The 72,089-nt window shown below is 34.1% G+C and overlaps 4 protein-coding genes across 5 annotated transcripts; all 4 read right to left on the bottom strand.

Moving 5' to 3' along the window:
- Window positions 1–20,802: 20,802 nt before the first annotated feature.
- LOC139856574 (interactor of constitutive active ROPs 2, chloroplastic-like) lies at window positions 20,803–24,374 on the bottom strand. Of its 2 annotated transcripts, none has more exons than XM_071845483.1 (4): window positions 24,331–24,374; window positions 23,200–23,422; window positions 22,633–22,854; window positions 20,803–22,012 (listed from the first exon to the last, which is right to left on the bottom strand). In XM_071845483.1, the coding sequence occupies exons 1-4, from the start codon at window positions 24,354–24,356 to the stop codon at window positions 20,900–20,902; spliced, it is 1,584 nt and encodes a 527-aa protein (XP_071701584.1). In that variant the 5' UTR covers window positions 24,357–24,374; the 3' UTR covers window positions 20,803–20,899. The 2 variants fall into 2 exon arrangements, with proteins under 2 accessions (XP_071701584.1, XP_071701585.1); XM_071845484.1 differs by having other exon boundaries at window positions 22,633–22,848.
- A 1,933-nt stretch (window positions 24,375–26,307) lies between these two features.
- Window positions 26,308–27,033, bottom strand: LOC139839880 (tRNA-splicing endonuclease subunit Sen2-1-like). Its single transcript, XM_071830114.1, has one exon. The coding sequence runs from the start codon at window positions 27,031–27,033 to the stop codon at window positions 26,308–26,310; it is 726 nt and encodes a 241-aa protein (XP_071686215.1).
- A 1,397-nt stretch (window positions 27,034–28,430) lies between these two features.
- On the bottom strand, window positions 28,431–31,800 carry LOC139856558 (small ribosomal subunit protein uS9m-like). The gene is made up of 4 exons (XM_071845482.1): window positions 31,077–31,800; window positions 29,758–30,198; window positions 29,265–29,348; window positions 28,431–28,810 (listed from the first exon to the last, which is right to left on the bottom strand). Exons 1-4 carry the CDS (start codon window positions 31,765–31,767, stop codon window positions 28,719–28,721), a joined length of 1,308 nt encoding a protein of 435 aa, XP_071701583.1. The 5' UTR covers window positions 31,768–31,800; the 3' UTR covers window positions 28,431–28,718.
- A 2,596-nt stretch (window positions 31,801–34,396) lies between these two features.
- On the bottom strand, window positions 34,397–39,821 carry LOC139886395 (probable serine/threonine-protein kinase At1g54610). The gene is made up of 8 exons (XM_071870208.1): window positions 39,138–39,821; window positions 38,248–38,532; window positions 37,213–37,530; window positions 36,340–36,567; window positions 35,996–36,096; window positions 35,585–35,696; window positions 34,916–35,386; window positions 34,397–34,807 (listed from the first exon to the last, which is right to left on the bottom strand). The coding sequence occupies exons 1-8, from the start codon at window positions 39,552–39,554 to the stop codon at window positions 34,604–34,606; spliced, it is 2,136 nt and encodes a 711-aa protein (XP_071726309.1). The 5' UTR covers window positions 39,555–39,821; the 3' UTR covers window positions 34,397–34,603.
- Window positions 39,822–72,089: the final 32,268 nt, after the last annotated feature.

The following is a 72,089-nucleotide window of genomic DNA, read 5'->3' as shown; positions in this document are numbered from 1 at the left end:
TCAATCTTTGAATAAACAGACGAGCCTTGTAGTTGATCAAATAAGTCGTCGATTCTCGGTAGTGGGTAGCGGTTCTTGATGGTAAGTTTGTTCAACTCTCGGTAGTCGATACACAACCTGAATGTACCATCTTTCATCTTGACAAACAAAACAGGAGCTCCCCACGGTGATGTGCTTGGTCGAATGAAACCACGCTCTAAAAGTTCTTGTAATTGGCTTTGCAGTTCTTTCATCTCGCTGGGTGCGAGTCTGTAAGGAGCACGAGCTATTGGTGCAGCTCCTGGTATAAGATCTATTTGAAATTCAACGGATCGATGTGGGGGTAATCCCGGTAATTCTTTCGGAAATACATCGGGAAATTCTTTTGCAATGGGAACATCATTGATGCTCTTTTCTTCAGTTTGTACTTTCTCGACGTGTGCTAGAACAGCATAGCAACCTTTTCTTATTAGTTTTTGTGCCTTCAAATTACTAATAAGATGTAGCTTCGTGTTGCCCTTTTCTCCGTACACCATTAAGGGTTTTCCTTTTTCTCGTATAATGCGAATTGCATTTTTGTAACAAACGATCTCCGCTTTCACTTCTTTCAACCAGTCCATACCGATTATCACATCAAAACTCCCTAACTCTACTGGTATCAAATCAATCTTAAATGTTTCGCTAACCAGTTTAATTTCTCGATTCCGACATATATTATCTGCTGAAATTAATTTACCATTTGCTAATTCGAGTAAAAATTTACTATCCAAAGGCGTCAATGGACAACTTAATTTAGCACAAAAATCTCTACTCATATAGCTTCTATCCGCACCCGAATCAAATAAAACGTAAGCAGATTTATTGTCAATAAGAAACGTACCCGTAACAAGCTCCGGGTCTTCCTGTGCCTCTACCGCATTAATATTGAAAACTCTTCCACGGCCTTGTCCATTCGTGTTCTCCTGGTTCGGGCAATTTCTAATAATGTGGCCTGGTTTTCCACATTTATAACAAACTACATTGGCATAACTTGCTCCGACACTACTTGCTCCGCCATTACTCGTTCCGACACCATTTGTTCCTTTCGTTCTATTAACCCCTGGTCCGTAGACCTCACACTTCACCGCGCTATGACCATTTCTTTTACACTTGTTGCAAAATTTGGTGCAGAACCCCGAGTGATTCTTTTCACACCTTTGGCATAGCTGCTTCTGATTGTTGTTGTTGTTGCGGTTATTATTATTGTTGGGATGATTGTTGTAGTTGTTGTTGTTGTTGTTGTTGTTGTTGTTGTTGGGCCGTTTGTTGTAGTTGCGATTGATGTTGCGATTGTTGGGATAATTGTTGCGATTATTGTTGTAATTGCTGTTGTTGTTGTATTGGTGATTCTTATCACCGTTTTCCTCCCACTTTCTTTTGACTTGCTTCACATTGGCCTCTTCAGCAGTCTGTTCTTTAATTCTTTCTTCAATCTGGTTCACGAGTTTGTGAGCCATTCTACATGCCTGTTGTATGGAGGCGGGCTCGTGTGAACTTATATCTTCTTGGATTCTTTCCGGTAATCCTTTCACAAACGCGTCGATCTTCTCTTCCTCATCTTCGAATGCTCCCGGACACAATAGGCACAATTCTGTGAATCGTCTTTCGTACATGGTAATATCAAATCCTTGGGTTCGTAACCCTCTAAGTTCTGTCTTGAGCTTATTAACCTCGGTTCTGGGACGGTACTTCTCGTTCATCAAGTGCTTGAATGCTGACCATGGTAGTGCGTACGCATCGTCTTGTCCCACTTGCTCTAGATAGGTATTCCACCATGTTAACGCAGAACCTGTGAAGGTATGCGTAGCGTACTTTACTTTGTCCTCTTCAGTACACTTACTTATGGCAAACACCGATTCGACCTTCTCGGTCCACCGTTTCAATCCGATCGGTCCTTCGGTTCCATCAAATTCCAAAGGTTTGCAGGCAGTGAATTCTTTGTAGGTGCATCCTACACGATTTCCTGTACTGCTAGATCCAAGGTTATTGTTGGTATGTAGCACAGCCTGTACTGCGGCTATGTTTGAAGCTAGAAAAGTACGGAATCCCTCTTCATTCATATTCACAGTGTGTCGAGTAGTCGGTGTCATTTCCTTCAAAATAGTTAAATGGAACAAGTTAATCATACAGAATATTAAGAGTAGTTAATAGTATTTCGTAGCATAATATGAACTCATTTATAAAAGCTTTTTCTTCATATTAGCGTTTTATAAGTTTAAATTCGGGTAGTACCTACCCGTTAAGTTCATACTTAGTAGCTAATATACAATTCAACTACTACAATTCTATATGAAAAACTGATTATAATAATATTTTGCGTTCAAACTTTTACACAATATTTTACAAACTTACAATACCGCTTATTTTACATATAGCATGAAATATAGCACACAATAAATTTGATACAAGATGGTTGTGAAGATAATTCTAGCTAGTACACAAGTCGTTCAGCAAAGGCAATAAAGACACGTAATTCATACGTCCAGAAACAAGTCATGCATTCTGGTTTTACTAGGATTACTTCCCATCCTTGGTCTTGTGGAACATAACCGTTATGGTCGTTGATAAGACAGCGTGTTGTAACGTCGTCAAAGGGACGAGGGTTACGTAATGTCCAACAGTCCCGTAATAATCTAAAAACCTCATTTCTTACCCCAATTACCGACTCCGTCACTTGTGGAAATGTTTTGTTTAATAGTTGTATCCCGATGTTCTTGTTCTCACTTTGGTGAGAAGCGAACATTACTAATCCGTAAGCATAACATGCTTCTTTATGTTGCATGTTAGCCGCTTTTTCTAAATCACGAAGTCCAATATTCGGATATATTGAGTCAAAATAATTTCTTAACCCATTGCGTAAAATAGCATTTGGGTTCCCCGCAATATATGCGTCAAAGTAAACACATCGTAACTTATGGGTTTCCCAATGTGATATCCCCCATCTTTCAAACGAAAGTCTCTTATAAACCAAGACATTCTTGGAACGTTCTTCGAATGTCTTACAAACTGATCTCGCCTTAAATAGTTGTGCCGAGGAATTCTGGCCGACTCTAGACAAGATTTCATCAATCATGTCTCCGGGTAGGTCTCTTAAAATATTGGGTTGTCTATCCATTTTGTGTTTTTAAACTGTAAAATAGACAAAAGTTAGATTCATAAAAAAAAATACTTATTAATACAAGCAATTTTTACATATATCATAAAGCATAAGAACACTATATTACATATATTACACCACACGAATACAACTATCTTATTCCGACTCGTTGATTTCTTCTTCTTCGATTTTGGTTCGTTTTGTCAAGTTTCTAGGGATATATGATGTTCCCCTAATACGAGCCGTCGTTATCCACATTGGTTTAGAAAAACCTGGTGGTTTAGAGGTTCCCGGGTCATTGTTACAACTTAAGGACTTCGGGGGTTGACGATACATATACAGTTCATCGGGGTTGGAATTAGATTTCTCTATTTTTATGCCCTTTCCCTTATTATTTTCTTTTGCCTTTTTAAATTCAGTTGGGGTAATTTCTATAACATCATCGGAATTCTCGTCGGAATCTGATTCATCGGAGAATTGGTAATCCTCCCAATATTTTGCTTCCTTGGCGGAAACACCATTGACCATAATTAACCTTGGTCGGTTGGTTGAGGATTTTCTTTTACTTAACCGTTTTATTATTTCCCCCACCGGTTCTATTTCTTCATCCGGTTCCGATTCTTCTTCCGGTTCCGATTCTTCTTCCGGTTCCGACTCTTCTTCCGGTTCCTCTTCGGGAACTTGTGAATCAGTCCACGAATCATTCCAATTTACATTTGACTCTTCATTATTATTAGGTGAGTCAATGGGACTTGTTCTAGAGGTAGACATCTATCACATAATATCAAACACGTTAAGAGATTAATATATCACATAATATTCATATGTTAAAAATATATAGTTTCCAACAAAAATGTTAAGCAATCATTTTTAAAGAAAACACGGTCGAAGTCCAGACTCACTAATGCATCCTAACAAACTCGATAAGACACACTAATGCAAATTTTCTGGTTCTCTAAGACCAACGCTCGGATACCAACTGAAATGTCCCGTTCTTATTGATTAAAAACGTTCCATATTAATTGATTTCGTTGCGAGGTTTTGACCTCTATATGAGACGTTTTTCAAAGACTGCATTTATTTTTAAAACAAACCATAACCTTTATTTCATAAATAGAGGTTTAAAAATCTTTACGTAGATTATCAAATAATGATAATCTAAAATATCCTGTTTACACACGACCATTACATAATGGTTTACAATACAAATATGTTACATCGAAATCAGTTTCTTGAATGCAGTTTTTACACAATATCATACAAACATGGACTCCAAATCTTGTCCTTATTTTAGTATGCAACAGCGGAAGCTCTTAATATTCACCTGAGAATAAACATGCTTTAAACGTCAACAAAAATGTTGGTGAGTTATAGGTTTAACCTATATATATCAAATCGTAACAATAGACCACAAGATTTCATATTTCAATACACATCCCATACATAGAGATAAAAATCATTCATATGGTGAACACCTGGTAACCGACATTAACAAGATGCATATATAAGAATATCCCCATCATTCCGGGACACCCTTCGGATATGATATAAATTTCGAAGTACTAAAGCATCCGGTACTTTGGATGGGGTTTGTTAGGCCCAATAGATCTATCTTTAGGATTCGCGTCAATTAGGGTGTCTGTTCCCTAATTCTTAGATTACCAGACTTAATAAAAAGGGGCATATTCGATTTCGATAATTCAACCATAGAATGTAGTTTCACGTACTTGTGTCTATTTTGTAAATCATTTATAAAACCTGCATGTATTCTCATCCCAAAAATATTAGATTTTAAAAGTGGGACTATAACTCACTTTCACAGATTTTTACTTCGTCGGGAAGTAAGACTTGGCCACTGGTTGATTCACGAACCTATAACAATATATACATATATATCAAAGTATGTTCAAAATATATTTACAACACTTTTAATATATTTTGATGTTTTAAGTTTATTAAGTCAGCTGTCCTCGTTAGTAACCTACAACTAGTTGTCCACAGTTAGATGTACAGAAATAAATCGATAAATATTATCTTGAATCAATCCACGACCCAGTGTATACGTATCTCAGTATTGATCACAACTCAAACTATATATATTTTGGAATCAACCTCAACCCTGTATAGCTAACTCCAACATTCACATATAGAGTGTCTATGGTTGTTCCGAAATATATATAGATGTGTCGACATGATAGGTCGAAACATTGTATACGTGTCTATGGTATCTCAAGATTACATAATATACAATACAAGTTGATTAAGTTATGGTTGGAATAGATTTGTTACCAATTTTCACGTAGCTAAAATGAGAAAAATTATCCAATCTTGTTTTACCCATAACTTCTTCATTTTAAATCCGTTTTGAGTGAATCAAATTGCTATGGTTTCATATTGAACTCTATTTTATGAATCTAAACAGAAAAATTATAGGTTTATAGTCGGAAAAATAAGTTACAAGTCGTTTTTGTAAAGGTAGTCATTTCAGTCGAAAGAACGACGTCTAGATGACCATTTTAGAAAACATACTTCCACTTTGAGTTTAACCATAATTTTTGGATATAGTTTCATGTTCATAATAAAAATCATTTTCTCAGAATAACAACTTTTAAATCAAAGTTTATCATAGTTTTTAATTAACTAACCCAAAACAGCCCGCGGTGTTACTACGACGGCGTAAATCCGGTTTTACGGTGTTTTTCGTGTTTCCAGGTTTTAAATCATTAAGTTAGCATATCAAATAGATATAGAACATGTGTTTAGTTGATTTTAAAATTCAAGTTAGAAGGATTAACTTTTGTTTGCGAACAAGTTTAGAATTAACTAAACTATGTTCTAGTGATTACAAGTTTAAACCTTCGAATAAGATAGCTTTATATGTATGAATCGAATGATGTTATGAACATCATTACTACCTTAAGTTCCTTGGATAAACCTATTGGAAAAGAGAAAAATGGATCTAGCTTCAATGGATCCTTGGATGGCTCGAAGTTCTTGAAGCAGAATCATGACACGAAAACAAGTTCAAGTAAGATCATCACTTGAAATAAGATTGTTATAGTTATAGAAATTGAACCAAAGTTTGAATATGATTATTACCTTGTATTAGAATGATAACCTACTGTAAGAAACAAAGATTTCTTGAGGTTGGATGATCACCTTACAAGATTGGAAGTGAGCTAGCAAACTTGAAAGTATTCTTGATTTTATGAAACTAGAACTTTTGGAATTTATGAAGAACACTTAGAATTTGAAGATAGAACTTGAGAGAGATCAATTAGATGAAGAAAATTGAAGAATGAAAGTGTTTGTAGGTGTTTTTGGTCGTTGGTGTATGGATTAGATATAAAGGATATGAAATTTTGTTTTCATGTAAATAAGTCATGAATGATTACTCATATTTTTGTAATTTTATGAGATATTTCATGCTAGTTGCCAAATGATGGTTCCCACATGTATTAGGTGACTCACATGGGCTGCTAAGAGCTGATCATTGGAGTGTATATACCAATAGTACTTACATCTAAAAGCTGTGTATTGTACGAGTACGAATACGGGTGCATACGAGTAGAATTGTTGATGAAACTGAACGAGGATGTAATTGTAAGCATTTTTGTTAAGTAGAAGTATTTTGATAAGTGTATTGAAGTCTTTCAAAAGTGTATAAATACATATTAAAACACTACATGTATATACATTTTAACTGAGTCGTTAAGTCATCGTTAGTCGTTACATGTAAGTGTTGTTTTGAAACCTTTAGGTTAACGATCTTGTTAAATGTTGTTAACCCAATGTTTATAATATCAAATGAGATTTTAAATTATTATATTATCATGATATTATCATGTATGAATATCTCTTAATATGATATATATACATTAAATGTCTTTACAACGATAATCGTTACATATATGTCTCGTTTAAAAATCATTAAGTTAGTAGTCTTGTTTTTACATATGTAGTTCATTGTTAATACACTTTATGATATGTTTTCTTATCATAGTATCATGTTAACTATATATATATATATCCATATATATGTCATCATATAGTTTTTACAAGTTTTAACGTTCGTGAATCACCGATCAACTTGGGTGGTCAATTGTCTATATGAAACATATTTCAATTAATCAAGTCTTAACAAGTTTGATTGCTTAACATGTTGGAAACATTTAATCATGTAAATATCAATCTCAATTAATATATATAAACATGGAGAAATTCGGGTCACTACAACCACCACTACTCTAGATGAGTATCGTCATCACTATTTATCACTACGGTTGCGTACTACTCGTTATCATGACTCGTTACTCTTTTCATACCTAAGTACATTTTTGTCTGACTCGAACCGCATTGAAGTGAATAATCATTTATACACTTCCCTCGGGGAACGCTTCCTTAGAGTTGCAGAAATTCTTTCGATTTAATACGAGTCACGTTTGAGACATCGTTACATTTTGTTCATTTTAGGTCTTCACGATGACACGAACTTGAATCTATGGAGTGATGTGGGAATGGAGGTATGAGTTAGCGTAATATAACGACACTCGATCAACGTGGTTATATTACGGTAATTCATGCCAAAGTTCTAATGACACGTGATGGTGGTTAGACTCGATCAACCTAATCACCACCATGTGCCATGTACATGACTTCATCCTTTCATGTTTGGACATCTGAAAACTCCGAAAGTACTGACAACCACCATACCAGGGACACATCTTCGATTATTGTCGAACTATATTTATGCTTCCGAATGAATGACGAATTCTCCCAACTTTGACCATACGTTACACGTGTATACTATCTCGTCCTCGCACAGTCTTATTGACTAACTACAACTTACTCGTTATGCTCGCATCGAGGCGGAAACTTCTCTCGCCTTACACTCGTAATTTCAGTTCAGGAAATCTTTTGTTTTAAATTCTCAATGGAGAGAGACTCTTCACGTTATGCTAGTATTCGCCTCGAGGGTGAATAGTCCCGACGAACGTTTTTGGAAACCGATAAATCTTCCGCAACGCAAATTTCTTGAGAAACTTATTCTAACTAACGTTTTCGAGTCCTAACGGATTTGTTCAAATATACCTTACGGAATGTACTCCGTTTCGGACCGAGATCCTCGTTTCATTTCTAGACTTCGGAGTGCCTCACAAAAAGCCTCGAGACCACGTTTAGACATGAGTACCGCGTACCATCCGCAACCCGACGGACCGAACAAACATACGATTTAAACCTTAGAATCCATAATACGAGTTGTATTACTAACTTCAAATTTACTTGAGAAAAGTATTTTCCTTTAGCTTAATCCTCGTACTACAATGATTTTCATTCGAGTTTTAACGTCACACCTTTTGAAACCACATGTGACCGGAAACGTCATCCTCCTTTTTGTCGAAACCAAGTAAACGATGATCAATTCACCGGGGCTGAGCTTATTCATGAGCAATAGAGAGGATTTATTCATATTCAAGCAAGACCCAACGCGACTCGTAATCACCAGGAGCTATGCCGATGTTACACGTAAACCTTTCGAATTCCATGGGAAACCGCGTCACGTTAAAAGTCGCACTTTGAGGAGGTGTAATCCGTTTCGGGAAACATAGAAAGCTAAATCCGTGATATTTTAATCCTTTTGAAATCTTGGGGCGTTTTAGACCCGTTGCTAGCCGTTTAGATTTTCCGGCTCATTTCGAGTCTCCGTTTATCCTACATTCGATGTATCAACTTAAAGACGTGTTTTGCGAAACAAGAACTTGTCATTCCTTTTCGATAAGCTTACTATCGACGATAAACTTCATTCCTAGGAGGACCGGTTGAAACCATGAATTGTGAACCCAAACTTTAAGACGACGTTAAACCCCGACCGTCAAAGTTCGTTGAAATACCCTAGAACGTACTCCTCCCTCACTCGTAAAATTGGCAACACAAGATCTCGAGGAAGATTCAACAACTACTACTTCCAACTAAATTTCGGGACGAAATTTCTTTTGAGGTGTGGATAATGTAACATCCCGCGTTTTTTCGTTAAATTTATTTTAATACCGTCTTTTTTTTTATAACATCTTTCGTCACCTATATTCGTACACTTCGTTAACTAATGTTCTTGATAATCCCGTTACTCGATTATAACATCTCTCGTTAACTTGCGTTTTTAAAATATTCGATACGTTAATTCCCGCACCCGACTACAAACTTGAGGGACTAAACTCGCCAAAGAGCCAAACTAGTTGACTAGGTCAACTAGTCAACTCCATCCTCCTCCATTCATTTTCATCTCCACCATCTTCATTACTTCCATCTTTTCTCTCAACCTTCATTGATTTTGGGTAACATTTCTAAAACTCTAGATTTCTTTAAATTCGTGTTTTTGACTTGAAATGTTGTTAGTTAGTGTCTATGGCTCGTGTATAACATGAATATATGATTTGTATGCTCGATCTTGATGTTTTGGTGTAACTAGCTTGAAAATGAAAAGTGTATGCTTAATCTTTGATTTTGGATGATCAAATGTGTTAGATTGTTAAAGTTCATGTTTTAAAAGTGTTACTAGCATCATTAGCTTCATGTTGATGTATAGATTGATTAAAGAAACTTCATAAACGTGATTATTGATTTTGTGAACTTTTGGTTAGGGTTTGATAGCTTTAAAACGAACTTTTGATGCGTTGAATGCTCGTTAATGTTATTAATAAGTGTTTAGTTGTATTACATGTTTGATTACCTTCAAAACGGCATATCATATGTATAAATTGGATTCCCGGAACTTGAAATGCATTTGATGAACCTAAACTTTGATTTTGAACGCTTAACGACCATTCAACGAGGTTTCTGTTGTCTTAAATGATGATTTTGATTAATGATATGTGGTTAGTTGTATTCCTTGTCGAAATAGCTTTCCGATGATATAAAATACATGTTCTTATTGTTTGCGGATCATAAAATGTGATTGTTTGTGTTTTGGTTCGTCCATTTGAGGAATTCAGCAAACAGACCCTGGATGCCAATTGGGACGCCGTCCTGACTTTTGGGACGCCGTCCCACTCTTCATATTGGGACGCCGTCCTGATTTTGGGACGCCGTCCCACTCTTCATATTGGGACACCGTCCTGATTTTGGGACACCGTCCTGATACACTAAAATGGGCTGTTTTGCTTGGTCATTTGACGTAAAATGTTTGATATGCTACGGACCTTCGATTAACATGAAACTTGGCCAACATGCTCATATATGATTATATAACTTAGAAAAATTGTCGGATACCCGACCCGACCCCGTTGACTTTGACTTTGACCAAGTTTGACTTTTAGTCAAACTTAACTAAACACTTATGCAATCGTTCTAGTCTTTCTTTTATACTTGATTCTTGCATGAAACTTGACAACGTGATTCACATGCTATACTTTTCGAGTCGTAACGAGCCATAGGACTAATTGAACACATTTCACCCGACCTTGTATCGTAACCGGTTAATTGACACAACTTACTTGTTTAGGTCAAGGCTAAGCAACTTTCATGCATACGTTACTTTGTGAAGTACTTTTATACTCGTGCACTCGAGGTGAGATCATAGTCCCACCCTTTTCAACAACTTTTTATACTTTTAAATTGTGGGCTGAGAAACATATACTTTGTTACATTTTGTACTACTTACTTTTATACTTTGAACACAAGTACAAGGAAAACAAACATTCCACAGCGAGTTAGAACAAAAATCCTCAATTCGATTATCATTAGTTACACTTGCAGGGTGTAAGCGATAACTTATATTGTGTGGCCATACGGGTTTGACAAACCCTCATTACGGACGGTTCGCTACCGTCTACGGATGAAATATATTTTCGAGAAACAGTGTATGTTCTAACACTATTGTGATGGGGTTCTATGGAAGGAAACGTTAAGTCTTGATAATTGGGTGCTCGCGAACAATACTTTTGGAATGCAAACGATTTTGATAATCAACTATGGGAATACTAAATCTTGTGGTTCAAAAACAACGTTTACAAATACATCTATGATTTCACCAACGTTTTTCGTTGACAGTTTTCTATATGTTTCTCAGGTTCATACTCGGCTACTTGATACATGCTTCCGCACACTTTGATTTCTTGCTTGAGGTCAAGCATACATGCATACGCTAGTGATAGCACTTTTGGATTAAACCTTAAAGCATACATACTTACGCTATTTATAGCAACTGTGATTTTCAACTTATATTATGTCGCAAGTTATTTCATTTATACTTTACAATTTCTGTAATCTTAAACTTGTTGTCGAATTGTTTGTAAACTAAACTTTGCAAGTCTTGTACGTTTCAAATGAATGCGACATAATTTTGGTCAAACGAGTCTCATATAGGGACTACGACCACGCAACGGGACCTAAGTTAACGGCGCCGTCAATAACGGTTTTGGTCGGGTCGTTACATTTGTAATGCCCAACAGCCCCGTAATAATCTAAAAACCTTGTTTCTCACCCCAACTACTGAATCCGTCACTTGTGGGAAGGTCTTATTTAAAAGCTGCAATCCGATGTTCTTTTTCTCACTTTGGTAAGAAGCGAACATCACTAACCCGTAAGCATAACTTGCTTCTTTATGTTGCATGTTAGAAGCTCTTTCTAATTCACGAAATCCTATGTTGGGATATGTTGAGTCAAAATAGGTTCTTAACCCGTAGCGTAAAATTGCATTTGGGTTCCCCGCATTCAACGCTTTAAAGAAAACACAGCGTAACTTACGGTCTCCCCAATGTGATATACCCCACCTATCAAAGGAAAGCCTTTTATAAACTAAGGCATTTCTGGAAAGTCTTTCAAATGTTTGACAAGTTAATTTGCCATAATTAATTGTGCAGATGAATTCTGACCGACTCTAGATAAGATTTCCTCAATCATATCCTCTGGTAGATCTTCTAAAATATTCGTTTGTCTACCCTTAACGTCCATTTTGTTTTTATACTGTAAAATAGAGAAGGATTAGATTCATAAAAGATAATTAACATACAAAACAAGCAATTTTTACATAGAACATAAAAGTACAAGCACACTACAATACATATAATACACAACATGATTACAACCCTCTAATCTGAATCACTGGTTTCTTCTTCTTCGAACTTGGTTCATTTTCCTAATTTTCTAGGAATATATGGTGTTCCTCTAATACGAGCCGTCGTTTTCCACAATGGTTTAGAAAAACCTGGTGGTTTAGAGGTTCCCGGGTCATTGTTACATTTTAGGAAATACGGATGTTGCCGATACATATAAAGTTCATCGGGGTTGAAATCGGGTTTCTCTATTTTTATACCTTTTCCCTTATTATTTTTTTTCGCTTTATTAAATTGGGTCAAGGTAATTTCTATAACATCATCGGAATCCTCATCGGGATCCGATTCATCGGAAAATTGGTAATCTTCCCAATATTTTGCTTCCTCGGCGGAAACACCATTGACCATTATTAACTTTGGTCCGTTGGTTGAGGATTTTCTTTTATTTAATCGATTTACTATAGGTATCAATATTTCTTCCTCCGGAACCTCTTCTTCTTCCGGTTCCTCCTCTTCCGGTTCCTCTTCTTCCGGTTCCTCCTCTTTCGGTTCCTCCTCTTCCGGTTCCTCTTCGGGAATTTGTGAATCTTCCCAAAATATATTCGACTCTTCATTATTATTAGGTGAATCGATGGAATTTGTACTAGTGGTAGACATCTATCACACAATATTAAATACATTAAGAGGTTAATATATCATATAATATTTACATGTTAATAATATATAGTTTCCAACAAAAGTGTTAAGCAATCGTTTTTAAAGAAAACACGGTCGAAGTCCAGACTTACTAACGTATCCTAACAAACTCGATAAGACACATTAATACAAATTTCTGGTTCTCTAAGACCAACGCTCGGATACCAACTGAAATGTCCCGTTCATATTGATTATAAACGTTCCATATTAATTGATTTCGTCGCGAGGTTTTGACCTCTATATGAGACGTTTTTCAAAGACTGCATTCATTTTTAAAACAACCATAACCTTTATTTTATCTATAAAGGTTTAAAAAGCATTACGTAGATTATCAAATAATGATAATCTAAAATATACCGTTTACACACGACCATTACATAATGATTTACAATAAGAATATATTACATCAAAAATAAGTTTCTTGAATGCAGTTTTTACATAATATCATACAAGCATGGACTCCAAATCTTGTCCTTATTTTAGTATGCAACAGCGGAAGCTCTAAATAATCACCTGAAAATAAACATGCTTAAAACGTCAACAAAAATGTTGGTGAGTTATAGGTTTAACCTATATATTGTCAAATCATAATAATAGACCACAAGATTTAATATTTCAATATACATCCCATACATAGAGATAAAAATCATTCATATGGTGAACACCTGATAACCGACATTAACAAGATGAATATAAGAATATCCCCTATCATTCCGGGAAATTCTTCGGACATGATAAAAACGAATTCGAAGTACTAAAGCATCCGGTACTTTGGATGGGGTTCGTTAGGCCCAATAGATCTATCTTTAGGATTCGCGTCAATTAATAGATCGGTTTACTAATTCTTAGGCTACCAAGCAAAAGGGGCATATTCGGCTTCGATCATTCACCCATATAATGTAGTTTCATTTACTTGTGTCTATTTCGTAAAATATTTATAAAACTGCATGTATTCTCATCCCAAAATATTAGATTTTAAAAGTGGGACTATAACTCACTTTCACAGATTTTTACTTCGTCGGGAGTAAGACTTGGCCACTGGTCGATTCACGAACCTATAACAAATATATACATATATATATCAAAGTATGTTCAAAATATATTTACAACATTTTTAATACATTTTGATGTTTTAAGTTTATTAAGTCAGCTGTCCTCGTTAGTAACCTACAACTAGTTGTCCATAGTTAGATGTACAGAAATAAATTGATATATATTATCTTGAATCAATCCACGACCCAGTGTATACACGTCTCAGGCTAGATCACAACTCAAAGTATATATATTTTTGAAATCAACCTCAACCCTGTATAGCTAACTCAAACATTACTGCATATAGAGTGTCTATGGTTGTTCCAAATAATATATATATATGGGTCGATATGATATGTCAAAACATTTGCATACGTGTCTATGGTATCCCAAGATTACATAATATATTAGAATACATGTATAATACAATATAAGTTAGCTAGGATATGATTTGTATAGAATTGTTACAATATTTCCCGTAGCTACAACAATCAAAAAATATCCAATCTTGCTTTACCCATAACTTCTTCGTTTTAAATCCGTTTTAAGTGAATCAAATTGCTATGGTTTCATATTGAACTCTATTTTATGAATCTAAATAGAAAAAGTATAGGTTTATAGTTGGAAATATAAGTTACAAGTCGTTTTTGTAAGAGGTAGTCATTTCAGTCGAAAGAACGACGTCTTGATGACCATTTTTGAAAAACATACTTCCACTTTGAGTTTAACCATGATTTTTGGATATAGTTTCATGTTCATAAGAAAAATAATTTTCCCAGAATAACAACTTTTAAATCAAAGTTTATCATAGTTTTTAATTATCAAACCCAAAACAGCCCGCGGTGTTAGTACGACGGCGTATGTCCGGTTTTAACGTGTTTTTCGTGTTTCCAGGTTTTAAATCATTAAGTTAGCATATCATATAGATATAGGACATGTGTTTAGTTGATTTTAAAAGTCAAGTTAGAAGGATTAACTTTTGTTTGCGAACAAGTTTAGAATTAACTAAACTATGTTCTAGTGATTTCAAGTTTAAACCTTCGAATAAGATAGCTTTATATGTATGAATCGAATGATGTTATGAACATCATTACTACCTCAGGTTTTGTGAATAAACCTACTAGAAAAGAGACAAATGGATCTAGCTTCAAAGGATCCTTGGATGGCTTGAAAGTTCTTGAAACAGAATCATGACACGAAAACAAGTTCAAGTAAGATTTCCACTCGAAATAAGATTGTTATAGTTATAGAAATTGAATCAAAGTTTGAATATGAGTATTACCTTGTATTAGAAAGATATCTTACTGTAAATAATAAATATTTCTTGAGGTTGGATGATCACTTTACAAGATTGGAAGCAAGCTAGCAAACTTGGAAGTATTCTTGATTTTATGAAACTAGAACTTATAGAATTTATGAAGAACACTTAGAACTTGAAGATAGAACTTGAGAGAGATCAATTAGATGAAGAAAATTGAAGAATGAAAGTGTTTGTAGGTATTTTTGGTCGTTAGTATATGGGTTAGATATAAAGGATGTGTAATTTTATTTACATGTAAATAAGTCATGAATGATTACTAATATTTTTGTAATTTTATGAGATATTTCATGCTAGTTACCAAATGATAGTTCCCACATGTGTTAGGTGACTCACATGGGCTGCTAAGAGCTGATCATTGGAGTGTATATACCAATAGTACATACATCTAAAAGCTGTGTATTGTACGAGTATGAATACGGGTGCATACGAGTAGAATTGTTGATGAAACTGAACGAGGATGTAATTGTAAGCATTTTTGTTAAGTAGAAGTATTTTGATAAGTGTCTTGAAGTCTTTCAAAAGTGTATGAATACATATTAAAACACTACATGTATATACATTTTAACTGAGTCGTTAAGTCATCGTTAGTCGTTACATGTAAATGTTGATAATAATATTTATAAATATAAAATGATACTAATACTAATAAAAATGATAATTTGTATTATTTTCTAAATAATAATAATAATAATAATAATAATAATAATAATAATAATAATAATAATAATAATAATAATAATAATAATAATAATAATAATAATACTTATATTAATAATGATAATAGTAATGACATTAATAGTAATACTTATAATAAAAGTGATTAATACTATTAATGAAATGATAATTTTAATAGAAATATTACTTTTAATAATAATAGTAGTTTTTAATAAAAATGGTAAGTTTAATAATAATAATAATAATGAAAATAATAATTTTGATAATAATACTTTAATACTACTAGTAATAATAATAACAATACTTAATGATAAAACTAGTAATAATAATAATGATAATACTACTAATTGGATTAATAATAATAATAATAATAATAATAATAATAATAATAATAATAATAATAATAATAATAATAATAATAATAATAATAATAATAATAATAATAATAATAATAATATAGAAATGGAAAACTACCTTAGAAAGCTTTTTCTAAAAATATTGCCCAAGACGGGGCTCGAACCCGAGACCTCTCGCTAACCCGCTAACACCCTCAACCATCCTTCTATTTCTATCTTTCTGATTTAAAATCCGACTATATTTATATAACCAATATATATTTCTATTTGTTTCATCTTCTTCCTCTAAAACTAAATCGACCGTAGCCAAATAACATCCACAAAATTGAGTTACCAGTTTGATTTAAATCTTGAATTTGAAACAGAACATTCAACTATGGTTGAATGGATTGACAGACAAGAAGCAGCGAAGAAAAAAAATAAAATTGGAGTAGGTGCTGTAGCAGTCACGAACTCAAATCGTGATTCCCATTTCTAGACGTTTTTAGATTACAATTTCTTCATGAAATAGGTTCTAAATCTTTTATAGAATCTTTGTAAATCATTAATTGAACTTGAATCAACAACAAGAAGCCGGATTTCATGAAGAACATATTGTTGACTTTTTAAATTCGAAAGTTTGACTCTCAAATTCGTTTATGATTTAGCAAATTGAGACCTGAGGTTTTTCACACACGTTCACGAGGTGAATTTCATGATATCTGCAATTTTAGATTTTCAAAATTGAATTGAATTCAAGATTTGGCTAAAAAAAAGTGAAGAACAGAGGTACGAGCTGCAGTTTTAAAAAAATTTCTGTTTAATTCTTCCTGTGGCAGTAATCTAAATTGATAAATGATAATGTTGATGGAAGAACTGAATGAGTTACTAAACAATTTGATTGTTATATACAGCTAGGTGATCGACAGTTTTTTTCAATTCAGGGAGGAAGAACAAATAATAAAAAAAAGTAGCTCATGATCTTGGAAAAAAATTAAAAGCAGGTTACGAATCAGTTATTAAAATCAAAAGCAGATATCACGAGTAATTAAATTATAAACAGATAGTGAGTTTAGGTCTTTTTAGGTATCTGTAGTTGTTCATCAATTTTTTTATATCTATATTGTAAAAAAATACTAATAATAATGCTACAATTAATAATTAATAATAATAATAATAATAATAATAATAATAATAATAATAATAATAATGTCAAAATAATACTAATTAATAGTAATTATGTTAATAATATTAATAATAATATTGATAAGATACTAGTAATAATAAACTTAAATATAATGATAAATAAGTTTAATAACAACTAATAATAAGAAAATGATAATAATAGTACAAATAATAATAATAATAATAATAATACTAATAATAACAAATAATAATAATGATGATAAAAATATAAAATGGTAATAATATTAGTATGACAATAAAAATGATAATAAAAATGATAATAATCATTATAAAATGTAAATAATACTATTAATAATGATAATAATATTATTAATTATAAATTGTATTAATAATAATGATATTTATAATAATCTTATTACTTTTAGTAAAAGTGATAATATTAATGTTATTAATAATTATTAATAATAATAACATTAGTAATAGTTGTAATAATAATACTTGTAAATGATGATTAAATAATAATAATAATATTAATATAACAAATTAATATTAATAAGCTCTAGGTAGTTTACCAAACACTTATAAAAAAATAATAAGCTCCAGCTACCAGCTTTAAAAATAAGCTCCAGCTCCAGCTCTAGTCCATAAGTTCTAGCTCCAAATAGTTTTACCCAAACACACCCTTACTTGTATTTTCTTTTAATATAGATTATTAGATGCATAATAATAACAATAATAATTATTATATATATATATATATATATATATATATATATATATATATATATATATATATATATATATATATATAGGGAGAGGATCCAGTGAGAACTCAACATGTGTGAGAACCTGAGAACTCCAATTAGAACAATTTTGGTGAAATTCGAGCAATTTTTGGTGAAATTCGAGCAATTTTGGTGAAATTCGAGCAATTTTGATGAAATTCGAGCAATTTTGGTGAAATTCGAGCAAAAAAAATTGGCGGGCGAAAAAAAAAAGAAATTTGAGCAATTTTGGTGAAATTTGAGCAAAAAAAATGGCGGGCGAACAAAAAAATGAAAATTCAAGCAATTTTGTGAGCTGCTCAAAATGTAGAACATGGATGTAGAACATACATGGTAGAACAGAAATATGTAGAACATGTTCAAATTTTCAAAATTTGTTCAAATTGAACATGATTTTGTTCTAATTATAATTTTGTAGAACATAAATAAGTTCGAGTTTCTCCAAATTTGTTCGATTTTCACCATTTTTGTTCTAATTTCACTAGTTCTACATCAAATTCAACTTAAGTTTAGCAGCGCTGTAAACAAATAGGAATTACAAAAATTAAATTGTAGAATTTTAGAATTAAGATGAAGGTGCAAAAATTAAATTCACCTCTTCAATGACATACCTGGATACAAATTGTTTCATAACCATGCTCTGCTCTTATATTTCTCCATGACATTAAACATCAAATCATTCATGGAAATGTTTAGATGCATATAAATGCATCTTCAAGAAAACAACAAAATAAATAAAGCAACTACAACAAATAAATTTAATCACATATATAAATCATTCATTATGAAATGTTTTTGATGCAGACTCGCTCGGCAATAAATTTGGTTGCAATTTTTCACGAAGTTAATTGCCGGTGACGGAGACGATGAAGTCGTAATTGCCGCAACCAGAAACGTCGATCTCTTTAAATTGGTGAAAATTATAAGGATGCAAGAGGAAGGAGAAAACCATTGAGTATAGATATGATTATTTACATTATGGTTTGATGGTAATTTATGGATTAGTGAAAATAAGGGTTTTTGAAATGAGAATTGGGGAGATAAGATAAACAGGGGATAAAATTCTCACTCTACTGGAACTTTTAATCTGCCCTAATTTTACACAAACTGGCGGCTTTTTTGTTTTTGTTCGCCCTTGTGAAAAATTGTTAGCCTGCATGAGTTCTTACAGTTCTCAATCAAAAATGAATTCTCATTTCATCCCTGTACTATATATATATATATATATATATATATATATATATATATATATATATATATATATATATATATATATATAGGGGCAGGATCAATGGGGAAGTAACCAATCGGGGGGAAGCGGGGGGAAGCAAAAAAAAAAAAATTTGTTTTTTTTTTGAAATTTTTTTTTCGGCATCAAGATCACACGAAAGTATGAACATTTAGAAGAGACACTTCGTGATGAATGTTATTATTTAGGCGGGAAAACGATCGACAAAAATAACATTCAAGATAATATTGTTCGTGAAGAATATGAACGTTTTTTTTCATATTTTGTGAAGTAAAATTTAGCCCGATTTAGAGTTTAGGGTTTAGGGTTTGGTGTTTTGGGTTTATTCCATAAACCCAAAACACCAAACCCTAAACCCTAAACCCTAAACTCTAAACCGTTCGTGTTAAAAACTCAATCTAAATCCTAAATCTAAACCCTAAATCTAAACCCTAAACCCTAAATTTCTAAACCCTAATATCTAAACCCCAATAGCTAAAACCTCAAAATACGCTCGAAAAACACGATAATTGTTATATATTACGTCTTCGAGCGTTTTCCCGTCAAAATAAAAACATTTATCACAAAGTGTCTCTACTAAATGTTCATATTTTCATCTCATCTATAATGTTCGTGAACAAAGTTTTTTCAAAAAACGAAAAAAAAAAAAAAAAAAGTTTTTGCTTCCCCCCGCTTCCCCCAAATGGTTACTTCCCTCTTGATCCTACCACTATATATATATATATATATATATATATATATATATATATATATATATATATATATATATATATATATATATATATATATATATACTACTAGTTTCCTTTCTTTTAATTCCCTCCCAACTCGAGAATACATATGACATATATTATATCACAACTCTTTCAATCACAATTCTCTCCTTCCCACTCATTTACATTCCTTTCCACTTAAATAAAACTCGAGAACACAGCATAAGAGCAGCTAATTTAAAACGTGAGTATATTGGTACAACTTTGAGTAATGAAATAACTAGGGAGTGTGAAGTGGAGTACAACTGAACACAGAGAAAAGAACTCACAGGCTTAAATGCAAAGCAAAAAAGAAAGAAAGGTGTGATACTACAATGTGTATAAATGGTATTTTCCCTTTGTGTAATACTCCGTAGATAAAGTATATTGATATAAAGGATAAAAAATGTTAAATACATTGCTATTTTTGTGGAATATATTTTACATGTTGTTGGTTACTATTGTCTCAACACTATTCTCGTTTCTTATTAGTTCACATAGATTAATTATCAATATCAATGCTAGTTTCTCAAAACTTCATATACTATTACCCTTCTTTCAAAATGCTAAATTCATCTGACTTATTTTAACACATACATCCTACAATCACAAGTATTAAAACATACCATATAAGTTATTCATTTGTTAACATAAACATACAGTCCTTAAAACACAAACAACAATTCTAAACAAAACTAGATACAAACACTTGATGAAACTTACATATAACCAACCAATCATGATCATTTATTCTGTGGCTTCTTCCACAGCACACCAATCCTCTTAAGAACATTACCATTTCTCTTTTTTAAAAACTCACCCTCGTCATCAGTATCGTCACTTCGATTGTCCATTGACCTTGTTCTCCCCATCAACTTCCTATTAGTGTTATTATTCCCGGCTGCAACCATAGTTGCCGCCGCTTCTGCCGCCTTTCGCCATTGATCTGACTGCACTTTCATCTTCCTTAATTCTGCTTCCATTTCACAGTTTGCTGCTTGTGCTGCCTCTAACTGCTCAACCACACGTGCAACTTTTCGATTGCTGTTTTCTATCTCTTCCACAAGATGATCGATCTTGTTTATCGATTCACTTTTAGAATCCATCTCATTTTCATCTGAATTTTCGTACGATTTCGTCTCGATAACTTTCAATTTTAAGTCCTCATTCTCTTCACAAATACCCTGCAATTCAGTTTCTTTATCCATGAGGTTTGCTTTTAAGTCTTCGATAACTTCTTTCGACTTCTTTAATTCATCCTCCAGTTCTGACTCTTTTACCCTTGAGTTAAACTTCATCTCCTCCACTAATTCATAAGCACTTGTGATCTCCATTGTCCTTCGTGATTGTTCTTCGTTCAATCTAGTTTCAGCATTTTCCACATCAGATTTCAACTTTTCCACTTCAGACTTCAATGATATAATCTCTTCTTCATTTCGGTTTTCAACTTCACGTTCTGTTGACCGGTCAACTTGTGCATCGTTCTCTAACTTGAGTGTCTCTATTGTTTTTTTGGCAGTTTCGAGTTGTTGTGAAGTCTCTCTAGATAAGATTAGCGCTTCAGACTCTGACCGTTTGCAGTCCTCAATTTCGTTCTTCATGGTCTCCACAAGAGAAAGAGTTTCAGCCATGGTTTCTTTTAAACTCTGTACCTCTGCATTTGCTGATGCTGCCTTTTCGATTTGTGTAACCTCAGAGTTGACTTTTTCATCAAGTTTGACTTTTAGTTGACTAATCTCGTTAATGGCAACTGCTAGTGCATCTAAATCAGATGAGTGCAGTCTCTTGGCTGCATCAAGTTTTGATTTCCATGCTTCTTCACTTGCCTCTGATAACTCTAGAAGCTCTTGAGTTTCCTAGACGAAATTTGTAAAAAGTACTTTCTTAAGTTGCAAAAAACATCAAATATCAGTAAATTTGTATGATACAGTAGGTGGTAAAATTTGCAGGTTTGAGTATGGGTCATAAGAGAGATGAAACTTGACATTTTTATTAATATGGGTAAATAAACATGAAACTAAGTTATCTATGCATATCGTATTCAGTAAGGACTTGAATAATTTTAGAAGCAGCCCATTGTTACTGTAGCCTTGTGCTTATAACTTCTAACACGTTCTATAACATATTAAAATCGTTTCTTAGTTTTTTAGATGAATTTAGATAGCATACCCAAAGTCTTCACGGGTAAACCCAACCCATTAGGACCAGTCTTAAAATTACTGTATTTGGGTTGACCCAAACCACATAAAGTGTATTACTTAACCTGCCATACGTACCCATTTTACCTTCTTTATAGGCTATAGAGGTAACTACCCATAAGACATTCAACATAAGAAAACTCCGTTTCATTAATAAAAATAACTTTTTTTAAACTTCTACCCATTAATAAACCGAGTGATCTTAAAGACTAACGCAAGATCATCCGTATCACGTTAATGAACAAAATGAAATTTTAGAAGGAAAAAAACATCCTTACTTGTGATTCCTTGGAAGAAAATTCGGTCAACAGTTTTTGAGATTCTTCCAACTTTAAAGACGTGGCTAAAAGCTGCTTTTTTGACTCTTCAGCATCTTGTTGTGCTTCATCTTTTGATGATACTGATGTTAGAAGTTGATCTTTCACAGTTTTCAAAGCATCTTCAAGTTGAGTAATTTGTGTTTCTAGTTCTGCAACTTTGCCTAGATGCTTCTTCTGTAACTTCAGAGAAGAAACATGAATGGTAAGGAAATCAAGATTTCCAAACGGGTGAAAACGGTTCAGACCAGAGCAGCTCAAATGGGTCAAAAGTTGCCCAAATTTGTGAATTTAATTCATTAATGTGTAAAACGCCCTCCGCCAGTTTATTTAAGAAACTAGATCATATTTGAAATATATTCAACTGTAGAACCCAACCCATTCATTCGGATTGAAAACATTCACTTTTTTGACCCAAACCTGTTTTAATCCGTTGCCCATTTCACATGGGCCTATTTCACACTACATTACACCAACAAAAACTTTAGGTTATGCAATGAGACGACCACATATTATAGTTAAATTTACCTCAGATGTGAGACTCTTAGGAGTTTTAGGAGACGTGCGAGCGCTGATTATAGGACTTGTACTTTTTGCTATTTTGATGTTCGGTTTGTTTGGAGATGAAGTGTTGGCTTCAAGTCCAGTCAAGTTTAGTTGTCGTGCATTTCGACCCGAGAGCTTTTCGGTAGTGTTCGAAGCAGTGGACCGAGGAGAGATCTTCTTGGAACCCTCTGAGGTGCATTTTGTACTGAAAATGATATTGAGGAATATTATTAGACATAAATCGGACATCATGAGAACTCGTTTGTGTTTACTCGGGTCATTCTTCATCTCAAATGGGTCAAACAAAGAATTAGCTAAGAAAGGGTGAAGTCAAATGGGTTCAACGGGTCAAATGGGTTGGAACTTGGAAGTCCCTCAAAAGGGCAGCTTTAATACATATAACATTTTAAATGGCTTCATTAAGATATTTAGATTGTTGTTTAATGAATCTGCTGTTCTAGGAAAAAATATATATACATTGTTATTGAAGAAATATATTTTTCAAATCCCAACCCGTTTCGACCCAAACCAGCTACCTAACTGACCCATGTTGACTTTTTAGAAAGAAGGGCATGTTACCAGCAAACTTTATCTAGGACTAGTGGATAGTAACAAAAAAGGAAGCTAATTTAGTATGACTCTACGAGTTAACGAAAAGAAACTAATCGTGCAGCATTAAATCATTTCAATTGCAACTAACCAAAGATAAAATTATATCTTTAGCATTCAAAGATGTTGAATTTCGTCTCTAGCCCATAAAAAAGTTAGATATGAACACTTGTACAATTAAAAAAAAAAAAAAAAAAAAAAATAGATAGCAAAGATATACTGATATAGTAACTTATATAACTTACTTACATTCAAAAAAGAATATGATACATTATATTATATTGTACAGCAAACAAAATGGTAAAAACAAAATTTGTCATAGCCATTCCTTTAACAATAACACAATTCATTAATAAATTCATAATCTTTCATATACTAAAAATGGATTTTTTATACAGGATATGTTAAAAATAATGAAAAAACTGAAGATTACCTAAGAGTTGAATTATGAAAGAATATTATGATAATAAAAAGATAAAGAAATTTAAAAGATGGGTTGGTTACCTTGTTTTTGGAGACTGCATCTGCATATCTTAACTAACTTCTACAATGTCTTTCAATCTAGGACAAAGAAAAAAAAGAAAATGGGGTTTTATACCAAACTTTTTGCTAACTTAAATGCAATATGGGCCCACAAAACCTGCAAAATTGTGAGGTATCACAAGCAATGAGAGTGAGAGAGAATCCAATGGTGAAGTTATAGTAGTAGTACTCTGAAACTGGCAAGAGGATGTGTATGATTATAAATGATACCATAATTAATAAATTAAAATAAAGTATTGTTTGTACCAACATATAATATAAGAAAACATACATGCTTTATTTTTCAAGTACTCAAAAGTCCATAGGACCCCTTTACTAAAAAACAATTACCCTGCTAAAACTTATACGGAGTATCAGAATATTGTAATTTGTGTCAATTTTTACCATTTACCTAAAAACATAAATAGTCATTTACCTAAAAACGTAAATAGTTAAATGGTAAAAATATTGTTTTTTTCATCTAGAATTGGAACCAAGGTAAAAGAGCATAAATTTGCAAATATAGTCCAAAATGTATTTAAATGATTAGATAGTTCTTGAATCTCGAAAAAGAAACATGCAATTTGAAAATGTATTTACGAAAGTTACAAATACAGATATATTTTGTGGCAAAAGGTTGATAACCGACCACCCCTGGCTCACAATTGGATGCCACTTTTATAAAGTTGATGACCCGACTCACTCAATGGTTGTGACAAAATACCTCTATCCATTACCAACTGAGCTACATGTTATTGGCACGATAAATACAAATATATACGTGTATATACCAATATACCATACATACAAATACAAATTTATAATAAAGTGGATATTTTGGAACTACGGAAATATTATTAATGACAAATATAATAATTGGCATAGTGGTATGGTAAGGATTTAAGTTTTTAGATAAAAAAAAAGGTGTACGTACTCGTGATATGTAAAGAGATATGTGCATATTTATTTTATTTTATTTTATTTTTTAAGAAAAAAAACTTACACTTTTTTATGATATATTCCAAAGAACTCAACGACATAGTTTTATCAATCAATTCTATACGTTATGGTAGTATATACTAATACTCGTAATAGTATATAAATATTGCTCCACTAACTTACCAAACCACTCACAAACATCAATAATTTTAGCAGAAATCAGTGGAGGAGACCTTTTACATAAAATAATAATGTAGCAGTTGAAGCAGGTTTAAGCATCCTCTATCTACTCTCGCAAGGCCACAAGGGTATAATAACAACTTCCAAATGACCTATTTACCCTCTACACTATTTGGCTAATGGGTTTAACATCAATGGCATATCAGTAGTTTGACATATTATACTATTTTTGTCCGTGATCAAAGGGAACAAAGATGTAGATTGTAGACTAGTCTGAATTTGACATTGTGAACGTTATGAGATTACATAAAAACTACTCCGTAAACTATACCTACATTGGCCCATCTCTTAAATAAACTATAAAAATTATATTATAATTATAATTATAATTAATAATTAATAAACTATAAAAATGATAACAACAGTATCGCGAGTGTTATATTATCCGTTATATAGTGTTATATCTATTTTGCACGGTATTCGCTTGATCTGATCTTTTCGCAAACACCTGTCAAGAAATGGTTATTTTGAGTCAGTCAAATTGTATAGTTTATCTAGATCTAGAGTGTCTATTATTTTTGGTATTTTACTATTTTTATTGTTTTGAATTTGAATGCTGCAAAAGTTGGTTCGAGGTCCTATTTGACATTATTATAGTTCTGTTCAACTTCTGTTGAAGAAGAGCTTATCAATATAAAGATTTTTCAAACATGAATGGCAACCATCACCGTGATATCCATATAAAGATTTTTTTGGCATGTACCAATACATCATAGAACTAAATAACTTATTTTTCAAACAATCAGGAATCAAATGTCAAAGAAATAGAGTGAACCTAACCTACTCGGTTCCAACTTGTTGCTTCTCCCTGCATCGTTTTGGATCCCATCTTGTGATCGTTCGTTCTTCAACATTAAGAGCATCTATAAAAGAAGGAGACGAAGACGTAATCACATTTTCACAATTTTTGTGTACATGTAGAACGAGCAATGTCTTATTAACACTACCACAAATTCGAACCATGGATTGATAATCAGACCAAACTCTCAACCGATCATTTACATTTGATTCAGATAGCACCAACACGCAATATTCAGAATGAACCAACGAAGGATGATGACGATAGGCAACAAAGTCAGCACCATATTGACACCCTGATCTCACAACCCAATTATGGTTTCGTAAATGAGAATACGCCTTAAATGTATAAGGAAAAGATTCCCTTTTGAAAATCATGTACTCCCATAACTCGTTATCTGTTCTCGTAACATTATCACCACCTACGATCTTTATACATTTTAGAGAGAAACATAGATAAAAAGCTTCCTCTAGACTCAACTCAAACCTGTGATTATCTTTTTCAGCTGTAATAACGGGTCGACCAAAACAAGTTTGATTCAGAAGCTCAGTTTGTTCGGGATTACACTTAAGAAGTACGCTACAACCTGAGAGCATTGCTTGAGAATTTGATTTGATTAGTGAAGACCGAAGATCCGAAATCAACTTTGAAATAGGATTAGCAAGTGCTTTTTCTTCTGACCTTTTTCCTTTCCATCTTGGTCCCATTATAAAACCTTCACAAAAATGAGACAATGGACTATATATTAAGGCACAGTAATAGATGATTAAGCCCAGATGTATGTATGTAAAAAATAGGAGGTTGAAGGTTATTTGATCATCTAGTGATCTAACTGAACATAAAATCGTATATTTTGTCCCAATGTCCCATGATTGAACGTGAATCTCTCTGACTTTCGACTTCGATACTACCAAAACGCACAATATATATGAAGTATAAGTAAAAGTAACATTTTTTAACTGACTTATGCAAAGAAAATAATGCTACCTTACTAAAATAACTTTTAGTATACTTGCATAGAGAAGTGTTAATTCTCAACACTGGACTTTTTAAACCAGAACATTATACAAGAAGTTTAGGTACCAAAAAAAATAAAAAATATGGCATTTGAACTGATATCAGTTACTATTAGTGCAAACATTATTTCGCAAAAAAATATAAAATTCCTAATTTTTTAAAGATGGCATAAAATAAAATATCCATAAAACTCAAAAAAGTGCAACAACTAAAATTCCCCAAACCAGGCATTGTTCAACATAAATCAGAACCTAACTGTAAGGACATAGATATAATGACATAAAATATAAACTAGGCATAAAAAATTAAACGATTTTGGAAAAGTACCCGTTTTGCGAAATTTGCAAAAAAAAAAAATATATATATATATATATATATATATATATATATATATATATATATATATATATATATATATATATATATATATATATATATATATATATATATATATAAAATCATAACTTTCTAAAGAAGTGAAAATTTTGGCATGCGACAACAATAAAAGTAACCAAATGTGAAGCATAAGCGTCTGCTAATTCGATTTTTGCATAAGGTAAGTGAGTTTACTTACTTGATCAATCAATTTGTCTTCGATTAGTAAAACAGTATAGAACTTTATGAAACGAATAATGTGATCGATATATTCATTCATAATACATTTTGAAGTATATATAGGATACAAATACAAGTTATACTTGGATATGATTTGTATACAGATAAATGAGAATGCTACAATAAAGGAGATCCTACACTTGAGGATTAAGTAATCCTTAATTAGGGTTATTGCTAATGGAAGATTTCCCATGATGGATTATCTCAAATGTTTTATCATTTTTGTATGGAGTGTTATATCATTGTATCAAAATTCAAATATTAGAATGTTACCCCATTATAACTTTATAAGTTGTATACTCCGTTTTAAAGTATTACGTAGTAACTAGTTATAAAGATCTTTGTCTTCATACAAAATATTAACTAGTTAAATTCAAATAAACATTTGCGTACATTTATTTTTACTTTTTTAGACCATTATCTATGACAATTAAATTAAGTAATGCAATTTTTCAACAAAAACAGTTCCAACTGAAAGACGAACAATAGAATAACATAAACAGGACTTACAATGCAACTTAAAACCTGTAAAAATCCAGCAGCTACTTTATCGATGGTAGTCCTCTAACATGACAAGCCTCTAATAGTACCAAAAACAATAAAATAAAATAAAAAAAGTTCAAAATAACGAGGCGATATAATATTGGTGATGAAAGTTAAGCTTCCGAGCATCATGAGACGAAAATTATTTGCTTGTAACTTATGTGAAACATTTGAGTTGTTTCCTTCGATAAAACTCCTAATTGCGACATAAACCTGATCAACGCTTGACCCATTGGAAGCTCTTTCTTGCTTTGGCCTTACCAGGTTTCTTCCTTTCAACAATTCTCGAGTCTCTTGTTAAGAAACCAGCTGCCAAACACAACAAATCACATGTCACAACACAATTACACCATATCAACTAACGATACATACCAGGAGGGGCAATTCCAACCCATTCACTTAATAATGGGTGATTTCAGTTAAGATTTAGCGCCAGCATGTCAATTGGAGAAACAAATTACCTAGCTATAAAGGAAGAGGTGACTCTAGCAGTCTAACTTGAACCAATACGTTATTAAAACGTCCTAAATCGGTTTAGTCATATATATTATAGATAGATTACTCATAACATAACTTTTTGTAATCATTTATGATAAATTAATTTCTAGTTAATTAAACCAGATTTGTCAAATAAAACCTGTACATATAACCAACGAAACAACCCCAATTGCTTATATCTATAACATATTACCAAATCTAAGACACTTAAGTATGTTCAAGTATTTTGCAAGACAACAAAAAAGTTAATGAAAGCTCAAGTTACCTTCTTTCAAAGGAGGACGGAACTCATCTGGGGCCCAGTTTTGCAATGCTCTGCTCATACCAAGACGGATTGCGCCAACTTGACCTGTTTCATTCATTCATGTTGTTTAGATTGAAGTCAACATGAAATAACAGCACCCATGCCACATGTGATAAAAAAAAAAAAAAAAAAAAAAAAAAAAAAAAAACAAACTAAGGTGAACTTGGAGAAAAGATGAAAAAAAAAAGTAAAAGGAAACAGGGATGATTTAATGATAGCTTAAAAATAGAGCAATAGCATAAGTGTCTTTGAGGCATTTTGAGTCAACCCAAACACTGTTAACAGCAAAGTTACACACCATTTACGTACACCTGTATCCCAAGTGGGACATAATCTTTTTATATATATGCCAAAAATAGCCCTTTAGCCCGTTACCAAACCCGTCCCTTTTGTGACCTCACATGTATAATAGAACAATTCATGAAAGTGCAACCTATATTAACAATATGCTCACCTGAAATACCACCACCTTTCACAGTACAATTAACATCCAAACGACCCAACATTTTTGTCTCTGAGAGAGGACGTAGAAGAGCAGCTCGTTGATCAAGCATCGGGAAATAGACATCAAATTGTTTGTCATTAACGATGAATTTACCCTCACCGGGTTCAACCCAAACACGCGCAATGCTACATTTCCTTTTCCCTGTCCCATAAGCTCTGCCCTGACTATCAACTTGTCGAACTCGTGAATTTGCTATTTCCTCTTGCTTCTGTCGCTCTATGTCAGCTCTAGTAGATTTACGGGTGTTTTTTTCATAACGCATATCCTCAATCGTGCTTAATGGGGGCAACCCTGGAACATCATCGAGGTCTTTGAGAGCCATTAAGCTGTCCAGCATCTCGTCTGTGATTCCCGATGCAGCAATCAGGTCACCAAAAGCATGATCTTCACCTGTAGTGAAAAGTTATATGGTTACAAGCAGTTCCAAAACTTTAGGCTGCATTGTGCATTACTTTCAGGCCATAATTATATTTGAAAGTATTATACAGTATTTTACTCGTAGAGTATTGTGCATTCCAAATTGAACTTTGAAAAGGTATGCTTTGGGTATTGTACTAATGCCGAGATATAACTACAACGTACTCACACTTTTCACTGGTAATATTTAAAGCATATAATTCAGGTTAAACAAAAAGCTCCCAAAAATTATTATATGCATCATACACTATGAACAACATAAAGGTTTAGTGTCTTGAAAAGTATCAAATTTACCCAAGTTACATTGTATGTATCCAAATATAAAAGTTTCTATCCTATTACCGAGCTTTCGATTGATGCTATTGTTGTATGTATCCTATTACTTCATCATGTGACCAGTTTCGTTCTACTGACGTGACCACCATAAAAGTCATCCACCGCATTATCAAAAGCCAGTGCCAAATTACCAGATTATAAGTTAATAAGAGATCGTATACATACAATACCAATACTCAAGTAGTCAAGTGTTTAATACATACATTATAAACTTATAGAGTTGCATATATACAACTTTGGGTCAACTTTGATATGTTTTCAAACATTTAACCTAAAGGATTAAGTAACAGGAGCTACTATGAATAAAGAGTGCAAGGAGGATCTAATGCAATATTTCTTTAAAACTCATACATTTGTTTTTATACACAATCCTCTATATGAAAACAATTTTCTCCTTGAACTTATCACTTAATCTTAATATCAAATGGATCAGAGCAACAAAATTCAAATCAAATCTCACAACTGATATATATTTAGCTTAAAAGAAAACACGATTAAATGTGTATAATATATACCTCCTTTAAGTACTTGTAATAAACCTTTCTCCTCAATATCAAGTAATCTATTTTCCTCTTGTTTCTTTTCAGTTTCCACTTTGTCATCAACATTAATCCCCCCAATCATCTCCGAAACCCCGCCCGCAGTAACGGAATCCGCATTTTTCACATTTCCGATATCGAAAATCCCATCTACATTTTCACTTTCACCCTTACCAACAAAGTTCCAATCTTTAAACCCTCCATCAGCCTGAATTCCCTTACGTCCAATCATCTCTGAAACCCCACCTGCAGCAACGGAATCCGCATTTTTCGCATTTCCGATATCGAAAATCCCATCTACATTATCATTTTCACTCTTACCAACAAAGTTCCAATCTTTAAACCCTCCATCAGTCTTAATGCCTTTACTTTTAATCATATCATCCTCGTTATTAAAAGGTTCATCGCGTGGTGTATCTTCTACACCGAATAAAGATTCGATAGTGTTTTCTTCATTTTGTGATGATATGTTCCACGAATCGAAGGGTTTAGGACCATTATTGTTGTTGTTTCCACGGTTGGCGGAGAAGCATCTTGAACTGCTGATTGAATAGAAACTAGGGTTTTGAATCGATTGAAATTGAGATTGAGATATTGATTGAGATGAAATTAGGGTTTTGATGAAACGGAAAGGGATTGAGGGTTTAGAGAGTATACGAGAAAGCATTGGGTCTGTTCGTGACTATATTTCAGCAAACGAGATTACGAGAGAAGGGTTTTACACATTTAGTTAACAGCAGTTTGCTCTAAAAATAAACAAACGACTAGACGAGGGACTGGTAATGTATATCTCGACAAGTACAAGGGTACAATGTGTATGTTCTGTTCTAACCTTAACGGTGTGTTTGCCAGACATAAGATGTTGTAGGAGTTTCTCTTTCTATTTTTTTTTTTAAAGGAAAACATACACATCCAACACTATATTTTACATGAATATGTGCATAATATCAACGGCATGACTTGAACTCATGACTTCAAAGTTAGAGAGGCATCTCGATACAATAGCTCTTTGGTAGAGCTTTTAGGAGTTTATAGGAGCTTACAGGGCTGTAGGGATGACAATGAATTCTCAATACATCGGATATTTATCTGATCTGATCTATTTAAATGGATATGGATGATCTATATAGATGATAAATAGATATGGATATGGATATAGATATAGATGATGTAAAAAATTATCGAATGATCGATATGAGAAAGAAGCGCTATATGTCGTGAACATACAACTATGTGAATAGTATATCTAACATATATTAAATAAATATACTTGATGATTTCATTTCATAATAGGAATATCTTTGAAAAACTTAACATTCAACGGATATCCGATTACCCGCTTAATCTAATGAAATATGGATGGATGACTTAAATTCAAATGGTTGTGGATTGATATGGATTTAAAAAAATTAAATGGACATGGATATGAATATGTGATCACTATTCACTTCATCCATATTCAATCCATTGTCATCCTTAAGGGTGTGCATTAAACGGTCTCACCCATGAAACCGACCGAACCAAATCGATTTGGTTAAAGTGGGTTGGCTTATTTGGTTTTGGTTTGGTTTATTGGTTTCACCCGAAAAATATTAACGGTTTACGGTTTGGATTAGGTTTGTAAAATAAACATTTGGTTTCAAACCGAAATATACTACTATCAATGATAAATATATTAAATGTTAAATATTTCATTTATTTTATCCATATTCATATGCTATAAAATTGAACCCGCCTATACTTATAGTTTAATCAATATTGTATACTTATAGTTTACTCAATAAAATATGTTTGTTTTTCTCAAAAAGATATAAAACTACACACTTTTTTATCAATAAGTTTTAAATTGGTTAAACCGAAACCAAACCATGAAAACCGATATCTTATTTGGTTGGATTGGTTTGGTTTTGTCAAATTTGGTTTGGTTATTGGTTCTCAAAAATATTTTTGAAAACCGAATAAACCAAACCGAATAAACCACGTAAACCATAAACCAACCGAATGAACACCTCTAGACTCATCCTTATATAGTAGTTTAAGCTTATTATTTTAATAAGCTTCAAAATATAAGCTTTGTTTGTCATATATCAAAAAATAGAGTTTATAAAAAAATTCTAAAAAAATAAACTCTTCTGAATAAATGCTGAGCTTATGATCTAAAATAACTAAAGTAGCATTTGCTATATTATTTTACACTTTATACTTGACTTGTTTTAGGTCTGTTCACATCCATAAGTTTCGGCTCCAGCTATTTTACCAAATACTTATAAAAAATAAGCTGCGCTCCAGCTTCAAAAATAAGTTTCAGCCACAAGTTCCAAACTCCAACTCCACAAATAATGTAAGTTACCAAAACAAAAAACAAAAAAAAAAATGATTTGTTACTGTTACATTTATTTTCTATAAATTAACTATGACAATATACATAATACAATACTTGACGTAAAACTCATATCTTCTTTTTATTATTATGGTATTTCTAAACAACATACTGAATAAACAAGCATCAAGGTCTTGATAATATTGATATTGACGATATTTATGCTAGTGACAAAAAGTTGATATCACCCTCAATTATATTTACCATTTTGTGGCAAAAAGTTGATAATCGGCAACCCGACCGGCCCACAATCAACTCCCAATTTTAAAATGTAGGGGCATACCTGACTCACTTAGCAGTTTTGACTATGAGGATGGTCGAGTTCGAACCCCTGACCTCTGCTTATTTGTTGCAAACTGTCCTCATCCATTACCAACTGAGCTATATGTAATTTGCTCAATTATATTTACGATACAAGCCTTTAATTAATTTATCACCGAAAAATTCACCATTATTCTTCTATGCAAAGTTTAAAAAACACACCGGACACTAAATGAGTCGTTACAGACATGGCTACCTACAACGAGGTAAATAAGATTAATGGTGATTTTGACATGCTAATGCTCAATCAGCCATCATGTCTAACCGGACCTTATTTCAATTGTGTGTCCAGATTTTGAAATGCTCAATCAGCTATCATTCCTATCTAATGTGTATTTTGATCATACGTTTACGTTAACAATGAATGAATGCTATATTTGGTTCTCGCCAAATTGGTCTCGCACCTCAAAAAATTTATACGTATTACATAGATAATCACACATTAGCTCTCAAAGGTCGATGGTTCAAGACGAAGTGACACTAATAATTCAAAATTTGTACGGTTGTTTCAATTTAGACAACCATCAAAGTGCTGTTGTTGGTAATAAGGTAAAATTATTTGGCTACTTAGCACAACTATCCAAACACAAGATGATAATGGAAATCCGGATTCTCTTCAAAATTTATGTCATGTCTCCTATATTCACACACATAATAATAATTAATATTAATAATACTAATTATTCCAAAAGTAAAAGAAAAAAATAAGTAACGGTGAATAATTAATATGTACAATGTCATATAGTTACAGGGGAAAGCGGTGAGCTCTCTCTCCAGAATTTCTATCGCTGAACCATGGTCGTTACTTGGCTCGGCGGCTAGACACATAAATAGGGTTTGGTGTTACTTCAGACTCAAGTTTAGTGAGCCTGTTCTTCTCAAGACGTGCTCTTCTTGCAGCTTCTTGAATATGGCGATCGTGATCCTTTAGCATCTGGTCCACGTTTGATGCTCCCAATGGACCCGAGAAATTGATTTTGTTGTTTCCTTTGTATCCATTACCACTCTAGACATACAAATTCAAACAAAAGCAAATCAGAAATCTATGGTATGATTAGATAGATATGAATATGAATAAAAAATATAATATTGAACAATAATAATAATAACTAACCACAACTGGTTCTTTAGTGCTGGATCTTCCACTTTCCATTCGGCGAGGTCCAACCATACTTCGGGAAAGATCTTTTCTATCATGTTTTCTTGAATGTCCAAAATCTTGAGAAAACTCTGATAGTCTGCCCATTTGATTTGTTGATTCTAATTGTGAAGAAGAAACACGTTTGTCACGATCTTCAGCCAACAATGTCCTAGAACTGACTAAACCTGAAAGTGCAGATAAGTCGGCTCTGTTTGTGATTGTAATATCATCATATTTCTTCACTGATTTTGTCCATGTGCCTGCAACTAATGGTCCCGAAAAGGTTTCCCTCATTGGAGGAGGAGGATATTCCATATTATGATTGCTCACTTCTTTGTAATGTGATGGCTTCTTTTGTTCAATAGGGAAACCAGAAACATTGTCATCCTTGTTACGGATAAAATACTCGCTTCTACTCGCTGAATTTGTTCGATCATGTCTCCTCTGCAAATGAATTAGATACAAGCTTTAACAACAAACAGGGATGACAATATATATATATATGTATGTTTTCTGCACACATCCCCAATAGGGTTGGCAAATTGGACATCAAGTGGTTTGGATACCGGTCAAACGCATAAACAGTATTAATATATTAATATTAATATAATATATAAAATATACAAATATATAATTAGGTACCTGCATCGACGCAGCTAACTCAGCATTAGCATCAACAACTGGAACTGCCCGATGTTCTCTTGTCCCTCGGCTTTCCTTTTCAACATGTTGGCCATTACCTCCTGCTCTTTGTCTAAAAAACAACTTTAATTAATTTGGATACTTATAGTACATAAGTTGACTTTGAAAATATACAAACTACCTAAAATAGTCAAACCAACACATTTAAAACAAAAAATCAAGATACATAGAAATTAGGTAATAAAATGTATCGAGCAGCGGTAAATAGTTAAGGAAAAAGATCCTTCTAGATTAAGTGGGTAATTTACCCACTTTTGGTTCGTATATTCTACATGTACCATTAAAACATCAAGTTATATAAGATTTTTAGTTAAGAAGAGCGTGCAACGTTATCAACAAATATGAACATACCTTCTAAGTTCCTCCTCTCTCAGTTTTGCATCAATCTCTTTGCTGGGAGGATATTTTGGCAAACTTGAAGGATCACAAGCATGTGGTTTAGTTGTGAAGAACTGAAACAAGATTACAATAACATATGTCATTTAATCTCATGATATTGATATTGATTTCTCATACGAAGATAAAAGAAAATAAAATCAAGGTGTAACATAGACAATTCACAATTGAACAAAACAACAGCAAACTCAAAAGATACGTGAACATACTTAGAAAAAGAAATATTTTCTAAATCCATTTAGCCACCACTAATGAAAACAGCTAAAGAATATTTATCCATTTAAAAAAAAGATCGTTACCTCACTCTGAAGAGCAAACAAAGCAGTTCCTCTTTGTGAAGGATCTATTGCAAGTAAGGTTTCCATAAGTGCAATAGCAACAGAAGGAACATCTTTAAAAGAATCTTCAATGCGTCGTCTATAAGGTTGTGTAGGTTTGAATACCGTTGAGTGTCTTAATTTTGACTTTCTCCAATAATCTTCAGATGGTGAACCACAAAGCTTAAATATTTTATGCAATTGTTCTACCTACATAATAGATATTATAGGCCACATGAAAAACAAGTATCCATGTATTCAATATAAGGTCAAACAAAAACTAGGATATGACAATAGGGGACCATCAGCACTTGCTACCTAACTTTCATGAGATTGGCGTAACTTGCATCTACCATACTTAAAAATCAAAATTAATATTCTTTATTCTATATTTCTATGTCTCTAACATCAATTCATTTTATGTGTGCAATTTTTAATTAACCCTTGTAATGTCTTCATTTATTTCCATAGAACTCATATCACTTCTAATCAAGCTATAGAACTTTAATTAGTTGTTTAAACTTTGAAAATAAAAGTCAAAGTAGCACAAGTAACATTGAGAAGTAGGAACTGTTCAAACTAACATTTACCTACACATTGATCAACTCAAGGTACATTGTACCTCTAACAGGTCAAAGGGATTAAGCCAAGAACAATTTGGTCCCATTTACCAATAAAATCAATTGACCTGGTTTACACAGATCACTCTCCGAGTTAAAAAGTGAAGATAAAGAAAGTAGAAATTAGCAGGTTGGCCCAATATGTTTGACCCATTATAATGAACAAAAATATTGCCATGACCTTAAGTGATTTTCCTCAGTTAGAAAATTATTATTATAATGATTACTTTTATACCTCAGTTCGGCCTGGCATGATAGGTTTTCCAGCATATAGCTCACCAAGGATACAACCCGTGCTCCATAAGTCAACAGCAACACCATAATTAGTTGCTCCAAGCAAAAGTTCAGGTGGTCGATACCAAAGAGTCACAACTCGGCTTGTTAATGGCACATATTCACGATGATCAAAGAAAGTTGCCAAACCAAAGTCAGCAATTTTCAAGATGCCATTATTGTCAATCAACAGATTTGACCCTTTTATATCACGGTGCAAGACACCACGACTATGACAATGATCAAGTCCACTTAGCAACTGCTTCATGTAGCATTTAACCTACAACACACATTCATGATTTCAAAACTGATAATTGAATCTAGTGATTTCAGCCCAAACCGTTCATTTATCCAGAAAACGTTATCAGGCTGACAAGTCATTAGTACAAGGACAACTGCACGTCCTAGAAGGTACTAAAAAATATTCATAATTCAATAATGACAACTTTCTAGTAGAAAAAAAAATAGCTAGCAGTTTATAATTTCTTTACACTACAATATAAAAGATTGTGTTCAAGATTTTCAAAGATTAACAATACGAAAACATATAAAGATTGACATTTAGAGTAAATCCAAGGTTATTAAAAAAAATCCATCTATAAATTATACACATAATTACTGAGATAGTCCCTGTGGTCTCACCCAAATTGCTAAAATAGTCTCTAACATTTTTTTTACCGAGATAGTCCCCGTGGTTTTCATAATTGTTGAGATAGTCCTTTTGTTTCTCAAATAGTTCCCGTGGTTTCTACAAATTGGTGAAACACAGGGACTATCTCATTAACAAAAGGACTATCTCAGCAACATTTTGAAAACCACGAGGACCATTTAGATAAAAAAACCTATTGACTATTTCAGCAATATGAGTGAAACCATATGGACTATCTCAGTAATTATGTCTTTTATATAATTAATTGGAGGGTCAACCAGTTTAACTAGCCATGTCAATATTTCAAACATACAAAGTTAAAACCAGTAACAGTAGCGAAGATACTACCTGTGGTTCAGTAAACTTGACCCCAGGTAGTGAAGCGAGCCCGGATAGATCATGTTCCATGTACTCAAAAACCAAGTACAAGCTGCAAGAAGTACGTGACGTTATCAATCCTTCCAGCTTTATAATATTTGGGTGATCAAGCCTTCGCAAAATAAGAATTTCTCTAGCCATAAATTTGACACTCTCGGGATCCATATTATCAAAACGCACTCTTTTTAAAGCAACAATTTTATTAGTAGTGAGATCACGAGCCTTGTACACACTGCTATATGTTCCTTGGCCAATCTGAATAATTTAAAGATATAATCATTAGAACCAAAACCATCATAATTCAACAGATCAGTATTATAAAACCAATTTTACTTGGTCTTTAATGTAGCAAAATTAATACATATAATACTCAAGTAGTTGACTTTTAAAGACTTAGTGGTTCACATTTAGTTGCAAATCAACCATCCACTTTTAAAATACTATGAAGAATAATATAGCAGAAATTGTCAGAGTTTACCATTTGTTTTGGCGTTTTTTACATAATCATGGTTTGTATTCAATGGAAAGCCGTTTCTAACCTTCATAAAGTCCCCCATCAGCTTAAGCTCCGAATTTCATAAACTTAACTAAAAACCCAAAAGGACTGGAAATACATATCCATTACACTTAACTTTTTCAAACTGAATCTTTTCAATTCTTTTTAGCTTTATCTTGAAATAATTATCAGTTGTGCAGTTTACACCAAAAAGCCAAGCACAATTAGAAAGGTCAAAGTCAACACTAATTTATCGAATCCATTGAAACAACTTAACTATAAGTGCAACCAAATTGTGGAAACGAAACAAAAAGGAACACAGTAATCAAATTCCAATGTCGAGATTAGATGTCAAACAAAATACCTTATCTAATTTCTCGAATGTATCTGCCCTTCGAGGTAACCATCCATTAATTGCTTCACCAGCTACAGCAACAAGCCAAGAAGGCCAACCTGCAACAACCTGTTCACCTTCTACACCTTTCGAGATCGCTCCAATACCCGGAATCTTACCAACAAGCACTTGTGAAACCTCGTTTTTCTTCTCGTAATGATCATCCCTAACACGTCTAGAAGAATTCGAACTTAATCTCTTATCAATTGATCCACTACTTACCTCACCTAAACTACTCTTCACCCTAAAACTTTCTACTCTTTTCGACCGCGATCCCCGTGGTTGTTCGGATGAATACGCTTTACGCTGCATTCTACTTCTCGAATGCGAACTCGGACTAACCCTACCATCATCTATGGTAGCAGGCTTACCACAAACTCCACCCATCAAATCACCAACAACTACTTAATAACAGAAAACTTAACAACTATAACGAAAACCGATCAAACTAATTAGCAAATAACTATTTCATCTGTTAAACGTAATCAGCAGTTATTACTAACATCGGACGAATTGAATTTGTTGAATTGAAACTGAATACATACAATTGATTATACCTGAATAATTCGAAACCCTAAAATTAGGGGTTTTTTATGAGCTGTTCAAAATTGAAGAATTGGAGTCCGTGGATGAGAATCAAATCAAACGAATTTGATTATTTGGATTAGTTGGAAGTCTTAAACGCGGTTTTATCTTCTAGATGGATACAGATATTATTATTATTATTATACATAAATGTATGTATGTATGTATATATATATGTTTATACGGAGTAAGTATTTATATGTGTATATAGGTAATGATTTGCCGGCATGGCTTAGTCAAAGAGTTGATACCATCTCTGATTTGGAATGTTAAAAAAAACAGTCAGAGGTTGTGGACAGTTAAATGGTAACGGTGGCTATTATTATAATGACAAATTCTACCTTCACGGCTTCACCTAAATTAAAAATTTTGCGAAAAGGGAAATTTTTCACCCTTATACTATTGTGTTTGGTTGAATTAACCCCTTACATTAGACTTTTAACTTTTTTTTTTTTTTTTTTTTGCAAAAAAACGAAAACTTATATAACCACAAACTTTCATCAATCGATGAAAAGCCGACAAACGATACAAGAAACAAACCCGAAACGTCACACAACTAGACAGCGAACCATAATGAGAACCTAGCCAAAAGCGGCCGAATCGAGCAAACAAAACAAGCATGAGATTACAAAGAGAACCTAACCAAAAACCGACATAACAAAATACCAAGATATAACCAACTTAATTTCGACCATTCTTCTTAGCGACATCTGAAGCTTTCTTTCCTCTCGCACCCTTCCTGGAAACCATACCATCCGCCTTTGTATATGAAACGAGTTTTAGCTAGCGAGACTCAAACGAGTATTCCTTGGGGGAGCCAAAAGAAGTGACACCCGAAGAACCTATGAGTCTGCTTTCAACCGGAGAAGGACCGAGAATCGATTATAGAAAATCTCGTCCAACCCTCGAAGAACTCCTATTCGACTTCTCACCATCCTTATCCCGAACCGCAAAGGAACCACGAGCAACCATATCTCTACCATGACCGCCTTTTTTTCCTTGTCCAAAGTCGCCAAACGAGGGACAATTTTGTGCGAAGAAACATTTTTTGAAGAACTACCAATGACTATACCGACACGGATGGAGGGGTCATTCTCTAAGTCTATGTACCCTCAATAAAACCAACAGTAATAACCGCATCCTCAACTTCGTCTTCAACTCTGTCTTCATCCTGTAGCACAAACGCGTCTTCGACAACTTTTAAACCCGACTACTTTTAACTAGTTGGTACTTGATACTTTGATAGTATGAGTTATTAATATTATCACAGAAAGTATTAGGTTCAAACTTTATTATAAACATGTCTTAGATGGTGACAGAATATGTCAAAAGCGATCACAAGATAATCTGAACAAAAAAAAAATCTTATCCGTTTACTCGTTTATGAGTTTTAGTTATTGAATTCGAGTTGAGTGCCAGTAAATTTCAGTTGGCATAAGCATAGACTATTATCAGGCTTGAATTTGAGATAAATGAGCTCAACTACGAGTTGTGCATGAACAATCATAGTTAAAATGGATAACATTGTGTTGTAAAATGATGTATTGAAGTTTGACATAAAATTCAAATTTAAAGATTAAAAATGTGAGTTGCTATGTTCGTATAAGCAAGGGCAATAGTCAGTACATGAACCAAAAAACAAGTATATAAATAGTGAGAATGTAGAGAATAATCTAATGATTATGAAGTAATAATGAAAAATCACAATAGTTTACTACTTAGCTACTATATGTAGGTTGTTGGTATTTATTTGCTTTTGGGATATTAAATACATCATTTGACTAGTTTCTAGTTGAGAATTGCTTAAAAGGGGAAATAATATCCCACTACATATTTACATATTTCTCATAAATGTACGAAAATGATTGTCCTCTAAAGGTGTAGTAGTATGATATTCTGATATAGTTCGAATTTTAAAACGTTAAAAAATGATTTAAAATATCATGCTACTTGCATAAAGTGTTGATGCAATGGGGGGCTGACTAGGTTAACAATGCAAAACTAATACGGAGTATATGTGTTGCGTGATAGTATAGAAAACAGAATTCAGTATTTCAGTTGGTGGAAAAGATAAGATCAAATGATCGATCGTAGTTGGTCAACTATGAATTTAATCATTTGATTTCTACCTACTCATAAAATGATCCATTTAATTACTGTTCACTTTTGTCTTTTTGTAGCCAATTATATGGTAATAACTAAGGTCGTAAAAGTTGCGAGTCGGGGACGCATCGTTCGAGACCTAAAAAGGACGCGTCGGCCGAGTCGGGGACGCGTCGGGGGACGCATCGGTCGTTGACCAACGTTGACTTTATTAATAATTTCTTAAATATATATTTATATATGTATAAAATAGTTGATTATGTACCATAAATTTCTTAAATAAGAACTTGAATCTAAATACAATCAAACTTCAAACTCAATTAATGTTATCGAGTACATAATCAGTAAGGACACAGAGAAAAGAGCGGTCCAAAAAATGAAAACAAACCCTAATTTTAAAACATATATCACATTTTGACGAAAATTTGACTGATTTTGACCGTGTTTGACCAACTTTGACCGTCTTTGACAGACTTTGACTGAACTTTTAGCTTTGACCGTCTTTTGAGTCGTTTTCAGAAAAAACGGGACGGAGAACCCAAAAAAACGACGCATCGGCAGACGCGTCGGCCAAGTCGGCCGACTTTTACAACACTGGTAATAACCTTACCATTCATACGACAATTTCAAGGTTCGAATCTTTCAGTTCATAAATAACTTTATTTTTTACACTGTTAATCTTTTGTCTGTTGAAATAAAAGGATCAGAACCGTTTTCAGCTCATCATTTCCCGTAAAGGGTTTACCAGTGTTGACCAGAATTGACCAAGAGAAGCCTAACGGCTATTTTCTTTTTTAGTCAAAAGTATATTCCTTAAAAGTAACAAAAGCTCCATTCCAATAAAGGAATTAGCTGTTACATTGTTTGCTTTATAAATAGCTTAGCTTCTTATTGTAAAGAATTCAATTCAGCTTGTAAAAACTTTATCATAAATACAAACGATCAAATTCTTCACTCTTATCATGGTATCAGAGCTAACGGTGTAGATCCGTGATCTTTACACTCGTTTTTTGCTTCTAATCATTTACCATTAAGGGCTGCCATGTCTTTCGACGGTAACCCTGTTAATTCAAGCTCAACAGATAGCACCCAAAACCCACAAAATCATGATTTATCAAGTCAGCTTGCTGACTTCTTAAAAATCAGCCTTCAAACTCAACCAAAACTGTCAGATAGCTTAAAAATTAATTTAAGTTTATCAAGTCAGAACTATGCACTTTGGTCCAGGATGATCAAGGTGGCTATAGGAGGAAAATCAAAAAACCTCCTTAAACACCTTACATCAAGTCCACCAGAAAGTGAAGATCCGGGCTTTGAAAAATGGGAACAAGATGATCTTGTTGTCTTTTCATGGCTTATCCAGAATATAGAGCCTAACCTCGCAAGCAACTTGACTGAGTTTCCCACAGCCAAGGCTTTGTGGGATGCCCTAGTCACCACTTACAGCAGTGGCAAAGACAAGCTTCAAAATTTTGATCTTCATGTTAAAGCAAACGATATGAAGCAACTTAACATGTCACTCTCTGATTTATGGATCACGATGCAGGGAATTTGGGGAGAAATAGATCGAAGAGATCCTAATCCCATGAAATGCTCCACTGATATCGTGACCTATAATCGAATCAGAGCTGAGCAAAAACTGTTTCAATTTTTAAATGCTCTTGATCAAAAGTATGACACAATTAAAAGAGAATTACTAAGATTGGAGCCCTTACCGACAGCAGAAGAAGCATATGCAGCTGTTAGAAAAGAAATTGCTCACCAGACGATTTTAGGTCAATCCAACACAACTGGTCAAAGCCAAAGCCATGGAATTGGTGTCGGATTAGCAGCCGCCAGCAAAACCGAGGGTTTAGGGTTAGCTGCAAAATCCAACTGGCATCCACCTCACAAAATTGACAAATCCAAACTAAAGTGTTCAAGATGTGGAAAATCAAAACACACCATTGAACAATGTTTTGAGATTAAAGGTTATCCAGAATGGTGGACGAAACCGGGCAGAGGCAAAGCATCAACGGCGGCAGCGACCGATGAAACCACCACCACCACCGGTCAAGGATTCGGCGGTATTGCTACCACCTCGAAACCCGCGGGTAACAAACTTAAACCTTTCTCCTCTTTTCTTGATAATAGGGGTTGTGAAACAATAAAGTTGAATGGGGAAGAAAAACAAGGGAACCAGTCACATAGGGTAGAGAACCGAATGGAACAAATAAATGGGGAAAAGGAATTCGTGAACCAACCATCTAGGGTAGGTAACCAAATAAATAAAGTAGATGGGAAAGATCAACTTGTGGACCAGATACAGATATATGGAAAATATAAACAAATAAATAGAATAAATAAGGAAAAAAATACGGGTGGGGAAATCTATAGTAAAAAAGCTAAAATAAATGTGCCTAATGGGAAGATCACTAATGGAAATGGGTGTGAAACTAATTATTTTCAGCAGATTAAAAAGCCCACTAAGGGTGAAAGTTGGGATGTTTGTAAATCCACAAATAATTCTATAAAAAGTGTAAGTAGGTCAGCCCGTTTAAAATTACATAACGTAAATAAATTTAAACACAAGTCTATTATTCCGTGTCAAAATGCGTATTCTGCCTTAGCCAAAATAAAAACTGATGTTGAAAATCCTCCTAAAACCAACGTTGTGTCGAATAATTTAAAAACTGCGTCATGGATTTTTGATTGCGGGGCAACGGACACAATGACGTTTGATGAAAAAGATATTATTTTTAAAACTAAACCAAGGAAAAATAGAGTACAAACGGCAAACGGTGAAATTGTTCAGGTAAAAAGCAGCGGTACTATCGAAATCTCACCAACTATTAAATTACCTAACTGTCTATATATTCCAGCTTTATCTCATAAGCTGTTATCGGTAAGCCATGTTACAAAAGAGTTAAACTGTAAAGTCCTGATGTATCCGACTTTCTGCGTCTTGCAGGACATTCGGACAGGACTGTTGATTGGACGTGGCACTGAAAAGGGGGGGTTATACTATGTTGACGAGGTTTCTCAACAAGGTATCGTGTCACTTGCTCACGGAACACCTACGAGGGAAGCCTGGTTATGGCATAGAAGATTGGGTCATCCGTCAGCCGGATATTTACATTCCTTATTTCCTAGTTTGTTTCCATCAAATGTTGTTTTAAATTGTGAAACGTGTATTTTGGCCAAAAGCCACCGTAGTACATTTAAACCTAGTAATACTAGAAAAGATGTACCTTTTGCTCTAATTCATTTTGATGTTTGGGGCCCAGCTCCGGTTATTGGGGGGAAGAATCTGCGATATTTTATCCTTTTTATTGATGATCACACAAGAATGACATGGATTTATTTCTTAACACACAAATCAGAAGTTTTTGAGAAATTCTCTCACTTTTATAAAATGGTTCAAACTCAATTTAATAAAAATATTCAAATTTTACGATCTGATAATGGGGGAGAATTTGTCAATTCCTCCATGAAACTTTTTTGCGAGCAAAATGGGATTATCCACCAAACTTCTTGTGCTCATACTCCCGAACAAAATGGAGTAGCTGAACGCAAAAACAGATTACTTTTAGAAATGACAAGAGCCTTATTAATTGAATCTAAAGTTCCGAAGAGTTTCTGGCCTGAAGCTCTCGCTTCCGCAACGTATCTTATTAATCGGTTACCGACTAAAATTTTAGGCACAAAAACACCTAGAGATACTTTGTCTCAATTCCACACTCTACCAACCTCTTTGAACATTGAACCACGGATATTCGGGTGTTCTGTGTTTGTTCACATTCCAAAGACTGAACGTACCAAACTTGACCCGTGCGCCGAAAAGTGTGTTATGGTGGGTTATGGCATAAATCAAAAAGGGTATCGGTGTTACAGTCCTAGGAAACGTCATGTCTTCACTACAATGAACTGCAACTTTATAGAAACCGAATACTTTTATAATACCCAACTCACGAGTGAGGGGGAGAAAGAAGATAATGACACTCTCAGTTGGATAACCTGGATACCCAAGTCTGACAACATCCAAACACCAACACCATCAACACCCAATCTTGATACCAATCTTGACTCTCAACCTCTAAATTCCGATACAAATCTTGATCCCGAATCACCAAACATAGATCCCGAGTCATCAAACATTGAACCAACTGAAACCTCCTCAAATAATGAACATCAAAGTCAAGAAGAACAAAATGACTCAAACTCCGATGAAACCACTGAACGTTATGTCCTACCTCAAAGAGTCAATACCGATGAAACCACTGAACGTTATGTCCTACCTCAAAGAGTCAATAGAGGTGTCCCACCAAAACGGTACTCCCCAGAAAAAGAAGCGCAAAGATCTAGATATCCTATAGCTAATATAGCACAAGGAAATCTGTCAAAAGAAGCTCATCAGTTTAATTCCGCAATTTACTCCGAAAACATTCCAACTTCCGTTGAACAAGCTCTAAAATCAAAAAACTGGAAAGAAGCAATGGAAGTTGAAATGAAAGCCTTGAATGATAATAACACGTGGGAAAAATGTGTTGTGCCCCAAGGAAAAAAACCAGTGGGATGTCGATGGGTATTTACGATAAAACATAAACCGGACGGTACTATTGAAAGATACAAAGCTCGACTGGTTGCGAAAGGGTACACTCAGAAATATGGAATCGATTATTCCGAAACCTTCTCACCAGTTGCAAAGATTGATACCATTAGAGTTCTCTTTTCAATCGCTGCAAATGAAGATTGGCCACTTCACCAATTTGATGTGAAGAATGCTTTTCTACATGGCGAATTAAAGGAAGAAGTCTATATGGAAGCACCTCCGGGATTTACTGACAACTTCAAAAACAGGGAAGTTTGTCGACTTAAAAGGGCGTTATATGGGTTAAAACAATCCCCACGGGCTTGGTTTGGGAGATTTACTTTATTTATGAAAAAATATGATTTCAAACAAAGTAACTCAGATCATACTCTCTTTTTTAAACGAAAAGGAAATGTAATTACATGCTTAATCATTTATGTTGATGATATGATAATAACAGGAAATGATAAAGAGGAAATTTCTAACTTAAAATTAAACTTATTTAAAGAATTTGAAATGAAAGACTTGGGCAGACTTAAATATTTTTTGGGGATTGAGGTATTACGATCTCAACAGGGAATATTTATCTGTCAAAAGAAGTATGTTCTTGATTTTCTTACAGAAACAGGTATGATTGATTGCAAACCAGCTGATACTCCAATGATTCCAAACCAGAAGCTATATATGGAAGATGAAGCTGATCTTGCTGATAAAGGGCAATACCAAAGGATGGTGGGAAAACTCATCTATCTTGCTCATACTCGACCTGATATAGCACATGCAGTTGGAGTTGTGAGTCAATTCATGCATCAACCACAGGTTCACCATATGGAAGCTGTAATCAGAATCATCAGATATTTAAAGAAGACAACGGATTATGGAGTTGTTTTTAAAAGACATGGACACCTAAAGACTCAGATATATACAGATGCGAGCTGGGCTGGAGAAAAAGGGGATAGAAGATCTACATCTGGATTCTTCACTCTTGTCGGAGGAAATCTAGTTGCATGGAAAAGTAAGAAACAAAAGGTTGTATTACTCTCAAGTGCCGAGTCAGAATTTAGAGGAATAGCAAAAGGAGTAGTTGAAGCCTTGTGGATCAAGAAGTTGTTGACGGAGATTGGCTTTCCACCAGAAGAAGCTATCCAAATTATCTGCGATAATGAAGCAGCTATCGCCATCTCAGAAAATCCAGTTCAACATGATCGAACAAAACATGTTGAAGTGGATAGACACTTTATCAGAGAAAAGTTAGATGCAGAAATAATTTCTTTACCATATATAAGATCAGAAGACCAGTTGGCCGACATTCTCACCAAATCTGTCAACGGAAGACTCTTCAGCGAAGTTCTTGGCAAGTTGAATATTAGAAACCCCACTATTCAACTTGAGGGGGAGTGTTGAAATAAAAGGATCAGAACCGTTTTCAGCTCATCATTTCCCGTAAAGGGTTTACCAGTGTTGACCAGAATTGACCAAGAGAAGCCTAACGGCTATTTTCTTTTTTAGTCAAAAGTATATTCCTTAAAAGTAACAAAAGCTCCATTCCAATAAAGGAATTAGCTGTTACATTGTTTGCTTTATAAATAGCTTAGCTTCTTATTGTAAAGAATTCAATTCAGCTTGTAAAAACTTTATCATTAATACAAACGATCAAATTCTTCACTCTTATCATTGTCCTTTATGCTGTTATATCCTCAACATCTCACTTCTATGTTCACACAATAGCCTCCTCTGAACGGGCGTGTGCATTAACCGATTGATGACTCATTGCCATCTTAAATTAACTTTCTACACCAGACAATATTATTTTAGTAGAAAATGTTAACCAAGTTGAAACCTCCTCATCTTCAACCGCCACGTGTTTTTATTATATGGGCTGAGTATCTTTTTGTCATTTCGCTTCTAAACGTCCTTTATTTTTCTTTCTATCATTGCCACGTTGCAATTTCTACATACAGGTGGTTGTGATTAAATATATCGGATGTGCCACGTTTCAACCTCATGTGACTCAGCTCTAACACCTTAACGTACTACTTGTGTTGTTGACCTCATTTTTCATGTCACTCTTCTTCTGTAATTCTGGTTGGTGATAAAACTGAAGATGGAATTAGGTACTATTATATATTTTTTACATGTATTTTGATTATGGTGACATCCCGTATTTTCTTAGAGCTTGGTACACCCTGTAAGTGATTATTCATCAATTTAGTTAGACTAGCTTTTAATATATTATCAGTTTTTGCAAATTTTGTGTTCTTGATTCACTTAAATTTGACAATATTTTGTTAATTGACTATGAGTTCCATGACGACTATGTATTCACTCATATTACTCAGGGGGTTTATCACTGTGTTTATATTATGTTTACCCCACACTGCGTCGGCGACCTAATCTCAGGTAACAACTTATAACCATTTTCACTCTATATCCTGTTGGAAGCTTCGACGAGCTCAACACACCCACTATAGAGGACCTAGGTTATACTCACTCACTAGACCAACACTTTGACGTTGGTTAGCCTTTAATTTTATAAATCCTTAGTGCACAATAATATTTAGGCGACAATGTCGACCATATATCATTCAGGCGGTATAACCGACCATATATCACTTAGGCGGCAGAGCCGACCATATAATGAGAACAACACAAGTGCACTAAGAACTTAAACATGAACTAAGGCTTAACCGGGAAACTTAACAAAGAATACTTTTATTAATACAAAATACAATTACAATATTACTTACTTATTTACAAGTTTTCTCTTCTCGAACTCACACTCTTCTTACTTCCTCACAACTCTCACTTCTTCACTTACTCACACCTTACACAAATGAACTACTCATCACCCATATTTATACTACCCCATGGAACATTCTAGAAACTAGATATTTCCATGGATAAATATCTAGATATTTTCTACCCATACAAATATCTAGATTTTTCCTATCAAATACAAATTTCTAGATTTTTCCTACCATATTCTAAATTCTAGATATTTTCTTATACATATTAATATCTAGATATTTTACATATATACATCTACTAATTCCATATTTTATAATACCAAATTTGCATTGTATTTTAACACTCCCCCTCAATGCAAATTTTCTTCCGTTGATGACTTGCAGATCATTCCAAGTGCTTCTCTGAATTTTTCAAACTTTGGTTTACTTAGACTCTTGGTGAATATATCTGCAACTTGTTCATCTGTCTTTGTTGGCACCATCTTGATCTCCCCTTCAAGGACCTTCTCGCGAACATAGTGATAGTGTACTTCAAAATGTTTTGTTCTAGCGTGAAAGACTGGATTCTCTGCTAGACGTATAGCTGATAGGTTATCGCAGAAAAGCTCTACTTGATAGTCTGTTGATTGATGAAGATCTTCCATTAGTTGTTTCAACCATGTAATTTCTTGTGTTGCTGACGATGCCGATCGATATTCTGCTTAAGTGCTTGACAAGGATACTGTTGGTTGTCTCTTGCTGCACCATGATATTACTCCTGATCCAAGACTAAACATGTATCCAGTTGTTGACCGTCGTGTATCATAGTCTCCAGCGTAATCGGCGTCACAATATCCAGTCACGTGACATTCTTTTGTTTTCTTGTACAAAATGTCAAAGTTAATAGTGCCTTTAACATACCTTAAGATGCGTCGTACAACATCAAGGTGAGGCTTCTTCGAATTGCTCATGTATCGACTAACCACTCCAACTGCATATGTGATGACCCAGAAATTTCGACTAAATTTAAACTTAATCTTTGTATGATTAACATTTCCGACACGATAAGCAAAGTCTGTAAAACTGAATCTCAAAATTTTTGAATTACTTTTATATATTTAAATATCCTTCGGTTGTTTTCGACGATTCGCGAACAATTATATGTAAATAGATACATATATACTATAACATGAAAAGGTAACAATGTATTAATTGTTTGATACCGTACATTAAACTTATTTGGTTTAAATATCTATTTGAATATATATGATAAGTTGAAATATTTATTATTAAAATTTATTTATAAATAACTTCCAATGTGTATTTAAAAACTGATTTATGTATATTAAAAAGATATATACAGATATATAATAAACGATAGTAACATTCGTTTATTGATTCGATTGATATTTAGATAAGTTAACTAAAGCGTTTAAGATGAACCAGTTAAACACTAATTTGCTACAGTGTTTTCAAATTGCCACATTACTCAAAATGCTACAGTGTTTTCGAAAATCACTATTTGCTACAGTGAAATTGACTTGCTACAGTGAATTGCTACAGTAAAAATTGACTTTGCTACAGTAAAACACTATTTCAAAATGAAAAATGTATATATTATATATATATTAACAAATAGCGAGACGATGATTTATAGAAGTAAATGACCAAAACATTTGAAAGTTTAAGATATACTATGAGTGGTATAGTTTAGGGATAATTTAAGGCTATATTTTAACAAAGGTACGAGTCACGAAATGTAAAATGCAAATTTTCTCAGCGTACGAAAGGACATTCGAGAAACCAGAACCGGGACATAAGTTCGAGTAACCACGTACGACTTATCGGAACAAAAATTACAAGTCAACTATGCACGTGAATTTAATATAATATATAATTAATTATTTAAATTATATATATTATATTAATATTAAATTATGTCGACAAGCTAGTGTACAAAAGTTTATGAGCTGTAAGTTGTGGCCATGCGATCGCATGAAGACCACTCACAACATCCATGCGATCGCATGGATTGGAATCTCAGGCCACATTATAAATTTGATCGAGTCTGGCTTCTTTCACAGACACATCTCACATATCCATCTATATTACTCCGTATATTTATATTATTATTATTATTATTATTATTATTATTATTATTATTATTATTATTATTATTATTATTATTATTATTATTAAGATTATTATAAATCTTATTGTTTTTATTATTAGTATTATTATTTTTGCGATACAAAAATAATAATGTACATAAAATATTACGACGGAGTGCTATCCAAGTAATTTTCAAAACAAGTTTTCGAGCAAGCTAGAGCTAAGGAAAATTATGGGTTAATACCAAGGAGGTTATGGGTAATGTTCGGGGTATATTTGTGAATCAAACCTAGTGTTTATCATCTCCGATGCGTCTACGTGCTTTCCTGCAATATTGTATATCAATATTAAACAGTGAGTTTCATATGATCCCTTTTACTCTCTACATTTTTGGGCTGAGAATACATGCAAATGCTTTATTAACCGATATACAATATTTATATGTGTGAGTTTCATTTTCTCCCTTTTTAATTGCTTTTGCAATTTATATTTTTGGGCTGAGAATACATGCACTTTATTTTAAACGCAATGGATACAAGTACATACTAAATTCTACACCGAGTTTGAACCTAAAATCCCTTAGCTTTGGTAACTAGTAACTGCCAGTTATAAGAACTGGTGGGCGCGAGTAGTAGTATATGGATCCATAGGGCTTGACATCCCCGTCTGTTCCAGGTATAGAAAGAAACTCTAGCCTGAACTATAAAACAGACGTATGCTATTTGAAGTTAGTACACGTTGGATTGCGTGTATTGTACATGTTGGTTGCATGTTAAACGAGGGGTACTTATTATAAACGTTAAGGCTTGGTTACCAGGGTGCTCAACTTTGTAGAACCAATTAATAAACGTTTCGGATGAAACAACTGAAATCTTGTGGTACACCTTTTATGTAAAACCTATTGATAAACGTTTTGAATGAAAACAACTGGAACCTTGTGGTTTACTTTTATATACAGATGATGTGAAACATTAACTCACAAACCTGATAAACGTTTTGGATAAAACAACTGAAATCTTGTGATCAACCTTTACATACAGATGATTGGAAATGTTAAAACATATTGATAAACGTTTTGAATGAAACAACTGAACTTTTGTAATCCACATTGATATACTGATTATGTGTAATATTAAAACTATGAACTCACCAACCTTTGTGTTGACACTTGAAGCATGTTTATTCTCAGGTTTCTAGAAGTCTTCCGCTGTTTGCTTATACGTGATACAAGATATGTGCTTGGAGTTATACATGCTATATACAAGAAACTTGCATTTACCATGTACCTTATTTTGACTGTATTGTCAACAGATGTATTATTGTAAACCATTTAAATGGTGATTATCTATACGTAGGAATCATCAGATGTTAAAAACCTGGAATTTATATATTCATTTATGAAATACCTTTTCAAACGAATGCAATGTTACAAAACGTATCACATAGAGGTCAAAACCTCGCGATGTAACTAAATGTAATGTATTCGTCCAGATGGATTAGGACGGGTCACTACAGCATAAGATATATCTGGCCAGCTTAGTGTGAGATAAATAAGACTTCCGACCATCTTTCGATACATGGTAACATCTTGAAGACTTTTTCCTTCATCTGCTCGTAGTTTTGTATTCGGATCCATCGAAGTTGAGATAGGTTTGCAATTAAGCATTCCGTACTTTTGTAAAAGATCTCGCGCATATTTCTGTTGTCCCAGAAATAATCCTTCTCTTTTCTGCTCTATTTCGAGTCCAAGAAAATGTTTGAGTTCTCCAAGCTCCTTCATATGAAATCTGATAGACAGATTCTCTCTTGTTCTTTGGATCTCCTCATAGTGATCTCCCGTGATGATTAAGTCATCCACATATACTAGCACTATGGCTAGTTTTCCTTGATCTTGTTTCACAAATAAACTAGAATCTGAAGGTGCAACTGTGAAATCACTTTGTACTAAGAACTCGCCAATCTTCCCGTACCAAGCTCTTGGAGCCTGCTTCAAGCCGTATAGTGCTTTCTTTAATTTGCAGACATGGTCAGGATGAGACTTGTTCTCAAAGCCTCTTGGTTGCTCCATATAAATTTCTTTATCAAGTTCTCCATGTAAGAAAGCGTTCTTGACATCCATCTGCCACAGCTTCCAAGATTTGCTAGCGGCTAAAGCTAGTAGAGCTCGAATTGTTGTGATCTTCGTCACTGGACTAAACGTTTCTTCATAATCCAGCCCATATTGTTGAGAAAAACCTCTAGCAACAAGTCGAGCTTTATACCTTTCAATGGAGCCATCTGATCGAGTCTTCACCTTGTAAACCCATTTACAAGATATTGGTTTTACATCTTTTGGCTTTGGAACTAAACTCCATGTCTGATTTTCTTTTAGTGCATTAATTTCTTCTTCCATCGCTTTCTGCCATTCTTGACTTTGTGCTGCTTCTTCATAAGTGGAAGGTTCAATAGGTATTGATTCATCCACATGAGCAGCATTGGCATACCTCGGATTAGGTTGCCTTGGCCTTGTTGATCTCTGTAATTCTTGCACATGCTCCTCGGCATCCATTTTGTGATGACCCGGGAATTTCCGACTAAATTTAAACTTAATCTTTATATGAAATCGACACGATAAGCAAAGTCTGTAAAGTTGAGTCTCAAAAAGTTTGAACTATTTTCATATATTCATGTGACCTTCGACTGTTCCCGATGATTCATGAACCATTGCTTGTAAATATGTGGATATATATAAATATGTGTATATATAAATATATGTATAATATATATAATAACATAAACATTAATAAACTATTATGTACATTTATTGTTATAAATAAATATGTAAAATAAAATACATTGTAATAAAAACTATTATTTTATATATAATATATGTATATTTCTAGTATATATATATATTGTTATATTTAATTTAATTATTTAATATATACTTATTTGCGTAGTAAATTTTGTTATTTAAAACTGGTTATATATATATATATATATATATATATATATATATATATATATATATATATATATATATATATATATATATATATAGTGTATATTAAATATAATTAATTTTGAGCTTAAATGGTAAATGTCCGTAACGTTCGGTTGACGTTTTGTTAGTTTTAATATAAATATAGTACATGTTCATGAAGGATTGAAATAAAAGTTTAACTGTATATTGATTGCGAAGATCTTAGATCTGCTAAATATATTTTTACCTTTTTAAGTTTGAATATTAGTACTCCGTACATATAAATTGGAACAGAAAATAAATAATTATCGAACCTTTTTTATTAGGTTTCAAACAGTTAATGAGTGAAATAATTAATTATAATTAATCTAAAAGTTTGGGATTTTTAGGAACACTTTTATACGATAACTGTTTAGCAATGATCACGATATTATAGTTTATGAAATAGTGTCGGTAGAATAAGACTCCAAATTGCCGGCTGCATTACTGTGTACCACTTTTCAAACCACTCCATTATTTATTTATTATTAAAATTATTATTAATTACTAATTATCAATATTATAATTATTATGTAAAGTAGATATCTTCTACAAAATATATATATACAGAGATGGATATTTAGGATCTCCAAGACCCATTTCCTGGTCTCTTCACCGCACCACCATAACCACACCCCTTTGAGCCACTCACCTCCGGTCACCTCCCTTCACTACCAACACCCATCACCGCCACCTTTTTCCACTCTCTCCCTCATCCTCTTTATATTTTTTTTTATGCAGCAACCGTAACCCAAGAAAACCATCGCCCAGTGTACTCACCAAATTCACGCCACCCTCCTCCACTCATGACCACCACCATCACCGAATACCACAATCACCATCCTCTATCTCTCTTATTACTCAAACCTTTCGATTTCGTGATCAAAGGATACATCAAAACCGATATACAAATCATCACGAGTTGCCTGCTATACTTGTTATTGTTTCTAGTTTGCTCAATGAAGTTTCCAAACATCATCATTCTCGTTACGTACAGCTACTATACTTCTGTTTTGTTTGTAAAAATCACGAAACCCACTTATGTACTATTTTTTTCTTCTTTTTTTTTCGTTTACCATACGACCACCAAGAACACTACTGCCTCAATTGCTTGTTGTAAGGATGATGATTATTAATGATGATGACTGTAACGATGATGGTGAAGATGTTGATATACGATATATGGTGATGGGGATAAGAAGAATAAGAAGAACGAAGAATAAGATAGATAGTATGATTTTAATATTAAAGTATATTGATAATGATTATGTTGCACAGCGATGATGAGATCGGCTTCGTGATTTATTCTGTTTAAGATTCGAATAAAACCTCCATCGAAACCCTAATACGATTGCTTGATCTCTTCCACTGTTATCTATGTTTCTGTTTCGGGTTCTAAGCTCCAACAAACTGGGTCATTTAAATGAATAACGGATTGGGCTATTATTGGGTCAAGATCCAACTATTAAATTTCTTTTTGGGCTGCTACCTTGATGATAGTATAAGATAAAAGAAGTTAAGGTACTAGTTTAATCAGAAAGTAATAAACAGAAGAGTGGTTTGGGAAGGATTTGGTTGTACGAGAGGTGCAGGGTTCGATTCTTGCCTGCTGCACTATTTTTCTTTTATTAAACAGCAAATATGGAGCTTGATCAAAGGTTACTTGGGCCGTATATTATCTAGTGGGTCGAAATCCAATTATTGTTGGGCCGAAGGAATGAGGCCACGGTTAGTTATGAAAGTCGGGTTATATATGATAGGCCGTAATAAAAAGCAGGAAAAACGGGCATGGCTTGATGGTTTAGGGTGTTGCGAGTGATCGGGAGGTCGAGGGTTCGAGCCCTGTCTCTGAAAATTCTTTTTAGGAAACTTATTCTTTAAGGTAGTGCTTTTATTATTTTTATTATTATTATTATTATTATTATTATTATTATTACTACTACTACTACTACTACGGTTAGAAATATAAGATTTTAAATATAAATTTTATTATGAAAATGATTAAGTTATAATTTAAACGAATTATTAATTTTACTACTATTATCACTGTTATTATTATGAAATTTATTATTTTCAATACCATTATGAAATCCAATGATTATTAGTATTATTATCATTGTCAATAATTTAATATTTTAATGATATTTAAATAAAAATATATTTTTACATATATCATAGTATATTTAATTTACTATTTTAATGTAACATAAATATATAATAATTGAAATAACAAATACACTACTAATTTAAGAAAGTAAGATTTTATATAATTAATATGTATAAATTGATGTGATTTCCATTACATGTTCAGTATATGTTTTAATATATATAATTAATATAGGTTCGTGAATCCAAGGCCAACTCTACACTTGTTCAATATAGTCATATGTATTTTTACTACAAAATACATTAGGTGAGTTTCATTATTCCCTTTTTAAATGCTTTTGCAATATATATTTTTGGGACTGAGAATACATGCGCTGCTTTTATAACTGTTTTACGAAATAGACACAAGTACTTAAAACTACATTCTATGGCTGAATTATTAAACCGAATATGCCCCTTTTTAGTCTGGTAATCTAAGAATTAGGGAACAGACACCCTAATTGACGCGAATCCTAAAGATAGATCTATCGGGCCCAACAAGCCCCATCCAAAGTAACGGATGCTTTAGTACTTCGAAATTTATATCATGTCCGAAGGAGGATCCCGGAATGATGGGGATATTCTTATATATATATATTGTTAATGTCGGTTACCAGGTGTTCAATCCATATGAATGATATTTTTGTCTCTATGCATGGGACGTATGTTTATGAGAAATGGAAATATGAAATCTTGTGGTCTATTAAACTTATGAAATGATTATTTATGTTAAACTAATGAACTCACCAACCTTTTGGTTGACACTTTAAAGCATGTTTATTCTCAGGTATGAAAGAAATATTCCGCTGTGCATTTGCTCATTTTAAAGATATTACTTGGAGTCATTCATGACATATTTCAAAAGATGTTGCATTCGAGTCGTTGAGTTCATCAAGATTATTATTAAGTCAATTATAGTTAGATATATAATGAAATGGTATGCATGCCGTCAACTTTCGATGTAATGAAAGATTTTCTTTTCAAAAACGAATGCAATGTTTGTAAAATGTATCATATAGAGGTCAAGTACCTCGCGATGTAATCAACTGTTGTGAATCGTTTATAATCAATATGGACTTTGTCCGGATGGATTAGGACAGGTCCTTTCACATTTGACTTGGACTTACCTCTTCGGATGTAGATTGATGTACCCCAGTTTTCCATGGACTCGTTTCCTTAGTGTACGATCCATCTCCTTCTTTAATTGGATCCGATATGTGCTCTTTATGTTCTTCTTTCTCTTTTGGAACTTCTTCTAATCCGTGAGATTCTGGAAGCTCTATCTTTTGAGGTGACCACCATGAAGAAGCTTCATCAAATACCACATTTCTTGAAGTATAACACTTTCCAGTATTTAGATCACAACATCTCCATCCTTTTCTTGATTCATCATAACCTACAAAAATGCATCGAATTGCCTTCTTATCAAATTTGCTTCGGAGATGATCTGGCACGAAGACGTAGCATACACATCCAAAAATCTTGAGATGATTGACGGTTGGCTTGATCTTCCATAATCTTTCATATGGTGAAATATATCCCAACTTTGTTTGCGGGAGTCTGTTAATCACGTATGAAGCCGTCCTCATACATTCGGCCCAAAATCTGCCTGGTACATTCTTACCATGAAGCATACTTCGACAAGTTTCGGCAAGGTGACGATTCTTACGTTCTGCCACTCCATTCTGTTGTGGAGTATTAGGGCAAGTTAATTGCCTTCTGATCTTGTGCTTCTCAAGATACATATTGAACTCAGTCGATAAATATTCTCCTCCATTATCTGTGCGTAAGCACCTAATCTTATTATTGAGCTCACTTTCTATCTTCTTCTTGAACTCTTTAAACTTCTGAAAAGTCTCCGACTTTTCCTTCATGAAGTAAACCCACACATACCTTGAGAAGTCATCAATGAATGTCACCATATACTTCATTCCTCCAAGTGATGTTTGTTTCACTGGGCCAAAGACGTCTGAGTGTATGAGCTCTAGTGGTGTCTTGGACTGATGTTGTGACTCCTTGAATGGCAATTGGTGAGCTTTTCTAAATTGACATCCAGCACATATTGTATCTGTTCGGATATCAATTTGAGGAAGGCCATTTACTATATGTTTCACCATCATCTCCTTTAACTTGTTGTAGCCCACATGCCCAAGACGTTCATGCCAAAGATTAGCCATTTCATTCTTTCGAGTCTTATCGACATATGCCGTTTCAGCAGATAGTACATAGACTGACTCTATTCTTCTTCCTTGCATAATTGGATTGCCAACCACCTTCACTCTCTTGAATACGGACACATCTTCTGGTCCAAAGAGCACATAATTCCCTTCTGCTGTCAATTGTGGTACTGATAGTAAATTCTTTTTTAAGCCATGGACAAGATACACCTTCTCGAGTTGGAGCTTATGAGAGCCGCCTTCATTTGGAATTATTGTCTTTCCAATGTGAGAAATAGACAACCTTGAATTGTTGGCTGTCAACACGACTCTCTTTCCTTTGTAATCCTCCATTTCTTGCAGCTTCGTCCCATCGTTGGTCATATGATTTGAGCACCCAGAATCGATGATCCAATCATCTTTGTAGTTTATTTTTGACTTTAAGGTTGCTGCAAGAGCTTGATCATCCATGTCAGCTTCAACGGAGAGTCCTGCTTCTGCATCCCATGTTTCCTCATTAATGGTTGCTTCGAATGTGACCTCTTTCTTCTCATCTCTTGCGGCGGCCACATTTCCTTCAAAAGTTCGCCTTCTGGGGAATCTACAATCTCGAGCAAAATGACCCTTCTTGCCACAATTGAAGCATTCACCATTCTTTCTCTTATCATTTTCCCCGTATTGTTGGCGATGATCTCTTCTTCCTTGTTGAGCTCCCCCTGAAGCGTTGCCTTTTGATTTTGGGTGACCCTTCCACCCATATGTCTTACTTTCTTTCATCGCCTCTTGTTTTCGAGATGTTGCTTTCTTCTTATTTGTGAAGAGTGCATCTTCTCCGTCTTTTATGGTTACTTCATTCATCTGCTTGGCTAATGCCTCTTGATTAGCCAATAAATTCTCCAGCTCTATTAATGATGGTTGAGTAGGCCATCCTCTCACAGCGGCTATAAATCCATTATACTCGGATCTTAAGCCATGGATGATAATTCTCTTCATCCTTGCATCACTCACTTTCTCTTCAGGAGCAAGTTGAGATATCTCACGACAAATAGATTTCACCTTGGTGAAATACTGAGAAATAGATAGACTTCCTTGTGAGATACATGCGAGCTCATTTTCCAAGAGCTGGAGGCGTGCTTCATTCTTCTTTGAAAATAATTTTTCAAAAGTTTCCCAAGCTGCCTTTGGTGTTTTCTCGTCACAGATGTGCTCCAATAGATCCTCCTCGATTGTAGTCTTCAATATAAATAAAGCCTTCCCGGCCTTGATGTTCCATTTTCTTAAGGCTTCAGTATTTTCTTTCGGTGGAGGCGTTGTGTCACTGCCAGCAACTATTTCCCATAAATCATGTCCTTGTAGGTAGGATTCTATACAAGTCCGCCAATAACCATAGTTGTGGTTATTGAGACTCTTGATTCCACTGCTCGTACTTGCAAGATCTGTCATCATGACGTCCAACGTCCAATAAGCTTGGTCCCAGACCTATGGGCTTTCACAGTTCCTAACTGTGCTCTGACAGAATCTCCCTTAGGGCCTTGGTATCAACAAGACGATGTAAACGTCCAACGTTTACCGATGAGTACCTCCACTAGCAATGGTCCCGAACGACCCGCTCTGATACCAATTGTTGGAAGCTTCGACGAGCCCAACACACCCACTATAGAGGACCTAGGTTATACTCACTCACTAGACCAACACTTTGACGTTGGTTAGCCTTTAATTTTATAAATCCTTAGTGCACAATAATATTTAGGCGACAATGTCGACCATATATCATTCAGGCGGTATAACCGACCATATATCACTTAGGCGGCAGAGCCGACCATATAATGAGAACAACACAAGTGCACTAAGAACTTAAACACGAACTAAGGCTTAACCGGGAAACTTAACAAAGAATACTTTTATTAATACAAAATACAATTACAATATTACTTACTTATTTACAAGTTTTCTCTTCTCGAACTCACACTCTTCTTACTTCCTCACAACTCTCACTTCTTCACTTACTCACACCTTACACAAATGAACTACTCATCACCCATATTTATACTACCCCATGGAACATTCTAGAAACTAGATATTTCCATGGATAAATATCTAGATATTTTCTACCCATACAAATATCTAGATTTTTCCTATCAAATACAAATTTCTAGATTTTTCCTACCATATTCTAAATTCTAGATATTTTCTTATACATATTAATATCTAGATATTTTACATATATACATCTACTAATTCCATTCCATATTTTATAATACCAAATTTGCATTGTATTTTAACATGTCCTATTTCTATATCTATCCGTGTTGTATTAGTAAGCTAATTTGAAACTTCAATATAATTATCATCCTCAGTTTGGTTGATCTATTTACATCTACAACTGTAAATAGCGGACACTGGATTCCGATAATCCGATTACACGTCGTCAAATGACGGCGCTGCTCCAAAGAAGTATACAATGTTATTAAGATGTATGCAATATTAAAAAATAATAGTTGCATCCTATATGTAGTTTTTTACGTTATTGGTTTGATTTGTTAATAAGGACATACGGAGTGATAATTAATAGATGGATGACAGATGTTTTGTGTGGTTATCTATGCGACATACAAGATAGAACTGGTGAGCTTTATCTACTTGAATAACATTGACGAAAATAAATTCCAGCTCTGATGCCGAAACACACCAATGGAAGACAGATACTTTTCTTAAAACTTTTGGTTTGTGAATATATGACTTTATTTTGTATATTTGGAGTAAGATAACATAAAAAATCCGGCATATATCCCAGATATTATGGATCCTTATATCGCATTAATTGTTCACTATATATCTCGGTTCATATATACTTTTCTGCACACAGCAGCGAACATCCTTCTTGTCCCAGAGTGCATATAAGGCATTTGAAGAAATTCATATCGACTGTTGAAATCTATTTAATTGGAACATGACAACGACAGAGAACATCCTTGGTATTTATCTTTGGGCAAGTTATCATGTGATTTGTTTGAAGATGTGATAAAATTACTCCATATATATTCTTTTACATTGTAACAGTGTTCAGAATTCTTTAGTATTTTGAACGTTAATGGGTGACAGAGGCGAAACTAGGATTTTTTTTACCGGGGGCAAAAAAATTTTTTTTAACCGTAGCAATTTTTTTTGATAAAATTTGAAGATTTTTGGGCAAAAGTTGGAGATTTTGAGGCAAAATTTGAAGATTTTAGGGCAAAAGTTGGAGAATTTGAGCAAAATTTGAAGGTTTTGGGGCAAAATATGTAGGTTTGGGGGCAAAAAAAAAATCCACCGGGGCAAAGTCGAAAAACCCAAAATTTTTACACTGAAAAAAAAAATCCACCGGGCCCCCCCCACAATACCATCTTCGCCCCTGATGGGTGATTTATGTAAAGCCAATTTATTTGGTGTTTGGATAAGGAAGTTTTGATTTAATTCCCTGCATAAGTACTTTACTCTTTTTCTCAGTCGGGTGCCATTTGATAATTAAAAGTTGAAGTGATTGTTCATAACTAGATACTCATGACTAGACATCTAAGGAAATCAAAAGCATCTTGAATGGTAGCATCATATATGAGACGTTTATTTATGGTATCATTTTCTGGGCCGTGCATATGCACGGCTAAAGCCCCTACTAGTATATTCTATACATAATACAATATGCATACATATGTCTGCTTAAATTTAATAGGTCAAATGTGAACTTCAATAATACTCCGTAGTAGGAGGATGAGTAAAAAGAGAAATTTAATTGGATATATACGCGTATTTTGTAACTACATATACATTGGAAGAGGATTGTGTGATTACTGTTATCATCGACCCCATATGAGACATTTTATTCTACAATATTTCTAGTTCTCAGCCAATATCATATTATTTACATAATTCCCATTTTGACCTCCAAACCCATTAACATCGGGAGTTAATTCATATATCACCGTAAATAATTTGAAACATAATTATGAAGGTATTTTGTATGCCCGATTTACATATTAAATTAACGTGGCTAATATGTTTTGATCCAAGTCGGGTCATACCCAATAACAAGCTTATCGACACCTTATACGTATTTAATCTTAACGATTGGATCATTGATTAAATACGCGACACTTGAACTTTAAGAAAAACGGTTTTCTGAAATATTACTTGATGTGTACATATATATATAAATTATGGAATAATTTATATATATTATGGATTTAATTATTTATAGGTTAAATAATTAATAAATTTATGTTACATTTTATATAATTTAGTTTTATATAAAATGTATATATAAATATATGGAAGTTTATAAAAAAGGGGTTTTATAAAAACTAATTCTTTTATAAAATTATTTTTTTATAAACATGTTAGAAGTGGCATTGGGAGTCAAGTGCACATGCTAGAGATTCCTTCTTTAGTGAGCCATGCTTTTACATCATTCTATAAAACATGTCCCTTGACTCAAAGTCACTACAACACATGCAAATACACAAAACACATTAAGAAAAAAACTGCATAAACCTCCTTTTGCTGCTGCTGAATGCCGTGAGGTTTGAGGGGAGAAAAAGGGTTCTTCACTTGTTTATGCAAGCTCATATTAAGTGTCAAATAAATCCTAACTAAAAGCTAGGGTTTTGGTGCAAAGTTTGGGGTATATCTACTTGAGGTTTCATACTTTTGGAGCTCCATTCATCATCATCATCTTCATCATTTACTACCTAGCTTGGAGAAGGTATAAACACTTTACTTGCTTGTAGTTTGTAAGAATATTTCATAACTTGATCCTAATTGGGATTTTAACTTTAATTGATTAAAGATTAACAAGTAATAAATGGTTATCTACATGCTTCCGCTTTGAATGATTCTTAAAAGGTTTTAAGTATTATGAAACTTGTTAAATTCCAACAATGGTATCTAGAGTCGAAGTTGATGGAATATGCTTCGAGATGATTTATTATACCCACTATATTTTTGCATTTTATGTACATGCATGAAAGAAAAATGCAAAAATTAATGGGTTTGGGTGGGTATGTTATTTAGGCCGAATTGTTTGAGTCCCAAAATGGGTTTTGGGCTCTTCCATTTTGGTCATATTTGTTGTATGTAGAAGTTCACAATCAAGCCTTGACCTTTTGTTTGAATGGTTGCATGTTTGGATGATTATTAATAATTCATTTTGTATGTAATATTAATTCATTCATGTGGTTGTAATATTCATTCAATTTGGTTTGTAATATTATTATTTTGGTTATGTAATTTATTTTATATTTGGTATGTAAAATAGATTAGGTTGAATTTTCATTTTTTAGAAAAATGTATTAGGATATATTTTGTAAAATGATGAAGATAATGAAGACTTGAAGAACACAAGAAGAAGCATTTGGATGCAAGATTAAGTGGGAGATTTAAAATCTCCTATTTTGTTTTATTACCCCTATACCGGTGGCATTTGTTTTCGGCTAAACAAATGCCTACCAAAATGACTTGATTGTGAACATATTTGTTTTGCATGCATGGTTGTTATTGTATGATTGTGGATTGTATGTTTGTATGCTACAAGTTAATCACTCAAGTTAACAACAAGCATAATGGCAATTTAATTGGTTAAATTAGACATTAATAAACGACATGTAAAACGTCAATTTAAATGGTTAAATTAAAAATGGCTAAAAGGACATTAATAAACGGTTATTAAAAACATGATAAGGATCATATATATAAAATGGTTTATATCAAGTAATTGATTAAAATTACAAGACTTGAAAATGGATTTCAAATGAACCATACACTAAATGCATGTTGGTGTATGGCATAAAAGTTTTCTTAAACTAGAAATAATGAAAACTTAAAATCCCTTATTAACAAGGCAAACAAGTTAAACGCCATCCTTTTGTGTGACACTTAAAAATATTAGGGAAATCATAATGGGATAAAGGTCACATAACCGTTATGAGCAAACTAATATGATTAAGGTGAATTTCGCATACTTGTGGGATAAAGGTCACCTAACCACTTGTAGGTTAAATTTACACGTTTACACAAGTAGGACGACTTGATTTGGGAATCATGAACTTAGGGTCACCGAAGCATGAGGAACAAATAGGCGTTGATGGAATAAATATGCCATGTAAAAGGATTGCATGATTCCATAACTTAGAAGTTGCAAAAGGATTGCAATTGTCATATAATGACTACCTAGCCAAATCAAATGACGGGATAAAGGTCACCTAACTGAAATTTGGTTTACCGTTGGATTCTAAAATTTAATAAATATCAATTAGATTTAAAGGGTATTGATTGTTAAATTAAAATTAATACTTAAACCACTTTGTTAAATTTCGTAGATGGTCGCCAATAACAACAACATTCCAAACGCACCATTAAACTTTAACAACCTATCGTTGAGGTCAATCCTCAAAAAGGATAAACTCAACCATACGAACTTCATGGATTGGTTCCGCAATCTAAGAATTGTCCTCAAACTAGAGGACAGGGCGTATGTGTTGGAAGACCCCATTCCCGATCAATCGGGCGAGGATGATACTGAAGGCATGGCTTATTGGGAGAAATATTGCACCGATTCGTTGCAAGTTTCTTGCCTCATGCTTGGGACTATGATACCCGAACTCCACAAGGATTTTGAGCATCATAGTGCATATGACATGATCACACAGTTGAAGGAGATGTTCCTTCAACAAGCTCGTGTCGAGCGCTTTGAAACGGTCCGAACGCTTCATGCATGTCGGATGGACGACTCCCAATCCGTTTCATCTTATGTCCTTAAGATGAAAAGCCTAATTGATCGAGCAAACCGTCTAAATTACAACGTGTCTAATGAATTAGCCACAGACCTTATTCTCAACTCATTGTCAAAAGGGTTCGACACATTTGTAATGAATTACAACATGAATGGTTGGGATAAAAGCATTGGCGAATTACATGCCATGCTTAAGATGGCAGAAGCAAGCATGGGTAAAAGGGCTTCACCCGTGTTTACGATCAATGAAGGCGGGTCCAAAAACAATAACACTTCTAAGCCGAAGGCAGCTAAGAGGAAAGGACCCACCTACCAAGGCAAGGGCAAGGGAAAGGGGAAGACGGTTACCCCAACCAACAACAACAAGAAGCAAAAGGTTGCCGGAAAGGCTAACCCCAAGGAAGATTCGTGCTTTGGTTGCGGTGAAATGGGTCACTGGAAACGCAACTGCTCGGTCTACCTCAAGGAGTTGAAGGAAAAGAGGGATGCAGGGCAAACCTCAGGTAATGTATATATGGTATACATTGAGCTTAGTATTACTTCTTCTAAGACATGGGTATTAGACACGGGATGTGGAACTCATATTTGCAATTCTTTGCAGGGGTTCAAAAGAAGTAATCAAGATGCGGGAACAACAAGTCTCTTCATGGAAAATAGAGCAAGGGTGCAAGTGAAAGCTCATGGAGACTTTGTTTTAAAGCTTCCAAGTGGTTTGGAGCTTATTTTGAAAAATGTTTTATATGCACCCGATTTATCACGAAACATTATTTTTGTATCCTGTTTGAAACAATATGTTTTTAATCTCAATTTCATTAATGATGATATCCATGTTTCTTTAGATAATGTGTTCTATTTCAAGGCCTCGCCTTCGAATGGTATTTATGAATTGGTTCATGATGACACATCATACAATAGCTCAATGTTCCATGCAAACACCAAGAAACTCAAAAGGGATTTGAGTGATTCCTACTTATGGCATTGCCTCCTTGGTCACATAAACAAGAATCGAATGCATACACTTCAAAAGAATGGACTTTTGAAATCAAATGAACTAGACTCGTTTGATGTATGTGAATCTTGTTTACAAGGCAAAATGACTAAAGCACCTTTCAAAGGGACCTATGAAAGGGCTAAAGACTTATTGGGATTAATACATTCGGATGTATGTGGACCCTTTAAGCCCATGACTAGGAATGGTGAAAGATACTTCGTTACTTTCATTGATGACTTCAGTCGTTTAGGATATGTGTACTTATTAAGACACAAGGACGAAACTTTTGAAGCATTTAAAGAGTATCAAAACGAAGTACAAAATCAACTCAATAAGACAATCAAGGTACTTCGTACTGATAGAGGAGGTGAATACCTAAGCGATGCTTTCCAAGATCATCTTAGAAGTTGTGGGATTATCTCGCAACTCACTCCTCCTGGAACACCCCAACTTAATGGAGTTTCCGAAAGGAGGAACCGAATCCTAATGGATATGGTTCGATCTATGATGGCTAGAAGCTCGTTGCCTCTATCATTTTGGGGTTATTGTCTATGCTCCGCGGCTCGTATTTTAAATATGGCCCCAACCAAGAAAGTGGAACGAACTCCTCATGAGATGTGGTTTGGAAAACCTCCATCTCTATCATACTTAAAGGTATGGGGATGTGAAGCATATCCTAAGCGTTACGTCCCTAATAAGTTGAATGCTCGATCCACGAAGTGTATCTTCATAGGATATCCCAATGATGATATGGGATACTATTTCTATGATCCATCCGAGAAAAATGTATTTGTTGCTCGGAAGGCTGAATTCCTTGAAACTAAGTTCCTAATGGAAGGAAATAGTGAAAGGAAGATAGATCTTGAAGAGGTTTGATATTGCTCAATTACATCATATATATCTATCGCAATATCGCTTAAAACGCTCTATAATCGAAGATAATGAAGGTGATCTACAAGTGATAAGCCAAGATGCGCGAATTTGTATCGGAAGAATGATTTGCAAAGAATTTCGATGATTTATGACATTGGTTGATCCCAATACGAGTTAGGGTCAAAATACCACTCTAAAATAATAAAACAAGGCTTCCGATATGATAGGTTTCGTCCAAATGAAATAATATTGAAAAGAAAACGAAAGAGTCAAAAATAGTACAGCAGGACGCCGTCCCACATAGCTAGACGCCGTCCTGCCCTTTGAAGTGGGACGCCGTCATGGTCATTCGAGACGCCGTCTTGATCTTTATACCGGGACGCCGTCCTGCCTTTTAGGACGACGTCCCGAAGTAGGTGTACCCGACTTTTTCTGCTTTTTACCTAATTTCTCCACTTTAAAACATCAGTTTTGGGACTGTTTCAAGAGAGTTACGCACCAGAGAGTTTTAGAGGCGATTTTGAAGAGCATTTTGGAGAATTCCAACCTCTTTGAAGAGGCTCAACATCAAGGCATCATCCATCAACATCTTCTTCATCCAAGAACTCTTGTTCTTGTAGGTTATTTACTTGTTCTCAGCAATGATTTCAGTTAATAATTTGATTGTATTGTTGTCTGTTACCATGATTGTTGGCTAGTTTCTATAATGTTTGTCTAGATTAATAACCAAGGTATTGGATGTAATCTTATTGATTGAATGTATTATGCGTGATAGATTGAAGCTTGAATTAAGAACCATGCTTATTGTTGTTAAAATCATTTGTATCTAGTTAATTGATATGTTGTTGATAAAGAGAACTCTTGTTGATGTATCATATTGATTTACAATCAACTTGTCTTAGATTGATTGTTTGCTAAACCGGACCAAGGGGGTAAACTAGATTAAAATGGTTAAACAAAATAGGAATGAATTGTGTAGAGCGAACGCAAAGACAATTGTTATTCAAGTCTTTGATATTGTTGATCAACTAGTCACAAACGAAAAGGTCTAAGTAATAGGGAACCCTCGCTTAGTAATTCTAGTTTGAGTACTTGCTAAAGAGAACTCTTGGCGAGTCGATTTAGGTGATTAGCATACTTATAATTATTTGATTACAAATACAAGAACTATAGTGAAAAGGGAACCCTTGATCTTGTTATTGTATTTGCGTGTTTATCCGAGAGAACTCTTAGTGAACCTATTAGATAACTACACACATAATTATTCAATCAGGGCTTAATATCTAATTTACATCCAATACCGAGGGTAAAATATCTAGATAAACATTTCATCTCTTTGATTTAATTCAAAACTATCTTACTTGCTTTATTTGCACTTATTATCATTTCATAAACTTAAAAGACAAAAATATTGTTTTTTTACATTTAACCTTCTTTGATTTGGCTAAATCGTTAAATAGCCACCAAAACATAAAACTTGTACTTTTAACTTTCATTCACTTAGTTAATCATAATATAGTTTCAAATTCTAGTTTGACTGATATAACTGTCCTTGGAACGATACACGGAACTAAACCAGTTACTATACTACTACACGATCGGGTACACTGCCCGTTAGTGTGTAGCAATCTCTAAAACCGGTATTTTCCATACGATAATTCATATACCACTTTTCGCACATCAAGTTTTTGGCGCCGCTGCCGGGGACAGTTTTGTGTCAAAATAGAATTATTAACTGATTTGTGATTAAGTAGTTTCTTAATTATTTTAAATTTTTAATAATCTTTGATCTTTAAACTTATAGAATCGGTATGTTTAATAATTTTTGTTAGTTGTGTGATTGACAGTTTATAGGTCGCATATGCCACATACCCGAAGTTCAGAATCTCCATTACTTACACCGTTTACAGAACCTGATAGAAAGCTTGGTAGGATTTCAAAAGAAGTACTTGAAATTTTTGAATCTTCATCAAAGCAAGAAACCTTTGATTCAGAATCAAGTACGACCAAGCCTCGATATTCAGACTTTGGTAAACCCGTTCAACCCCCAAATTTTGAAATGGAAGGAGAAAGACCGTTGGTACCACGACAATCAATGGCAGCCAAGATGAAAGCAACCCGGACCGGACAAGGTAGTGCTATTACTCCACCCACTGGTGAGGTAACTTTTGAAATAAAAGGACCTATTCTTCAAATGATTAATAACAGGTGTCAATTTGGTGGTGGTCCGAATGAAGATGCAAACGAACATATTCGTCTCTTTCAAGAGATATGTCTTCTATTTAAACTTAAACCAGAAACTGACCAGGCCATATTATTAAGACTTTTCCCTTGGACACTCCAAGGGGAAGCACGAAGTTGGTTAGATTCATTGGCCGAGGCTACGATAGAAACGTGGGATGGTATGTTGGAAAAATTTCTTAAGAAATATTTTCCAGCATCCAAGTCCGCGAGACTCCAACACGAAATTACCCAATTCTGTCAAAAGCCGATGGAAACCCTGTACGAAGCATGGAATCGATTTTCCAAAATGCTAAGAGGTTGTCCAAACCATGGTTTGGATACCTTTCAAAAGGTCCAAATCTTTTACAAAGGTTGTGATGTAGCAACCCGAATTTCAATTGACCAAGCGGCCAGTGGTTCTCTTATGGACAAAACCGAGCAAGAGGCTTATGAGATAATCGAGAAACTAGCCGATTATTCTCATGAGTGGCATCAAGAACGCCCAATTACTCGAAATGCTCAAGTCCAAAGCGCCGGTGCTTATGATGACTTAAGCTCCCTAGGTGTAAAAATAGATGGTGTTGTCCGAAACATGGACAAAATCACCAAGGAAATCCATAGTATGAAAGTAGGTTGTGAATACTGTGGAGGTCTCCACTTAGGAAAAGATTGTGATGCCGGGTTAACCATGGCTCAAAAAGAAGAAGTGGCTTTCATAAGCCAAAAAAATAATAACCAGTTTCAGGGAAGAGCCCAACTTAACCGGAACTTTAACAACCCCTACAACCCTCAAGGTCAAACTTCCAATTTTCAACAAGGGTCAGGTAGTGGGTTCCAACAACAAACTCCGGGTTTTTACCAAAAACCCCAACAGGAAGAGAAAAAGTCAAATTTAGAGAGTATGTTGGAAAAGTTAATTACATCACAAACTCAGCTTGTCACAAATATAAACCAAACCAACGAGAAAAACGAACATCAATTTAGAAACCAACAAGCATCAATTCAAAATTTAGAAAAACAAATGAGTGGTTTAGCCAATTTACTGAGCGAGAGGAAACCAGGTAGTTTACCGGGCGATACCAGTAAAAACCCACGAAACGAGCACGCAAATGTTATCACCACACGGAGTGGTCTAGCATACGATGCTCCAAAAATGCCCGAAAATTCTGATTTCAGGGTTCCATTGAACCAAAATGATGAACCGGTTAAGGAGCCGGAAAAAGTGGTTGAAAAGGAAGAACGGGAAAAACCCGTAGTGAAACCATATCAACCACCGCTCCCATACCCAAGAAAACAACAACAAGAGAGGCTAGAGGCCGAAAGGTCGAAATTCCTAGATATGTTTAAACAAATTAACATAAACATGCCTTTCATTGATGTAATCTCAGGTATGCCCAAGTATGCTAAGTTTTTAAAAGACTTACTTACTAATCGGAAGAAAATGGAGGAACTTTCATCCGTCACCATGAATGCAAATTGTTCAGCAATTTTGATGAACAAAATACCGAAAAAGTTAGCTGATCCTGGAAGTTTTACCATACCATGTCTCCTGGGAGATTTGGAATGCATTAAAGCATTAGCGGATTTAGGGGCTAGCATAAATTTAATGCCTTATTCATTATATGTTAAGCTAAACCCCGGGGAACTGAAACCAACTCGAATGGCAATCCAACTAGCAGACCGCTCTGTTAAATTCCCTCGTGGAATTTTAGAGAATATGTTAGTAAAAGTAGGTACCCTAGTATTTCCGGCTGATTTTGTAATTCTAGACATGGAGGAGGACACACGTGTGCCTCTTATATTAGGTCGACCTTTCCTCAATACCGCTAGAGCTATGATAGATGTTCATGGGCAGAAATTGACCCTTAGTATTGAGGATATGAAGGTTACCTTTTCCGTTGACCATGCCTTGAAATACCCCGAGTCTACTGATGATCAATGTTATTATTTGCAAACCGTAGACACGTATTCGGAGTTATTGCAGGAATTTCCAGAATTGCACGGTACAGGAGAATGCATTTTTGCGGAAGGTGATGATGAAACAATGGTGGAAGAAGTGGAGATGTTGACCACTTTGATGGCTAACGGATATGAAGATTTTATGGAAGTATTCATGGATGACTTCTCAGTCTTCGGTGATTCTTTTGACTCATGTCTTAAAAATCTTGAGCGTATGTTGATTAGGTGTGAAGAATCAAATCTTGTACTAAACTGGGAAAAATGCCATTTTATGGTAAAAAAGGGAATTGTATTGGGTCATAAAATTTCTTGTGCAGGTCTTGAGGTGGATCGGGCTAAAGTGGAAGTAATAGCCAAATTACCACCACCAACGAATGTGAAAGGTGTTAGAAGTTTTCTGGGGCACGCCGGTTTTTACCGGCGGTTCATTAAAGATTTTTCCAAAATTGCAACCCCCATGAACAAACTTCTTGAGAAGGACGCTCCATTTGTCTTTACGAACGAGTGTCTTACCGCCTTTAATCTTCTTAAAGCAAAGCTCACGCAGTCACCGATTCTCATATCGTCGAATTGGTCAATACCATTCGAACTTATGTGTGACGCCAGTGACTTTGCTATTGGTGCCGTCTTGGGGCAAAGAATAGAAAAACATTTCAAGCCCATTTACTATGCTAGTAAGACACTGCAAGGAGCCCAACTTAATTACACTACCACC

Source organism: Rutidosis leptorrhynchoides, chromosome 1, assembly GCF_046630445.1.
Source record: "Rutidosis leptorrhynchoides isolate AG116_Rl617_1_P2 chromosome 1, CSIRO_AGI_Rlap_v1, whole genome shotgun sequence".
Taxonomy (NCBI): Eukaryota; Viridiplantae; Streptophyta; class Magnoliopsida; order Asterales; family Asteraceae; genus Rutidosis; species Rutidosis leptorrhynchoides.
Note: the sequence above shows the minus strand (reverse complement) of the source record. Positions and strands in the feature narration are given on the sequence as shown.

Excerpts from the sequence above, each read along its gene's own strand:
- LOC139856574 (XM_071845483.1), bottom strand. The coding sequence starts at position 24,356 with ATGCAGATGCAGTCTCCAAAAACAAG. Across the intron at positions 22,855-23,199 it reads CTAAGAGTCTCACATCTGAG|TTACAGAAGAAGCATCTAGG; the intron begins GTAAATTTAACT and ends TCTTCTCTGAAG. Across the intron at positions 22,013-22,632 it reads TTTCTTCCAAGGAATCACAA|GAAACTCAAGAGCTTCTAGA; the intron begins GTAAGGATGTTT and ends AATTTCGTCTAG.
- LOC139839880 (XM_071830114.1), bottom strand. The coding sequence starts at position 27,033 with ATGGGACCAAGATGGAAAGGAAAAAGGTCAGAAGAAAAAGCACTTGCT.
- LOC139856558 (XM_071845482.1), bottom strand. The coding sequence starts at position 31,767 with ATGCTTTCTCGTATACTCTCTAAACCCTCAATCCCTTTCCGTTTCATC. Across the intron at positions 29,349-29,757 it reads GAAAGGTGGTGGTATTTCAG|GTCAAGTTGGCGCAATCCGT; the intron begins GTGAGCATATTG and ends TGAATGAAACAG. Across the intron at positions 28,811-29,264 it reads CCGTCCTCCTTTGAAAGAAG|CTGGTTTCTTAACAAGAGAC; the intron begins GTAACTTGAGCT and ends TGTGTTTGGCAG.
- LOC139886395 (XM_071870208.1), bottom strand. The coding sequence starts at position 39,554 with ATGGGTGGAGTTTGTGGTAAGCCTGCTACCATAGATGATGGTAGGGTT. Across the intron at positions 38,533-39,137 it reads CATTCGAGAAATTAGATAAG|ATTGGCCAAGGAACATATAG; the intron begins GTATTTTGTTTG and ends TAAATTATTCAG. Across the intron at positions 35,697-35,995 it reads AGAGAGGAGGAACTTAGAAG|ACAAAGAGCAGGAGGTAATG; the intron begins GTATGTTCATAT and ends GTTGTTTTTTAG.